A 72,089-nucleotide genomic window follows, 5' to 3' on the forward strand; every position below is an offset into this window, starting at 1 on the left:
AGTACATGGTATGCCACGTGATCAGTGCATGGCAGTCATGTGATCAGTGCATGATATAGACGTGATCAGTGCATGATCAGTCACGTGATCAGTGCATGATAGCCACGTGATCAGTGCATGATCAGTCACCTGATGGGTGTATGATCAGTCACGTGACCTGTACATGGTAGCTACATGATCATTGCATGATCAGCCACGTGAGTAGTGCATGATAGCCACGTGATCAGTGCATGATCAGTCACGTGATCAGTGCATGATCAGTCATGTGACCAGTACATGGTGCTGCGTGATCATGGCATGATCAGCCACGTGAGCAGTGCATGATAGCCACGTGATCAGTGCATGATCAGCCACGTGATCAGTGCATGATCAGTCACGTGATCAGTGCATGATCAGCCACGTGATCAGTGCATGATCAGCCACGTGATCAGTGCATGCTCAGCCACGTGATCAGTGCATGATAGCTGCGTGATCAGTACTGTCTGCTCATCAGTGCATGATCAGTTATTGCCAGTGCTGATCAGCACGATCCTGCCTGTCATCTGCATGATCAATTGCCATCAGTGCATGCAGTATTCAGTGCATGCTAGCTACGTGATCATTGCCAGTGATCAGTGCATGATAGCCCGTGATCAGTGCATGATAGCCACGTGATCAGTGCATGATCAGTGTTTGATTCGTGCATGATCAGCCACGTGATCAGTGCATTATTGCCTCCATGACAGCCACGTGATCAGTGCATGATAGCCACATGATCAGTGCATGATCAGTCACGTGATCAGTGCCATTCAGCCACGTGATCAGTGCATGATAGCCACGTGATCAGTGCATGATCAGTCACGTGATCAGTGCATGATCAGCCACGTGATCAGTGCATGATCTCCACGTGATCAGTGCATGATCATCCACGTGATCAGTGCATGGCAGTCATGTGATCAGTGCATGATATCACGTGATACAGTGTGATCAGCCACGTGATCAGTGCATGATGAGCCACGTGATCAGTGCATGATCAATTACGTGATCAGTGCATGATCAGTCACGTGACCAGTACATGGTTGCTACGTGATCGTTGCATGATCAGCCACGTGAGCAGAGCATGATAGCCACGTGATCAGTGCATGATCAGTCACGTGATCAGTACATGATCAGTCACGTGAACAGTGCATGATCATTTACGTGATCTTTGCATGATCAGTCACGTGAGCAGTGCATGATAGCCACGTGATCAGTGCATGATCAGCCACGTGAGATGCATGTGCATGATGTGTGCATGAGTTACGTGAGCAGAGTATGATCAGCCACGTGATCAGTGCATGAGTGCCACGTGATCAGTGCATGATATGTCACGTGACAGGTGTGTGATCAGCCACGTGAACAGTGCATGTTCAGCCACGTGATCAGTGCATGATAGCCACGTGATCAGTGCATGATCAGTTACGTGAGCAGTGTATGATCAGCCACGTGATCAGTGCATGGTCAGACACGTGAACAGTGTATGATCAGCCACGTGATCAGTGCATGATATCCAAGTGATCAGTGCATGATCATCACGTGATCAGTGTATGATCAGCCACGTGAACAGTGCATGCTCAGTCACGTGATCTGGGCCTGCTGAGCTGCGTGATTACTGTCTGCTCATCTGCTTGACAATTGCCAGCTGAGCTGCACGATTCCTGCCTGTCATCTGCTTGACAATTGCCAGCTGTGCTGCGTAATTCCTGCCTGCTCAGCTGCTTGATGATTGCCAGCTGAGCAGCATGATCCTCACACCTGAGTTCATGATTATTGCCTGCTGACTGTTTGACGTGATCAGTGTTTATGATCCAGAGGCACATGATCAGTGCATGATAGCCACATGATCAGCGCATGATCAGTCACGTGATCAGCGCATGATCAGTCACGTGATCAGTACATGATAGTCATGTGATCAGTGCATGATCAGCCACGTGATCAGTGCATGATCAGCCACGTGATCAGTGCATGATCATCCACGTGATCAGTGCATGATCAGTCATGTGATCAGTGCATGATCAGACGTGATCAGTGCATGATCAGTCTCGTGATCAGTGCATGATAGCCACGTGATCAGTGCATGATCAGTCACGTGATGGGTGTATGATCAGTCACGTGACCAGTACATGGTAGCTACGTGATCATTGCATGATCAGCCACGTGATCAGTGCATGATAGCCACGTGATCAGTGCATGATCAGTCACGTGATCAGTGCATGATCAGTCACGTGATCAGTGCATGATAGCCACGTGATCAGTGCATGATCAGCCACGTGATCAGTGCATGATCAGCCACGTGATCAGTGCATGATCAGCCACGTGATCAGTGCATGATCAGTCACGTGATCAGTGCATGATCAGCCACGTGATCAGTGCATGATCAGCCACGTGATCAGTGCATGATCAGCCACGTGATCAGTGCATGATCAGCCACGTGATCAGTGCATGAGTCACGTGATCAGTGCATGATCAGCCACGTGATCAGTGCATGATCAGCCACGTGATCAGTGCATGATCAGCCACGTGATCAGTGCATGATCAGCCACGTGATCAGTGCATGATCAGCCACGTGATCAGTGCATGATCAGCCACGTGATCAGTGCATGATCAGCCACGTGATCAGTGCATGATCAGCCACGTGATCAGTGCATGATCAGTCACGTGATCAGTGCATGATCAGCCACGTGATCAGTGCATGATAGCCACGTGATCAGTGCATGATCAGTCACGTGATCAGTGCATGATCAGCCACGTGAACAGTGCATGATCAGTCACGTGATCAGTGCATGCTGAGCTGCGTGATTACTGTCTGATCATCTGCTTGATCAATTGCCAGATGAGCTGCATGATTCCTGCCTGTCATCTGCTTGACAATCAGCCAGCTGAGCGCGTGATTCCACGTGCTCAGTGCATGATCAGTCAGTGAGCAGCATGATCCTCACACGTGAGTTGCATGATTATTGCCTGCTGACTGTTTGCATTCGTGCCTACCAGCTATATTGTTTACGTGATCCTCCATGAGGCACGTGAGCAGTGTATGATAGCAAACATGATCAGCGCATGATCAGCCACGTGATCAGTGCATTAAGAGTCACGTGATCAGTGCATTATCAGTCACGTGATCAGTCCATGCTCAGTCACGTGATCAGTGCATGATAGCCACGTGATCAGTGCATGATCAGTTATGTGAGCAGTGTATGATCAGCCACGTGATCAGTGCATGGTCAGACACGTGAACAGTGTATGATCAGCCACGTGATCAGTGCATGATATCCAAGTGATCAGTGCATGATCATCACGTGATCAGTGTATGATCAGCCACGTGAACAGTGCATGCTCAGTCACGTGATCTGGGCCTGTGAGCTGCGTGATTACTGTTGCTGATCTGCTTGACAATTGCCAGTGAGCTGCACGATCCTGCCATCTGCTTGACAATTGCCAGCCTGCATGCTCAGCTCAGCTGCTTGATTATTGCCAGCTGAGCAGCATGATTCCTCACACCTGAGTTCCATGATTATTGCCTGCTGACTGTTTGATCGTGCCTACTCAGCTCTTTGTTTATTGCCTCCAGAGGCACATGATCAGTGTATGATAGCAAACATGATCAGCGCATGATCAGTCACATGATCAGCGCCATTAAGTCACGTGATCACTACATGATAGTCATGTGATCAGTCCATGCTCAGTCACGTGATCAGTGCATGATCAGCCACGTGATCAGTGCATGATCTGTCACAAGATTAGTGTATGATCATCCACGTGATCAGTGCATGGGCAGTCACGTGATCAGTGCATGATATAGACGTGATCAGTGCATGATCAGTCACGTGATCAGTGCATGATAGCCACGTGATCAGTGCATGATCAGTCACCTGATGGGTGCATGATCATTCACGTGACCTGTACATGGTAGCTACATGATCATTGCATGATCAGCCACGTGAGTAGTTCATGATAGCCACGTGATCACTGCATGATCAGTCACGTGATCAGTGCATGATCAGTCATGTGACCAGTACATGGTAGCTGCGTGATCATGGCATGATCAGCCACGTGAGCAGTGCATGATAGCCACGTGATCAGTGCATGATCAGACACGAGATCAGTGCATGATCAGTCACGTGATCAGTGCATGATCAGCCACGTGATCAGTGCATGACCAGCACGTGATCAGTGTATGATCAGCCAAGTGATCAGTGCATGATAGCCACGTGATCAGTGCATGATCAGTCACGTGATCAGTGCATGATCAGTCATGTGATCAGTGCATGATCAGCCACGTGATCAGTGCATGATCAGCCACATGATCAGTGCATGATCAATTACGTGATCAGTGCATGATCAGTCACGTGATCAGTGCATGATAGCTACGTGATCAGTGCATGATCAGCCACGTGATCAGTGCATGATAGCCACGTGATCAGTGCATGATCAGCCACGTGATCAGTGCATGATCAGTCATGTGATCGTGTGTGATCAGCCACATGATCAGTGCATGATCAGCCACGTGATCAGTGCATGATCAGCCACGTGATCAGTGCATGATCAGCCACGTGATCAGTGCATGATCAGTCACGTGATCATTGCATGATCAGCCACGTGATCAGTGCATGATAGCCACGTGATCAGTGCATGATCAGCCACGTGATCAGTGCATGATCAGTCATGTGATACGTGTGATCAGCCACGTGATCAGTGCATGATATCCACGTGATCAGTGCATGACAGCCACGTGATCAGTGCATGAGAGCCACGGGATCAGTGCATGATCAGTCACGTGATACATGTGTGATCAGCCACGTGATCAGTGCATGATGAGCCACGTGATCAGTGCAGGATCAATTACGTGATCAGTGCATGATCAGTCACGTGACCAGTACATGGTTGCTACGTGATCGTTGCATGATCAGCCACGTGAGCAGAGCATGATAGCCACGTGATCAGTGCATGATCAGTCACGTGATCAGTACATGATCAGTCACGTGAACAGTGCATGATCATTTACGTGATCTTTGCATGATCAGTCACGTGACCAGTATATGGTTGCTACGTGATCATTCCATGACGAGCCACGTGAGCAGTGCATGATAGCCACGTGATGTGTGCATGAGTTACGTGAGCAGAGTATGATCAGCCACGTGATCAGTGCATGAGTGCCACGTGATCAGTGCATGATATGTCACGTGACAGGTGTGTGATCAGCCACGTGAACAGTGCATGTTCAGCCACGTGATCAGTGCATGATAGCCACGTGATCAGTGCATGATCAGTTACGTGAGCAGTGTATGATCAGCCACGTGATCAGTGCATGGTCAGACACGTGAACAGTGTATGATCAGCCACGTGATCAGTGCATGATATCCAAGTGATCAGTGCATGATCATCACGTGATCAGTGTATGATCAGCCACGTGAACAGTGCATGCTCAGTCACGTGATCTGGGCCTGCTGAGCTGCGTGATTACTGTCTGCTCATCTGCTTGACAATTGCCAGCTGAGCTGCACGATTCCTGCCTGTCATCTGCTTGACAATTGCCAGCTGTGCTGCGTAATTCCTACCTGCTCAGCTGCTTGATTATTGCCAGCTGAGCAGCATGATTCCTCACACCTGAGTTCCATGATTATTGCCTGCTGACTGTTTGATTCGTGCCTACTCAGCTCTTTGTTTATTGCCTCCAGAGGCACATGATCAGTGTATGATAGCAAACATGATCAGCGCATGATCAGTCACATGATCAGCGCCATTAAGTCACGTGATCACTACATGATAGTCATGTGATCAGTCCATGCTCAGTCACGGTATCAGTGCATGATCAGCCACGTGATCAGTGCATGATCTGTCACAAGATTAGTGTATGATCATCCACGTGATCAGTGCATGGGCAGTCATGTGATCAGTGCATGATATAGACGTGTACAGTGCATGATCAGTCTCGTGATCAGTGCATGATAGCCACGTGATCAGTGCATGATCAGTCACCTGATGGGTGTATGATCATTCACGTGACCTGTACATGGTAGCTACATGATCATTGCATGATCAGCCACGTGAGTAGTGCATGATAGCCACGTGATCACTGCATGATCAGTCACGTGATCAGTGCATGATCAGTCACGTGATCAGTGCATGATCAGCCACGTGATCAGTGCATGATCAGCCACGTGATCAGTGCATGATCAGCCACGTGATCAGTGCATGATAGCCACGTGATCAGTGCATGATCAGTCACGTGATCAGTGCATGATCAGTCACGTGATCAGTGCATGATCAGCCACGTGATCAGTGCATGATCAGCCACGTGATCAGTGCATGATCAGCCACGTGATCAGTGCATGATCAGTCACGTGATCAGTGCATGATAGCCACGTGATCAGTGCATGATCAGCCACGTGATCAGTGCATGATCAGCCACGTGATCAGTGCATGATCAGCCACGTGATCAGTGCATGATCAGTCACGTGATCAGTGTGATCAGCCACGTGATCAGTGCATGATGAGCCACGTGATCAGTGCATGATCAATTACGTGATCAGTGCATGATCAGTCACGTGATCAGTGCATGATTGCTACGTGATACGTGCATGATCAGCCACGTGATCAGTGCATGATAGCCACGTGATCAGTGCATGATCAGTCACGTGATCAGTGCATGATCAGTCACGTGATCAGTGCATGATTTACGTGATCAGTGTATGATCAGTCACGTGATCAGTATATGGTTGCCACGTGATCAGTGCATGATAGCCACGTGACAGTGCATGATCAGCCACGTGATGTGTGCATGAGTTACGTGATCAGTGCATGATCAGCCACGTGATCAGTGCATGATCAGCCACGTGATCAGTGCATGATCAGTCACGTGATCAGTGCATGATCAGCCACGTGAACAGTGCATGATCAGCCACGTGATCAGTGCATGATAGCCACGTGATCAGTGCATGATCATCACGTGATCAGTGTATGATCAGCCACGTGAACAGTGCATGCTCAGTCACGTGATCTGGGCCTGCTGAGCTGCGTGATTACTGTCTGCTCATCTGCTTGACAATTGCCAGCTGAGCTGCACGATTCCTGCCTGTCATCTGCTTGACAATTGCCAGCTGTGCTGCGTAATTCCTGCCTGCTCAGCTGCTTGATTATTGCCAGCTGAGCAGCATGATTCCTCACACCTGAGTTCCATGATTATTGCCTGCTGACTGTTTGATTCGTGCCTACTCAGCTCTTTGTTTATTGCCTCCAGAGGCACATGATCAGTGTATGATAGCAAACATGATCAGCGCATGATCAGTCACATGATCAGCGCCATTAAGTCACGTGATCACTACATGATAGTCATGTGATCAGTCCATGCTCAGTCACGGTATCAGTGCATGATCAGCCACGTGATCAGTGCATGATCTGTCACAAGATTAGTGTATGATCATCCACGTGATCAGTGCATGGGCAGTCATGTGATCAGTGCATGATATAGACGTGAACAGTGCATGATCAGTCTCGTGATCAGTGCATGATAGCCACGTGATCAGTGCATGATCAGTCACCTGATGGGTGTATGATCATTCACGTGACCTGTACATGGTAGCTACATGATCATTGCATGATCAGCCACGTGAGTAGTGCATGATAGCCACGTGATCACTGCATGATCAGTCACGTGATCAGTGCATGATCAGTCATGTGACCAGTACATGGTAGCTGCGTGATCATGGCATGATCAGCCACGTGAGCAGTGCATGATAGCCACGTGATCAGTGCATGATCAGACACGTGATCAGTGCATGATCAGTCACGTGATCAGTGCATGATCAGCCACGTGATCAGTGCATGATCAGTCACGTGATCAGTGCATGATCAGTCACGTGATCAGTGCATGATCAGTCACGTGATCAGTGCATGATCAGCCACGTGATCAGTGCATGATCAGCCACGTGATCAGTGCATGATAGCCACGTGATCAGTGCATGATCAGTCACGTGATCAGTGCATGATCAGCCACGTGATCAGTGCATGATAGCCACGTGATCAGTGCATGATCAGCCACGTGATCAGTGCATGATAGCCACGTGATCAGTGCATGATCAGTCACGTGATCAGTGCATGATCAGCCACGTGATCAGTGCATGATAGCCACGTGATCAGTGCATGATCAGCCACGTGATCAGTGCATGATCAGCCACGTGATCAGTGCATGATCAGTCACGTGATCAGTGCATGATCAGCCACGTGATCAGTGCATGATCAGCCACGTGATCAGTGCATGATCAGCCACGTGATCAGTGCATGATCAGTCACGTGATCAGTGCATGATCAGTCACGTGATCAGTGCATGATCAGCCACGTGATCAGTGCATGATCAGCCACGTGATCAGTGCATGATCAGCCACGTGATCAGTGCATGATCAGTCACGTGATCAGTGCATGATCAGCCACGTGATCAGTGCATGATCAGCCACGTGATCAGTGCATGATCAGCCACGTGATCAGTGCATGATAGCCACGTGATCAGTGCATGATCAGTCACGTGATCAGTGCATGATCAGCCACGTGATCAGTGCATGATCAGCCACGTGATCAGTGCATGATCAATTACGTGATCAGTGCATGATCAGTCACGTGACCAGTGCATGGTAGCTACGTGATCAGTGCATGATCAGCCACGTGATCAGTGCATGATAGCCACGTGATCAGTGCATGATCAGTCACGTGATCAGTGCATGATCAGTCACGTGATCAGTGCATGATCATTCCACGTGATCAGTGCATGATCAGATCACGTGAGCCACGTATATGTGTAGCTACGTGATCATTCCATGATCAGCCACGTGATCAGTGCATGATAGCCACGTGATGTGTGCATGAGTTCAGCCACGTGATCAGTGCATGATCAGCCACGTGATCAGTGCATGATAGCCACGTGATCAGTGCATGATCAGTTACGTGATCAGTGTATGATCAGCCACGTGATCAGTGCATGATCAGCCACGTGATCAGTGCATGATAGCCACGTGATCAGTGCATGATCATCACGTGATCAGTGTATGATCAGCCACGTGAACAGTGCATGCTCAGTCACGTGATCTGGGCCTGCTGAGCTGCGTGATTACTGTCTGCTCATCTGCTTGACAATTGCCAGCTGAGCTGCACGATTCCTGCCTGTCATCTGCTTGACAATTGCCAGCTGTGCTGCGTAATTCCTGCCTGCTCAGCTGCTTGATTATTGCCAGCTGAGCAGCATGATTCCTCACACCTGAGTTCCATGATTATTGCCTGCTGACTGTTTGATTCGTGCCTACTCAGCTCTTTGTTTATTGCCTCCAGAGGCACATGATCAGTGTATGATAGCAAACATGATCAGCGCATGATCAGTCACATGATCAGCGCCATTAAGTCACGTGATCACTACATGATAGTCATGTGATCAGTCCATGCTCAGTCACGGTATCAGTGCATGATCAGCCACGTGATCAGTGCATGATCTGTCACAAGATTAGTGTATGATCATCCACGTGATCAGTGCATGGGCAGTCATGTGATCAGTGCATGATATAGACGTGATCAGTGCATGATCAGTCTCGTGATCAGTGCATGATAGCCACGTGATCAGTGCATGATCAGTCACCTGATGGGTGTATGATCATTCACGTGACCTGTACATGGTAGCTACATGATCATTGCATGATCAGCCACGTGAGTAGTGCATGATAGCCACGTGATCAGTGCATGATCAGTCACGTGATCAGTGCATGATCAGTCATGTGACCAGTACATGGTAGCTGCGTGATCATGCATGATCAGCCACGTGAGCAGTGCATGATAGCCACGTGATCAGTGCATGATCAGTCACGTGATCAGTGCATGATCAGTCACGTGATCAGTGCATGATCAGACACGTGATCAGTGCATGATCAGTCACGTGATCAGTGCATGATCAGCCACGTGATCAGTGCATGATCAGGCACGTGATCAGTGCATGATCAGCCACGTGATCAGTGCATGATAGCCACGTGATCAGTGCATGATCAGTCACGTGATCAGTGCATGATCAGTTACGTGATCAGTGCATGATCAGCCACGTGATCAGTGCATGATCAGCCACATGATCAGTGCATGATCAATCACGTGATCAGTGCATGATCAGTCACGTGATCAGTACATGATAGCACGTGATCAGTGCATGATCAGCCACGTGATCAGTGCATGACAGCCACGTGATCAGTGCATGATCTGTCACAAGATCAGTGTATGATCATCCACGTGATCAGTGCATGGGCAGTCATGTGATCAGTGCATGATATACGTGATCAGTGCATGATCAGTCACGTGATCAGTGCATGATAGCCACGTGATCAGTGCATGATCAGTCACCTGATCAGTGTATGATCATTCACGTGATCAGTACATGGTAGCTACATGATCATTGCATGATCAGCCACGTGATAGTGCATGATAGCCACGTGATCAGTGCATGATCAGTCACGTGATCAGTGCATGATCAGTCATGTGACCAGTACATGATAGCTGCGTGATCATGCATGATCAGCCACGTGATCAGTGCATGATAGCCACGTGATCAGTGCATGATCAGACACGTGATCAGTGCATGATCAGTCACGTGATCAGTGCATGATCAGCCACGTGATCAGTGCATGATCAGCCACGTGATCAGTGCATGATCAGTCACGTGATCAGTGCATGATCAGTCACGTGATCAGTGTATGATCAGCCACGTGATCAGTGCATGATCAGCCACATGATCAGTGCATGATCAATTACGTGATCAGTGCATGATCAGTCACGTGACCAGTACATGGCAGCTACGTGATCATTGCATGATCAGCCACGTGATCAGTGCATGATAGCCACGTGATCAGTGCATGATAGCCACGTGATCAGTGCATGATCAGTCATGTGATACGTGTGTGATCAGCCACGTGATCAGTGCATGATATCCACGTGATCAGTGCATGACAGCCACGTGATCAGTGCATGAGAGCCACGGATCAGTGCATGATCAGTCACGTGATACATGTGTGATCAGCCACGTGATCAGTGCATGATGAGCCACGTGATCAGTGCAGGATCAATTACGTGATCAGTGCATGATCAGTCACGTGACCAGTACATGGTTGCTACGTGATCGTTGCATGATCAGCCACGTGAGCAGAGCATGATAGCCACGTGATCAGTGCATGATCAGTCACGTGATCAGTACATGATCAGTCACGTGAACAGTGCATGATCATTTACGTGATCTTTGCATGATCAGTCACGTTACCAGTATATGGTTGCTACGTGATCATTCCATGACGAGCCACGTGAGCAGTGCATGATAGCCACGTGATGTGTGCATGAGTTACGTGAGCAGAGTATGATCAGCCACGTGATCAGTGCATGAGTGCCACGTGATCAGTGCATGATATGTCACGTGACAGGTGTGTGATCAGCCACGTGAACAGTGCATGTTCAGCCACGTGATCAGTGCATGATAGCCACGTGATCAGTGCATGATCAGTTACGTGAGCAGTGTATGATCAGCCACGTGATCAGTGCATGGTCAGACACGTGAACAGTGTATGATCAGCCACGTGATCAGTGCATGATATCCAAGTGATCAGTGCATGATCATCACGTGATCAGTGTATGATCAGCCACGTGAACAGTGCATGCTCAGTCACGTGATCTGGGCCTGCTGAGCTGCGTGATTACTGTCTGCTCATCTGCTTGACAATTGCCAGCTGAGCTGCACGATTCCTGCCTGCTCAGCTGCTTGATTATTGCCAGCTGAGCAGCATGATTCCTCACACCTGAGTTCCATGATTATTGCCTGCTGACTGTTTGATTCGTGCCTACTCAGCTCTTTGTTTATTGCCTCCAGAGGCACATGATCAGTGTATGATAGCAAACATGATCAGCGCATGATCAGTCACATGATCAGCGCCATTAAGTCACGTGATCACTACATGATAGTCATGTGATCAGTCCATGCTCAGTCACGGTATCAGTGCATGATCAGCCACGTGATCAGTGCATGATCTGTCACAAGATTAGTGTATGATCATCCACGTGATCAGTGCATGGGCAGTCATGTGATCAGTGCATGATATAGACGTGAACAGTGCATGATCAGTCTCGTGATCAGTGCATGATAGCCACGTGATCAGTGCATGATCAGTCACCTGATGGGTGTATGATCATTCACGTGACCTGTACATGGTAGCTACATGATCATTGCATGATCAGCCACGTGAGTAGTTCATGATAGCCACGTGATCACTGCATGATCAGTCACGTGATCAGTGCATGATCAGTCATGTGACCAGTACATGGTAGCTGCGTGATCATGGCATGATCAGCCACGTGAGCAGTGCATGATAGCCACGTGATCAGTGCATGATCAGACACGTGATCAGTGCATGATCAGTCACGTGATCAGTGCATGATCAGCCACGTGATCAGTGCATGACCAGGCACGTGATCAGTGTATGTCCAGCCACGTGATCAGTGCATGATAGCCACGTGATCAGTGCATGATCAGTCACGTGATCAGTGCATGATCAGTCACGTGATCAGTGCATGATCAGCCACGTGATCAGTGCATGATCAGCCACATGATCAGTGCATGATCAATTACGTGATCAGTGCATGATCAGTCACGTGACCAGTACATGGTAGCTACGTGATCATTGCATGATCAGCCACGTGATCAGTGCATGATAGCCACGTGATCAGTGCATGATCAGCCACGTGATCAGTGCATGATCAGTCATGTGATACGTGTGTGATCAGCCACGTGATCAGTGCATGATATCCACGTGATCAGTGCATGACAGCCACGTGAGCAGTGCATGATAGCCACGTGATGTGTGCATGAGTTACGTGAGCAGAGTATGATCAGCCACGTGATCAGTGCATGAGTGCCACGTGATCAGTGCATGATATGTCACGTGACAGGTGTGTGATCAGCCACGTGAACAGTGCATGTTCAGCCACGTGATCAGTGCATGATAGCCACGTGATCAGTGCATGATCAGTTACGTGAGCAGTGTATGATCAGCCACGTGATCAGTGCATGGTCAGACACGTGAACAGTGTATGATCAGCCACGTGATCAGTGCATGATATCCAAGTGATCAGTGCATGATCATCACGTGATCAGTGTATGATCAGCCACGTGAACAGTGCATGCTCAGTCACGTGATCTGGGCCTGCTGAGCTGCGTGATTACTGTCTGCTCATCTGCTTGACAATTGCCAGCTGAGCTGCACGATTCCTGCCTGTCATCTGCTTGACAATTGCCAGCTGTGCTGCGTAATTCCTGCCTGCTCAGCTGCTTGATTATTGCCAGCTGAGCAGCATGATTCCTCACACCTGAGTTCCATGATTATTGCCTGCTGACTGTTTGATTCGTGCCTACTCAGCTCTTTGTTTATTGCCTCCAGAGGCACATGATCAGTGTATGATAGCAAACATGATCAGCGCATGATCAGTCACATGATCAGCGCCATTAAGTCACGTGATCACTACATGATAGTCATGTGATCAGTCCATGCTCAGTCACGGTATCAGTGCATGATCAGCCACGTGATCAGTGCATGATCTGTCACAAGATTAGTGTATGATCATCCACGTGATCAGTGCATGGGCAGTCATGTGATCAGTGCATGATATAGACGTGAACAGTGCATGATCAGTCTCGTGATCAGTGCATGATAGCCACGTGATCAGTGCATGATCAGTCACCTGATGGGTGTATGATCATTCACGTGACCTGTACATGGTAGCTACATGATCATTGCATGATCAGCCACGTGAGTAGTTCATGATAGCCACGTGATCACTGCATGATCAGTCACGTGATCAGTGCATGATCAGTCATGTGACCAGTACATGGTAGCTGCGTGATCATGGCATGATCAGCCACGTGAGCAGTGCATGATAGCCACGTGATCAGTGCATGATCAGACACGTGATCAGTGCATGATCAGTCACGTGATCAGTGCATGATCAGCCACGTGATCAGTGCATGATCAGTCACGTGATCAGTGTATGATCATCCACGTGATCAGTGCATGGGCAGTCATGTGATCAGTGCATGATATAGACGTGATCAGTGCATGATCAGTCACGTGATCAGTGCATGATAGCCACGTGATCAGTGCATGATCAGTCACGTGATCAGTGCATGATCATTCACGTGACCAGTACATGGTAGCTACATGATCATTGCATGATCAGCCACGTGATCAGTGCATGATAGCCACGTGATCAGTGCATGATCAGTCACGTGATCAGTGCATGATCAGTCACGTGACCAGTACATGGTAGCTGCGTGATCATGCATGATCAGCCACGTGATCAGTGCATGATAGCCACGTGATCAGTGCATGATCAGTCACGTGATCAGTGCATGATCAGTCACGTGATCAGTGCATGATCAGCCACGTGATCAGTGCATGATCAGTCACGTGATCAGTGCATGATCAGCCACGTGATCAGTGCATGATCAGTCACGTGATCAGTGCATGATCAGCCACGTGATCAGTGCATGATAGCCACGTGATCAGTGCATGATCAGTCACGTGATCAGTGCATGATCAGTCACGTGACCAGTGCATGGTAGCTACGTGATCAGTGCATGATCAGCCACGTGATCAGTGCATGACAGCCACGTGATCAGTGCATGAGAGCCACGTGATCAGTGCATGATCAGTCACGTGATACATGTGTGATCAGCCACGTGATCAGTGCATGATGAGCCACGTGATCAGTGCATGATCAATTACGTGATCAGTGCATGATCAGTCACGTGACCAGTACATGGTTGCTACGTGATCGTGCATGATCAGCCACGTGAGCAGTGCATGATAGCCACGTGATCAGTGCATGATCAGTCACGTGATCAGTACATGATCAGTCACGTGAACAGTGCATGATCATTTACGTGATCAGTGCATGATCAGTCACGTGACCAGTATATGGTTGCTACGTGATCATTCCATGACGAGCCACGTGAGCAGTGCATGATAGCCACGTGATGTGTGCATGAGTTACGTGAGCAGTGTATGATCAGCCACGTGATCAGTGCATGAGTGCCACGTGATCAGTGCATGATAGTCACGTGACAGTGTGTGATCAGCCACGTGAACAGTGCATGATCAGCCACGTGATCAGTGCATGATAGCCACGTGATCAGTGCATGATCAGTCACGTGATCAGTGTATGATCAGCCACGTGATCAGTGCATGCTCAGTCACGTGATCTGGGCCTGCTGAGCTGCGTGATTACTGTCTGCTCATCTGCTTGACAATTGCCAGCTGAGCTGCACGATTCCTGCCTGTCATCTGCTTGACAATTGCCAGCTGTGCTGCGTAATTCCTGCCTGCTCAGCTGCTTGATTATTGCCAGCTGAGCAGCATGATTCCTCACACCTGAGTTCCATGATTATTGCCTGCTGACTGTTTGATTCGTGCCTACTCAGCTCTTTGTTTATTGCCTCCAGAGGCACATGATCAGTGTATGATAGCAAACATGATCAGCGCATGATCAGTCACATGATCAGCGCCATTAAGTCACGTGATCACTACATGATAGTCATGTGATCAGTCCATGCTCAGTCACGGTATCAGTGCATGATCAGCCACGTGATCAGTGCATGATCTGTCACAAGATTAGTGTATGATCATCCACGTGATCAGTGCACGGGCAGTCATGTGATCAGTGCATGATATAGACGTGAACAGTGCATGATCAGTCTCGTGATCAGTGCATGATAGCCACGTGATCAGTGCATGATCAGTCACCTGATGGGTGTATGATCATTCACGTGACCTGTACATGGTAGCTACATGATCATTGCATGATCAGCCACGTGAGTAGTTCATGATAGCCACGTGATCACTGCATGATCAGTCACGTGATCAGTGCATGATCAGTCATGTGACCAGTACATGGTAGCTGCGTGATCATGGCATGATCAGCCACGTGAGCAGTGCATGATAGCCACGTGATCAGTGCATGATCAGACACGTGATCAGTGCATGATCAGTCACGTGATCAGTGCATGATCAGCCACGTGATCAGTGCATGATCAGGCACGTGATCAGTGTATGTCAGCCACGTGATCAGTGCATGATAGCCACGTGATCAGTGCATGATCAGTCACGTGATCAGTGCATGATCAGTTACGTGATCAGTGCATGATCAGCCACGTGATCAGTGCATGATCAGCCACATGATCAGTGCATGATCAATTACGTGATCAGTGCATGATCAGTCACGTGACCAGTACATGGTAGCTACGTGATCATTGCATGATCAGCCACGTGATCAGTGCATGATAGCCACGTGATCAGTGCATGATAGCCACGTGATCAGTGCATGATCAGTCATGTGATACGTGTGTGATCAGCCACGTGATCAGTGCATGATAGCCACGTGATCAGTGCATGACAGCCACGTGATCAGTGCATGAGAGCCACGTGATCAGTGCATGATCAGTCACGTGACACATGTGTGATCAGCCACGTGATCAGTGCATGATAGCCACGTGATCAGTGCATGATCAGTTACGTGATCAGTGCATGATCAGTCACGTGATCAGTGCATGGTTGCACGTGATCAGTGCATGATCAGCCACGTGATCAGTGCATGATAGCCACGTGATCAGTGCATGATCAGTCACGTGATCAGTGTATGATCAGCCACGTGAACAGTGCATGCTCAGTCACGTGATCTGGGCCTGCTGAGCTGCGTGATTACTGTCTGCTCATCTGCTTGACAATTGCCAGCTGAGCTGCACGATTCCTGCCTGTCATCTGCTTGACAATTGCCAGCTGTGCTGCGTAATTCCTGCCTGCTCAGCTGCTTGATTATTGCCAGCTGAGCAGCATGATTCCTCACACCTGAGTTCCATGATTATTGCCTGCTGACTGTTTGATTCGTGCCTACTCAGCTCTTTGTTTATTGCCTCCAGAGGCACATGATCAGTGTATGATAGCAAACATGATCAGCGCATGATCAGTCACATGATCAGCGCCATTAAGTCACGTGATCACTACATGATAGTCATGTGATCAGTCCATGCTCAGTCACGGTATCAGTGCATGATCAGCCACGTGATCAGTGCATGATCTGTCACAAGATTAGTGTATGATCATCCACGTGATCAGTGCACGGGCAGTCATGTGATCAGTGCATGATATAGACGTGAACAGTGCATGATCAGTCTCGTGATCAGTGCATGATAGCCACGTGATCAGTGCATGATCAGTCACCTGATGGGTGTATGATCATTCACGTGACCTGTACATGGTAGCTACATGATCATTGCATGATCAGCCACGTGAGTAGTGCATGATAGCCACGTGATCACTGCATGATCAGTCACGTGATCAGTGCATGATCAGTCATGTGACCAGTACATGGTAGCTGCGTGATCATGGCATGATCAGCCACGTGAGCAGTGCATGATAGCCACGTGATCAGTGCATGATCAGTCACGTGATCAGTGCATGATCAGTCACGTGATCAGTGCATGATCAGCCACGTGATCAGTGCATGATCAGTCACGTGATCAGTGCATGATCAGCCACGTGATCAGTGCATGATCAGTCACGTGATCAGTGCATGATCAGCCACGTGATCAGTGCGTGATCAGTGCATGATCAGCCACGTGATCAGTGCATGATCAATTACGTGATCAGTGCATGATCAGTCACGTGACCAGTACATGGTAGCTACGTGATCATTGCATGATCAGCCACGTGATCAGTGCATGATAGCCACGTGATCAGTGCATGATAGCCACGTGATCAGTGCATGATCAGTCATGTGATACGTGTGTGATCAGCCACGTGATCAGTGCATGATATCCACGTGATCAGTGCATGACAGCCACGTGATCAGTGCATGAGAGCCACGTGATCAGTGCATGATCAGTCACGTGATACATGTGTGATCAGCCACGTGATCAGTGCATGATGAGCCACGTGATCAGTGCATGATCAATTACGTGATCAGTGCATGATCAGTCACGTGACCAGTACATGGTTGCTACGTGATCGTTGCATGATCAGCCACGTGAGCAGTGCATGATAGCCACGTGATCAGTGCATGATCAGTCACGTGATCAGTGCATGATCAGTCACGTGATCAGTGCATGATCATTTACGTGATCAGTGCATGATCAGTCACGTGACCAGTATATGGTTGCCACGTGATCAGTGCATGACAGCCACGTGATCAGTGCATGATAGCCACGTGATCAGTGCATGAGTCACGTGATCAGTGTATGATCAGCCACGTGATCAGTGCATGATAGCCACGTGATCAGTGCATGATCATCACGTGATCAGTGTATGATCAGCCACGTGAACAGTGCATGCTCAGTCACGTGATCTGTGCCAGCTGAGCTGCACGATTCCTGCCTGCTCAGCTGCTTGATTATTGCCAGCTGAGCAGCATGATTCCTCACAGCTGAGTTCCATGATTATTGCCTGCTGACTGTTTGATTCGTGCCTACTCAGCTCTTTGTTTATTGCCTCCAGAGGCACATGATCAGTGTATGATAGCAAACATGATCAGTGCATGATCAGTCACATGATCAGCGCCATTAAGTCACGTGATCACTACATGATAGTCATGTGATCAGTCCATGCTCAGTCACGGTATCAGTGCATGATCAGCCACGTGATCAGTGCATGATCTGTCACAAGATTAGTGTATGATCATCCACGTGATCAGTGCATGGGCAGTCATGTGATCAGTGCATGATATAGACGTGATCAGTGCATGATCAGTCACGTGATCAGTGCATGATAGCCACGTGATCAGTGCATGATCAGCCACGTGATCAGTGCATGATCAGCCACGTGATCAGTGCATGATCAGTCACGTGATCATGTGTGATCAGCCACGTGATCAGTGCATGATCAGCCACGTGATCAGTGCATGATCAATCACGTGATCAGTGCATGATCAGTCACGTGACCAGTACATGGTAGCTACGTGATCATTGCATGATCAGCCACGTGATCAGTGCATGATAGCCACGTGATCAGTGCATGATCAGTCACGTGATCAGTGCATGATCAGTCACGTGATCAGTGCATGATCAGCCACGTGATCAGTGCATGATCAGTCACGTGATCAGTGCATGGTAGCCACGTGATCAGTGCATGACAGCCACGTGATCAGTGCATGATAGCCACGTGATCAGTGCATGAGTTACGTGATCAGTGCATGATCAGCCACGTGATCAGTGCATGAGTGCCACGTGATCAGTGCATGATATGTCACGTGATCAGTGCATGATCAGCCACGTGATCAGTGCATGATCAGCCACGTGATCAGTGCATGATCAGCCACGTGATCAGTGCATGATCAGCCACGTGATCAGTGCATGATCAGCCACGTGATCAGTGCATGATCAGCCACGTGATCAGTGCATGATCAGTCACGTGATCAGTGCATGATCAGCCACGTGATCAGTGCATGATAGCCACGTGATCAGTGCATGATCAGTTACGTGAGCAGTGTATGATCAGCCACGTGATCAGTGCATGATCAGTCACGTGATCAGTGTGTGATCAGCCACGTGATCAGTGCATGTTCAGCCACGTGATCAGTGCATGATAGCCACGTGATCAGTGCATGATCAGTTACGTGAGCAGTGTATGATCAGCCACGTGATCAGTGCATGGTCAGACACGTGAACAGTGTATGATCAGCCACGTGATCAGTGCATGATATCCAAGTGATCAGTGCATGATCATCACGTGATCAGTGTATGATCAGCCACGTGAACAGTGCATGCTCAGTCACGTGATCTGGGCCTGCTGAGCTGCGTGATTACTGTCTGCTCATCTGCTTGACAATTGCCAGCTGAGCTGCACGATTCCTGCCTGTCATCTGCTTGACAATTGCCAGCTGTGCTGCGTAATTCCTGCCTGCTCAGCTGCTTGATTATTGCCAGCTGAGCAGCATGATTCCTCACACCTGAGTTCCATGATTATTGCCTGCTGACTGTTTGATTCGTGCCTACTCAGCTCTTTGTTTATTGCCTCCAGAGGCACATGATCAGTGTATGATAGCAAACATGATCAGCGCATGATCAGTCACATGATCAGCGCCATTAAGTCACGTGATCACTACATGATAGTCATGTGATCAGTCCATGCTCAGTCACGGTATCAGTGCATGATCAGCCACGTGATCAGTGCATGATCTGTCACAAGATTAGTGTATGATCATCCACGTGATCAGTGCACGGGCAGTCATGTGATCAGTGCATGATATAGACGTGAACAGTGCATGATCAGTCTCGTGATCAGTGCATGATAGCCACGTGATCAGTGCATGATCAGTCACCTGATGGGTGTATGATCATTCACGTGACCTGTACATGGTAGCTACATGATCATTGCATGATCAGCCACGTGAGTAGTTCATGATAGCCACGTGATCACTGCATGATCAGTCACGTGATCAGTGCATGATCAGTCATGTGACCAGTACATGGTAGCTGCGTGATCATGGCATGATCAGCCACGTGAGCAGTGCATGATAGCCACGTGATCAGTGCATGATCAGACACGAGATCAGTGCATGATCAGTCACGTGATCAGTGCATGATCAGCCACGTGATCAGTGCATGACCAGCCACGTGATCAGTGCATGATCAGTCACGTGATCAGTGCATGATCAGTTATGTGATCAGTGTATGATCAGCCACGTGATCAGTGCATGATCAGCCACATGATCAGTGCATGATCAATTACGTGATCAGTGCATGATCAGTCACGTGACCAGTACATGGTAGCTACGTGATCATTGCCTGATAAGCCACGTGATCAGTGCATGATAGCCACGTGATCAGTGCATGATAGCCACGTGATCAGTGCATGATCAGTCATGTGATACGTGTGTGATCAGCCACATGATCAGTGCATGATATCCACGTGATCAGTGCATGACAGCCACGTGATCAGTGCATGAGAGCCACGGGATCAGTGCATGATCAGTCACGTGATACATGTGTGATCAGCCACGTGATCAGTGCATGATGAGCCACGTGATCAGTGCAGGATCAATTACGTGATCAGTGCATGATCAGTCACGTGACCAGTACATGGTTGCTACGTGATCGTTGCATGATCAGCCACGTGAGCAGAGCATGATAGCCACGTGGTCAGTGCATGATCAGTCACGTGATCAGTACATGATCAGTCACGTGAACAGTGCATGATCATTTACGTGATCTTTGCATGATCAGTCACGTTACCAGTATATGGTTGCTACGTGATCATTCCATGACGAGCCACGTGAGCAGTGCATGATAGCCACGTGATGTGTGCATGAGTTACGTGAGCAGAGTATGATCAGCCACGTGATCAGTGCATGAGTGCCACGTGATCAGTGCATGATATGTCACGTGACAGGTGTGTGATCAGCCACGTGAACAGTGCATGTTCAGCCACGTGATCAGTGCATGATAGCCACGTGATCAGTGCATGATCAGTTACGTGAGCAGTGTATGATCAGCCACGTGATCAGTGCATGGTCAGACACGTGAACAGTGTATGATCAGCCACGTGATCAGTGCATGATATCCAAGTGATCAGTGCATGATCATCACGTGATCAGTGTATGATCAGCCACGTGAACAGTGCATGCTCAGTCACGTGATCTGGGCCTGCTGAGCTGCGTGATTACTGTCTGCTCATCTGCTTGACAATTGCCAGCTGAGCTGCACGATTCCTGCCTGCTCAGCTGCTTGATTATTGCCAGCTGAGCAGCATGATTCCTCACACCTGAGTTCCATGATTATTGCCTGCTGACTGTTTGATTCGTGCCTACTCAGCTCTTTGTTTATTGCCTCCAGAGGCACATGATCAGTGTATGATAGCAAACATGATCAGCGCATGATCAGTCACATGATCAGCGCCATTAAGTCACGTGATCACTACATGATAGTCATGTGATCAGTCCATGCTCAGTCACGGTATCAGTGCATGATCAGCCACGTGATCAGTGCATGATCTGTCACAAGATTAGTGTATGATCATCCACGTGATCAGTGCACGGGCAGTCATGTGATCAGTGCATGATATAGACGTGAACAGTGCATGATCAGTCTCGTGATCAGTGCATGATAGCCACGTGATCAGTGCATGATCAGTCACCTGATGGGTGTATGATCATTCACGTGACCTGTACATGGTAGCTACATGATCATTGCATGATCAGCCACGTGAGTAGTTCATGATAGCCACGTGATCACTGCATGATCAGTCACGTGATCAGTGCATGATCAGTCATGTGACCAGTACATGGTAGCTGCGTGATCATGGCATGATCAGCCACGTGAGCAGTGCATGATAGCCACGTGATCAGTGCATGATCAGACACGTGATCAGTGCATGATCAGTCACGTGATCAGTGCATGATCAGCCACGTGATCAGTGCATGACCAGGCACGTGATCAGTGTATGTCCAGCCAAGTGATCAGTGCATGATAGCCACGTGATCAGTGCATGATCAGTCACGTGATCAGTGCATGATCAGTTATGTGATCAGTGTATGATCAGCCACGTGATCAGTGCATGATCAGCCACATGATCAGTGCATGATCAATTACGTGATCAGTGCATGATCAGTCACGTGACCAGTACATGGTAGCTACGTGATCATTGCATGATCAGCCACGTGATCAGTGCATGATCAGTCACGTGATCAGTGCATGATCAGCCACGTGATCAGTGCATGATCAGTCATGTGATACGTGTGTGATCAGCCACATGATCAGTGCATGATATCCACGTGATCAGTGCATGACAGCCACGTGAGCAGTGCATGATAGCCACGTGATGTGTGCATGAGTTACGTGAGCAGAGTATGATCAGCCACGTGATCAGTGCATGAGTGCCACGTGATCAGTGCATGATATGTCACGTGACAGGTGTGTGATCAGCCACGTGAACAGTGCATGTTCAGCCACGTGATCAGTGCATGATAGCCACGTGATCAGTGCATGATCAGTTACGTGAGCAGTGTATGATCAGCCACGTGATCAGTGCATGGTCAGACACGTGAACAGTGTATGATCAGCCACGTGATCAGTGCATGATATCCAAGTGATCAGTGCATGATCATCACGTGATCAGTGTATGATCAGCCACGTGAACAGTGCATGCTCAGTCACGTGATCTGGGCCTGCTGAGCTGCGTGATTACTGTCTGCTCATCTGCTTGACAATTGCCAGCTGAGCTGCACGATTCCTGCCTGTCATCTGCTTGACAATTGCCAGCTGTGCTGCGTAATTCCTGCCTGCTCAGCTGCTTGATTATTGCCAGCTGAGCAGCATGATTCCTCACACCTGAGTTCCATGATTATTGCCTGCTGACTGTTTGATTCGTGCCTACTCAGCTCTTTGTTTATTGCCTCCAGAGGCACATGATCAGTGTATGATAGCAAACATGATCAGCGCATGATCAGTCACATGATCAGCGCCATTAAGTCACGTGATCACTACATGATAGTCATGTGATCAGTCCATGCTCAGTCACGGTATCAGTGCATGATCAGCCACGTGATCAGTGCATGATCTGTCACAAGATTAGTGTATGATCATCCACGTGATCAGTGCACGGGCAGTCATGTGATCAGTGCATGATATAGACGTGAACAGTGCATGATCAGTCTCGTGATCAGTGCATGATAGCCACGTGATCAGTGCATGATCAGTCACCTGATGGGTGTATGATCATTCACGTGACCTGTACATGGTAGCTACATGATCATTGCATGATCAGCCACGTGAGTAGTTCATGATAGCCACGTGATCACTGCATGATCAGTCACGTGATCAGTGCATGATCAGTCATGTGACCAGTACATGGTAGCTGCGTGATCATGGCATGATCAGCCACGTGAGCAGTGCATGATAGCCACGTGATCAGTGCATGATCAGTCACGTGATCAGTGCATGATCAGTCACGTGATCAGTGCATGATCAGCCACGTGATCAGTGCATGATCAGCCACGTGATCAGTGCATGATCAGCCACGTGATCAGTGCATGATCAGTCACGTGATCAGTGCATGATCAGCCACGTGATCAGTGCGTGATCAGTGCATGATCAGCCACGTGATCAGTGCATGATCAATTACGTGATCAGTGCATGATCAGTCACGTGACCAGTACATGGTAGCTACGTGATCATTGCATGATCAGCCACGTGATCAGTGCATGATAGCCACGTGATCAGTGCATGATAGCCACGTGATCAGTGCATGATCAGTCATGTGATACGTGTGTGATCAGCCACGTGATCAGTGCATGATATCCACGTGATCAGTGCATGACAGCCACGTGATCAGTGCATGAGAGCCACGTGATCAGTGCATGATCAGTCACGTGATACATGTGTGATCAGCCACGTGATCAGTGCATGATGAGCCACGTGATCAGTGCATGATCAATTACGTGATCAGTGCATGATCAGTCACGTGACCAGTACATGGTTGCTACGTGATCGTTGCATGATCAGCCACGTGAGCAGTGCATGATAGCCACGTGATCAGTGCATGATCAGTCACGTGATCAGTGCATGATCAGTCACGTGATCAGTGCATGATCATTTACGTGATCAGTGCATGATCAGTCACGTGACCAGTATATGGTTGCTACGTGATCAGTGCATGATCAGCCACGTGATCAGTGCATGATAGCCACGTGATGTGTGCATGAGTCACGTGATCAGTGTATGATCAGCCACGTGATCAGTGCATGATAGCCACGTGATCAGTGCATGATCATCACGTGATCAGTGTATGATCAGCCACGTGATCAGTGCATGCTCAGTCACGTGATCTGTGCCAGCTGAGCTGCACGATTCCTGCCTGCTCAGCTGCTTGATTATTGCCAGCTGAGCAGCATGATTCCTCACAGCTGAGTTCCATGATTATTGCCTGCTGACTGTTTGATTCGTGCCTACTCAGCTCTTTGTTTATTGCCTCCAGAGGCACATGATCAGTGTATGATAGCAAACATGATCAGTGCATGATCAGTCACATGATCAGCGCCATTAAGTCACGTGATCACTACATGATAGTCATGTGATCAGTCCATGCTCAGTCACGGTATCAGTGCATGATCAGCCACGTGATCAGTGCATGATCTGTCACATGATTAGTGTATGATCATCCACGTGATCAGTGCATGGGCAGTCATGTGATCAGTGCATGATATAGACGTGATCAGTGCATGATCAGTCTCGTGATCAGTGCATGATAGCCACGTGATCAGTGCATGATCAGCCACGTGATCAGTGCATGATCAGCCACGTGATCAGTGCATGATCAGTCACGTGATCATGTGTGATCAGCCACGTGATCAGTGCATGATAGCCACGTGATCAGTGCATGATCAGTCACGTGATCAGTGCATGATCAGTCACGTGACCAGTACATGGTAGCTACGTGATCATTGCATGATCAGCCACGTGAGCAGTGCATGATAGCCACGTGATCAGTGCATGATCAGTCACGTGATCAGTGCATGATCAGTCACGTGATCAGTGCATGATCAGCCACGTGATCAGTGCATGATCAGTCACGTGATCAGTATATGATAGCTACGTGATCATTGCATGACAGCCACGTGATCAGTGCATGATAGCCACGTGATCAGTGCATGAGTTACGTGATCAGTGCATGATCAGCCACGTGATCAGTGCATGATGCCACGTGATCAGTGCATGATATGTCACGTGACAGTGCATGATCAGCCACGTGATCAGTGCATGATCAGCCACGTGATCAGTGCATGATCAGCCACGTGATCAGTGCATGATCAGCCACGTGATCAGTGCATGATCAGCCACGTGATCAGTGCATGATCAGCCACGTGATCAGTGCATGATCAGTCACGTGATCAGTGCATGATCAGCCACGTGATCAGTGCATGATAGCCACGTGATCAGTGCATGATCAGTCACGTGATCAGTGCATGATCAGCCACGTGATCAGTGCATGATCAGTCACGTGATCAGTGTATGATCAGCCACGTGATCAGTGCATGTTCAGCCACGTGATCAGTGCATGATAGCCACGTGATCAGTGCATGATCAGTTACGTGAGCAGTGTATGATCAGCCACGTGATCAGTGCATGGTCAGACACGTGAACAGTGTATGATCAGCCACGTGATCAGTGCATGATATCCAAGTGATCAGTGCATGATCATCACGTGATCAGTGTATGATCAGCCACGTGAACAGTGCATGCTCAGTCACGTGATCTGGGCCTGCTGAGCTGCGTGATTACTGTCTGCTCATCTGCTTGACAATTGCCAGCTGAGCTGCACGATTCCTGCCTGTCATCTGCTTGACAATTGCCAGCTGTGCTGCGTAATTCCTGCCTGCTCAGCTGCTTGATTATTGCCAGCTGAGCAGCATGATTCCTCACACCTGAGTTCCATGATTATTGCCTGCTGACTGTTTGATTCGTGCCTACTCAGCTCTTTGTTTATTGCCTCCAGAGGCACATGATCAGTGTATGATAGCAAACATGATCAGCGCATGATCAGTCACATGATCAGCGCCATTAAGTCACGTGATCACTACATGATAGTCATGTGATCAGTCCATGCTCAGTCACGGTATCAGTGCATGATCAGCCACGTGATCAGTGCATGATCTGTCACAAGATTAGTGTATGATCATCCACGTGATCAGTGCACGGGCAGTCATGTGATCAGTGCATGATATAGACGTGAACAGTGCATGATCAGTCTCGTGATCAGTTCATGATAGCCACGTGATCAGTGCATGATCAGTCACCTGATGGGTGTATGATCATTCACGTGACCTGTACATGGTAGCTACATGATCATTGCATGATCAGCCACGTGAGTAGTTCATGATAGCCACGTGATCACTGCATGATCAGTCACGTGATCAGTGCATGATCAGTCATGTGACCAGTACATGGTAGCTGCGTGATCATGGCATGATCAGCCACGTGAGCAGTGCATGATAGCCACGTGATCAGTGCATGATCAGACACGTGATCAGTGCATGATCAGTCACGTGATCAGTGCATGATCAGCCACGTGATCAGTGCATGATCAGCCACGTGATCAGTGCATGATCAATTACGTGATCAGTGCATGATCAGTCACGTGATCAGTGCATGATAGCTACGTGATCAGTGCATGATCAGCCACGTGATCAGTGCATGATCAATCACGTGATCAGTGCATGATCAGTCACGTGACCAGTGCATGATAGCTACGTGATCATTGCCTGATAAGCCACGTGATCAGTGCATGATAGCCACGTGATCAGTGCAGGATCAATTACGTGATCAGTGCATGATCAGTCACGTGACCAGTACATGGTTGCTACGTGATCGTTGCATGATCAGCCACGTGAGCAGAGCATGATAGCCACGTGATCAGTGCATGATCAGTCACGTGATCAGTACATGATCAGTCACGTGAACAGTGCATGATCATTTACGTGATCTTTGCATGATCAGTCACGTTACCAGTATATGGTTGCTACGTGATCATTCCATGACGAGCCACGTGAGCAGTGCATGATAGCCACGTGATGTGTGCATGAGTTACGTGAGCAGAGTATGATCAGCCACGTGATCAGTGCATGAGTGCCACGTGATCAGTGCATGATATGTCACGTGACAGGTGTGTGATCAGCCACGTGAACAGTGCATGTTCAGCCACGTGATCAGTGCATGATAGCCACGTGATCAGTGCATGATCAGTTACGTGAGCAGTGTATGATCAGCCACGTGATCAGTGCATGGTCAGACACGTGAACAGTGTATGATCAGCCACGTGATCAGTGCATGATATCCAAGTGATCAGTGCATGATCATCACGTGATCAGTGTATGATCAGCCACGTGAACAGTGCATGCTCAGTCACGTGATCTGGGCCTGCTGAGCTGCGTGATTACTGTCTGCTCATCTGCTTGACAATTGCCAGCTGAGCTGCACGATTCCTGCCTGTCATCTGCTTGACAATTGCCAGCTGTGCTGCGTAATTCCTGCCTGCTCAGCTGCTTGATTATTGCCAGCTGAGCAGCATGATTCCTCACACCTGAGTTCCATGATTATTGCCTGCTGACTGTTTGATTCGTGCCTACTCAGCTCTTTGTTTATTGCCTCCAGAGGCACATGATCAGTGTATGATAGCAAACATGATCAGCGCATGATCAGTCACATGATCAGCGCCATTAAGTCACGTGATCACTACATGATAGTCATGTGATCAGTCCATGCTCAGTCACGGTATCAGTGCATGATCAGCCACGTGATCAGTGCATGATCTGTCACAAGATTAGTGTATGATCATCCACGTGATCAGTGCAAATGCAGTCATGTGATCAGTGCATGATATAGACGTGAACAGTGCATGATCAGTCTCGTGATCAGTGCATGATAGCCACGTGATCAGTGCATGATCAGTCACCTGATGGGTGTATGATCATTCACGTGACCTGTACATGGTAGCTACATGATCATTGCATGATCAGCCACGTGATCAGTGCATGATCAGGCACGTGATCAGTGCATGATCAGCCACGTGATCAGTGCATGATCAGCCACGTGATCAGTGCATGATCAGTCACGTGATCAGTGCATGATCAGCCACGTGATCAGTGCATGATCAGCCACGTGATCAGTGCATGATCAGTTACGTGATCAGTGCATGATCAGTCACGTGATCAGTGCATGGTCAGCACGTGATCAGTGCATGATCAGCCACGTGATCAGTGCATGATATCCAAGTGATCAGTGCATGATCATCACGTGATCAGTGTATGATCAGCCACGTGAACAGTGCATGCTCAGTCACGTGATCAGGGCCTGCTGAGCTGCGTGATTACTGTCTGCTCATCTGCTTGACAATTGCCAGCTGAGCTGCACGATTCCTGCCTGTCATCTGCTTGACAATTGCCAGCTGTGCTGCGTAATTCCTGCCTGCTCAGCTGCTTGATTATTGCCAGCTGAGCAGCATGATTCCTCACACCTGTGTTCCATGATTATTGCCTGCTGACTGTTTGATTCGTGCCTACTCAGCTCTTTGTTTATTGCCTCCAGAGGCACATGATCAGTGTATGATAGCAAACATGATCAGCGCATGATCAGTCACATGATCAGCGCCATTAAGTCACGTGATCACTACATGATAGTCATGTGATCAGTCCATGCTCAGTCACGGTATCAGTGCATGATCAGCCACGTGATCAGTGCATGATCTGTCACAAGATTAGTGTATGATCATCCACGTGATCAGTGCATGGGCAGTCATGTGATCAGTGCATGATATAGACGTGAACAGTGCATGATCAGTCTCGTGATCAGTGCATGATAGCCACGTGATCAGTGCATGATCAGTCACCTGATGGGTGTATGATCATTCACGTGACCAGTACATGGTAGCTACATGATCATTGCATGATCAGCCACGTGAGTAGTGCATGATAGCCACGTGATCAGTGCATGATCAGTCACGTGATCAGTGCATGATCAGTCATGTGACCAGTACATGGTAGCTGCGTGATCATGGCATGATCAGCCACGTGAGCAGTGCATGATAGCCACGTGATCAGTGCATGATCAGACACGTGATCAGTGCATGATCAGTCACGTGATCAGTGCATGATCAGCCACGTGATCAGTGCATGATCAGCCACGTGATCAGTGCATGATCAATTACGTGCTCAGTGCATGATCAGTCACGTGATCAGTGCATGATAGCTACGTGATCAGTGCATGATCAGCCACGTGATCAGTGCATGATCAGCCACGTGATCAGTGCATGATCAGTCACGTGATCAGTGCATGATAGCTACGTGATCATTGCATGATCAGCCACGTGATCAGTGCATGATAGCCACGTGATCAGTGCATGATCAATTACGTGATCAGTGCATGATCAGTCACGTGACCAGTACATGGTTGCTACGTGATCGTTGCATGATCAGCCACGTGAGCAGTGCATGATAGCCACGTGATCAGTGCATGATCAGTCACGTGATCAGTACATGATCAGTCACGTGAACAGTGCATGATCATTTACGTGATCAGTGCATGATCAGTCACGTGACCAGTATATGGTTGCTACGTGATCATTCCATGACGAGCCACGTGAGCAGTGCATGATAGCCACGTGATGTGTGCATGAGTTACGTGAGCAGAGTATGATCAGCCACGTGATCAGTGCATGAGTGCCACGTGATCAGTGCATGATATGTCACGTGACAGGTGTGTGATCAGCCACGTGAACAGTGCATGTTCAGCCACGTGATCAGTGCATGATAGCCACGTGATCAGTGCATGATCAGTTACGTGAGCAGTGTATGATCAGCCACGTGATCAGTGCATGGTCAGACACGTGAACAGTGTATGATCAGCCACGTGATCAGTGCATGATATCCAAGTGATCAGTGCATGATCATCACGTGATCAGTGTATGATCAGCCACGTGAACAGTGCATGCTCAGTCACGTGATCTGGGCCTGCTGAGCTGCGTGATTACTGTCTGCTCATCTGCTTGACAATTGCCAGCTGAGCTGCACGATTCCTGCCTGTCATCTGCTTGACAATTGCCAGCTGTGCTGTGTAATTCCTGCCTGCTCAGCTGCTTGATTATTGCCAGCTGAGCAGCATGATTCCTCACACCTGAGTTCCATGATTATTGCCTGCTGACTGTTTGATTCGTGCCTACTCAGCTCTTTGTTTATTGCCTCCAGAGGCACATGATCAGTGTATGATAGCAAACATGATCAGCGCATGATCAGTCACATGATCAGCGCCATTAAGTCACGTGATCACTACATGATAGTCATGTGATCAGTCCATGCTCAGTCACGGTATCAGTGCATGATCAGCCACGTGATCAGTGCATGATCTGTCACAAGATTAGTGTATGATCATCCACGTGATCAGTGCACATGCAGTCATGTGATCAGTGCATGATATAGACGTGAACAGTGCATGATCAGTCACGTGATCAGTGCATGATAGCCACGTGATCAGTGCATGATCAGTCACGTGATCAGTGCATGATCAGTCACGTGATCAGTACATGGTAGCACGTGATCAGTGCATGATCAGCCACGTGATCAGTGCATGATAGCCACGTGATCAGTGCATGATCAGTCACGTGATCAGTGCATGATCAGCCACGTGAACAGTGCATGCTCAGTCTCGTGATCTGGGCCTGCTGAGCTGCGTGATTACTGTCTGCTCATCTGCTTGACAATTGCCAGCTGAGCTGCACGATTCCTGCCTGTCATCTGCTTGACAATTGCCAGCTGTGCTGCGTAATTCCTGCCTGCTCAGCTGCTTGATTATTGCCAGCTGAGCAGCATGATTCCTCACACCTGTGTTCCATGATTATTGCCTGCTGACTGTTTGATTCGTGCCTACTCAGCTCTTTGTTTATTGCCTCCAGAGGCACATGATCAGTGTATGATAGCAAACATGATCAGCGCATGATCAGTCACATGATCAGCGCCATTAAGTCACGTGATCACTACATGATAGTCATGTGATCAGTCCATGCTCAGTCACGGTATCAGTGCATGATCAGCCACGTGATCAGTGCATGATCTGTCACAAGATTAGTGTATGATCATCCACGTGATCAGTGCATGGGCAGTCATGTGATCAGTGCATGATATAGACGTGAACAGTGCATGATCAGTCTCGTGATCAGTGCATGATAGCCACGTGATCAGTGCATGATCAGTCACCTGATGGGTGTATGATCATTCACGTGACCTGTACATGGTAGCTACATGATCATTGCATGATCAGCCACGTGAGTAGTGCATGATAGCCACGTGATCACTGCATGATCAGTCACGTGATCAGTGCATGATCAGTCATGTGACCAGTACATGGTAGCTGCGTGATCATGGCATGATCAGCCACGTGAGCAGTGCATGATAGCCACGTGATCAGTGCATGATCAGTCACGTGATCAGTGCATGATCAGTCACGTGATCAGTGCATGATCAGCCACGTGATCAGTGCATGATCAGCCACGTGATCAGTGCATGATCAGCCACGTGATCAGTGCATGTCCAGCCACGTGATCAGTGCGTGATCAGTGCATGATCAGCCACGTGATCAGTGCATGATCAATTACGTGATCAGTGCATGATCAGTCACGTGACCAGTACATGGTAGCTACGTGATCATTGCATGATCAGCCACGTGATCAGTGCATGATAGCCACGTGATCAGTGCATGATAGCCACGTGATCAGTGCATGATCAGTCACGTGATACGTGTGTGATCAGCCACGTGATCAGTGCATGATATCCACGTGATCAGTGCATGACAGCCACGTGATCAGTGCATGAGAGCCACGTGATCAGTGCATGATCAGTCACGTGATCATGTGTGATCAGCCACGTGATCAGTGCATGATCAGCCACGTGATCAGTGCATGATCAATTACGTGATCAGTGCATGATCAGTCACGTGATCAGTGCATGATCAGCCACGTGATCAGTGCATGATCAGCCACGTGATCAGTGCATGATCAGCTACGTGATCAGTGCATGATCAGTCACGTGATCAGTGCATGGTTGCTACGTGATCAGTGCATGATCAGCCACGTGAGCAGTGCATGATAGCCACGTGATCAGTGCATGATCAGTCACGTGATCAGTGCATGATCAGTCACGTGATCAGTGCATGATCAGTCACGTGATCAGTGCATGATCAGTCACGTGACCAGTGCATGATAGCCACGTGATCAGTGCATGATCAGCCACGTGATCAGTGCATGATAGCCACGTGATCAGTGCATGAGTCACGTGATCAGTGTATGATCAGCCACGTGATCAGTGCATGATATCCACGTGATCAGTGCATGATCATCACGTGATCAGTGTATGATCAGCCACGTGATCAGTGCATGCTCAGTCACGTGATCTGTGCCAGCTGAGCTGCACGATTCCTGCCTGCTCAGCTGCTTGATTATTGCCAGCTGAGCAGCATGATTCCTCACAGCTGAGTTCCATGATTATTGCCTGCTGACTGTTTGATTCGTGCCTACTCAGCTCTTTGTTTATTGCCTCCAGAGGCACATGATCAGTGTATGATAGCAAACATGATCAGTGCATGATCAGTCACATGATCAGTGCCATTAAGTCACGTGATCACTACATGATAGTCATGTGATCAGTCCATGCTCAGTCACGGTATCAGTGCATGATCAGCCACGTGATCAGTGCATGATCTGTCACAAGATCAGTGTATGATCATCCACGTGATCAGTGCATGGGCAGTCATGTGATCAGTGCATGATATAGACGTGAACAGTGCATGATCAGTCACGTGATCAGTGCATGATAGCCACGTGATCAGTGCATGATCAGCCACGTGATCAGTGCATGATCAGCCACGTGATCAGTGCATGATCAGTCACGTGATCATGTGTGATCAGCCACGTGATCAGTGCATGATGAGCCACGTGATCAGTGCATGATCAATTACGTGATCAGTGCATGATCAGTCACGTGACCAGTACATGGTTGCTACGTGATCGTTGCATGATCAGCCACGTGAGCAGTGCATGATAGCCACGTGTTCAGTGCATGATCAGTCACGTGATCAGTACATGATCAGTCACGTGAACAGTGCATGATCATTTACGTGATCAGTGCATGATCAGTCACGTGACCAGTATATGGTTGCTACGTGATCATTGCATGACGAGCCACGTGATCAGTGCATGATAGCCACGTGATGTGTGCATGAGTTACGTGAGCAGTGTATGATCAGCCACGTGATCAGTGCATGAGTGCCACGTGATCAGTGCATGATATGTCACGTGACAGTGTGTGATCAGCCACGTGATCAGTGCATGGTCAGACACGTGAACAGTGTATGATCAGCCACGTGATCAGTGCATGATATCCAAGTGATCAGTGCATGATCATCACGTGATCAGTGTATGATCAGCCACGTGAACAGTGCATGCTCAGTCACGTGATCTGGGCCTGCTGAGCTGCGTGATTACTGTCTGCTCATCTGCTTGACAATTGCCAGCTGAGCTGCACGATTCCTGCCTGTCATCTGCTTGACAATTGCCAGCTGTGCTGCGTAATTCCTGCCTGCTCAGCTGCTTGATTATTGCCAGCTGAGCAGCATGATTCCTCACACCTGAGTTCCATGATTATTGCCTGCTGACTGTTTGATTCGTGCCTACTCAGCTCTTTGTTTATTGCCTCCAGAGGCACATGATCAGTGTATGATAGCAAACATGATCAGCGCATGATCAGTCACATGATCAGCGCCATTAAGTCACGTGATCACTACATGATAGTCATGTGATCAGTCCATGCTCAGTCACGGTATCAGTGCATGATCAGCCACGTGATCAGTGCATGATCTGTCACAAGATTAGTGTATGATCATCCACGTGATCAGTGCATGGGCAGTCATGTGATCAGTGCATGATATAGACGTGAACAGTGCATGATCAGTCTCGTGATCAGTGCATGATAGCCACGTGATCAGTGCATGATCAGTCACCTGATGGGTGTATGATCATTCACGTGACCTGTACATGGTAGCTACATGATCATTGCATGATCAGCCACGTGAGTAGTCATGATAGCCACGTGATCACTGCATGATCAGTCACGTGATCAGTGCATGATCAGTCATGTGACCAGTACATGGTAGCTGCGTGATCATGGCATGATCAGCCACGTGAGCAGTGCATGATAGCCACGTGATCAGTGCATGATCAGTCACGTGATCAGTGCATGATCAGTCACGTGATCAGTGCATGATCAGCCACGTGATCAGTGCATGATCAGCCACGTGATCAGTGCATGATCAGTCACGTGATCAGTGCATGATCAGTCACGTGATCAGTGCATGATAGCCACGTGATCAGTGCATGATCAGCCACGTGATCAGTGCATGATCAATTACGTGATCAGTGCATGATCAGTCACGTGACCAGTACATGGTAGCTACGTGATCATTGCATGATCAGCCACGTGATCAGTGCATGATAGCCACGTGATCAGTGCATGATCAGTCACGTGATCAGTGCATGATCAGTCACGTGACCAGTACATGTAGCTACGTGATCAGTGCATGATCAGCCACGTGATCAGTGCATGATAGCCACGTGATCAGTGCATGATCAGTCACGTGATCAGTGCATGATCAGTCACGTGATCAGTGCATGATCAGGCACGTGATCAGTGTATGTCAGCCACGTGATCAGTGCATGATAGCCACGTGATCAGTGCATGATCAGTCACGTGATCAGTGCATGATCAGTTATGTGATCAGTGTATGATCAGCCACGTGATCAGTGCATGATCAGCCACGTGATCAGTGCATGATCAATTACGTGATCAGTGCATGATCAGTCACGTGACCAGTACATGGTAGCTACGTGATCATTGCCTGATCAGCCACGTGATCAGTGCATGATAGCCACGTGATCAGTGCATGATAGCCACGTGATCAGTGCATGATCAGTCATGTGATACGTGTGTGATCAGCCACGTGATCAGTGCATGATATCCACGTGATCAGTGCATGACAGCCACGTGATCAGTGCATGAGAGCCACGTGATCAGTGCATGATCAGTCACGTGATACATGTGTGATCAGCCACGTGATCAGTGCATGATGAGCCACGTGATCAGTGCAGGATCAATTACGTGATCAGTGCATGATCAGTCACGTGACCAGTACATGGTTGCTACGTGATCGTTGCATGATCAGCCACGTGAGCAGAGCATGATAGCCACGTGATCAGTGCATGATCAGTCACGTGATCAGTACATGATCAGTCACGTGAACAGTGCATGATCATTTACGTGATCTTTGCATGATCAGTCACGTGACCAGTATATGGTTGCTACGTGATCATTCCATGACGAGCCACGTGAGCAGTGCATGATAGCCACGTGATGTGTGCATGAGTTACGTGAGCAGAGTATGATCAGCCACGTGATCAGTGCATGAGTGCCACGTGATCAGTGCATGATATGTCACGTGACAGGTGTGTGATCAGCCACGTGAACAGTGCATGTTCAGCCACGTGATCAGTGCATGATAGCCACGTGATCAGTGCATGATCAGTTACGTGAGCAGTGTATGATCAGCCACGTGATCAGTGCATGGTCAGACACGTGAACAGTGTATGATCAGCCACGTGATCAGTGCATGATATCCAAGTGATCAGTGCATGATCATCACGTGATCAGTGTATGATCAGCCACGTGAACAGTGCATGCTCAGTCACGTGATCTGGGCCTGCTGAGCTGCGTGATTACTGTCTGCTCATCTGCTTGACAATTGCCAGCTGAGCTGCACGATTCCTGCCTGTCATCTGCTTGACAATTGCCAGCTGTGCTGCGTAATTCCTGCCTGCTCAGCTGCTTGATTATTGCCAGCTGAGCAGCATGATTCCTCACACCTGAGTTCCATGATTATTGCCTGCTGACTGTTTGATTCGTGCCTACTCAGCTCTTTGTTTATTGCCTCCAGAGGCACATGATCAGTGTATGATAGCAAACATGATCAGCGCATGATCAGTCACATGATCAGCGCCATTAAGTCACGTGATCACTACATGATAGTCATGTGATCAGTCCATGCTCAGTCACGGTATCAGTGCATGATCAGCCACGTGATCAGTGCATGATCTGTCACAAGATTAGTGTATGATCATCCACGTGATCAGTGCACGGGCAGTCATGTGATCAGTGCATGATATAGACGTGAACAGTGCATGATCAGTCTCGTGATCAGTGCATGATAGCCACGTGATCAGTGCATGATCAGTCACCTGATGGGTGTATGATCATTCACGTGACCTGTACATGGTAGCTACATGATCATTGCATGATCAGCCACGTGAGTAGTTCATGATAGCCACGTGATCACTGCATGATCAGTCACGTGATCAGTGCATGATCAGTCATGTGACCAGTACATGGTAGCTGCGTGATCATGGCATGATCAGCCACGTGAGCAGTGCATGATAGCCACGTGATCAGTGCATGATCAGACACGAGATCAGTGCATGATCAGTCACGTGATCAGTGCATGATCAGCCACGTGATCAGTGCATGATCAGCCACGTGATCAGTGCATGATCAGTCACGTGATCAGTGCATGATCAGTCACGTGATCAGTGCATGATAGCCACGTGATCAGTGCATGATCAGCCACATGATCAGTGCATGATCAATTACGTGATCAGTGCATGATCAGTCACGTGACCAGTACATGGTAGCTACGTGATCATTGCATGATCAGCCACGTGATCAGTGCATGATAGCCACGTGATCAGTGCATGATAGCCACGTGATCAGTGCATGATCAGTCATGTGATACGTGTGTGATCAGCCACGTGATCAGTGCATGATATCCACGTGATCAGTGCATGACAGCCACGTGATCAGTGCATGAGAGCCACGTGATCAGTGCATGATCAGTCACGTGATACATGTGTGATCAGCCACGTGATCAGTGCATGATGAGCCACGTGATCAGTGCAGGATCAATTACGTGATCAGTGCATGATCAGTCACGTGACCAGTACATGGTTGCTACGTGATCGTTGCATGATCAGCCACGTGAGCAGAGCATGATAGCCACGTGGTCAGTGCATGATCAGTCACGTGATCAGTACATGATCAGTCACGTGAACAGTGCATGATCATTTACGTGATCTTTGCATGATCAGTCACGTTACCAGTATATGGTTGCTACGTGATCATTCCATGACGAGCCACGTGAGCAGTGCATGATAGCCACGTGATGTGTGCATGAGTTACGTGAGCAGAGTATGATCAGCCACGTGATCAGTGCATGAGTGCCACGTGATCAGTGCATGATATGTCACGTGACAGGTGTGTGATCAGCCACGTGAACAGTGCATGTTCAGCCACGTGATCAGTGCATGATAGCCACGTGATCAGTGCATGATCAGTTACGTGAGCAGTGTATGATCAGCCACGTGATCAGTGCATGGTCAGACACGTGAACAGTGTATGATCAGCCACGTGATCAGTGCATGATATCCAAGTGATCAGTGCATGATCATCACGTGATCAGTGTATGATCAGCCACGTGAACAGTGCATGCTCAGTCACGTGATCTGGGCCTGCTGAGCTGCGTGATTACTGTCTGCTCATCTGCTTGACAATTGCCAGCTGAGCTGCACGATTCCTGCCTGTCATCTGCTTGACAATTGCCAGCTGTGCTGCGTAATTCCTGCCTGCTCAGCTGCTTGATTATTGCCAGCTGAGCAGCATGATTCCTCACACCTGAGTTCCATGATTATTGCCTGCTGACTGTTTGATTCGTGCCTACTCAGCTCTTTGTTTATTGCCTCCAGAGGCACATGATCAGTGTATGATAGCAAACATGATCAGCGCATGATCAGTCACATGATCAGCGCCATTAAGTCACGTGATCACTACATGATAGTCATGTGATCAGTCCATGCTCAGTCACGGTATCAGTGCATGATCAGCCACGTGATCAGTGCATGATCTGTCACAAGATTAGTGTATGATCATCCACGTGATCAGTGCACGGGCAGTCATGTGATCAGTGCATGATATAGACGTGAACAGTGCATGATCAGTCTCGTGATCAGTGCATGATAGCCACGTGATCAGTGCATGATCAGTCACCTGATGGGTGTATGATCATTCACGTGACCTGTACATGGTAGCTACATGATCATTGCATGATCAGCCACGTGATCAGTGCATGATCAGCCACGTGATCAGTGCATGTCAGCCACGTGATCAGTGCATGATAGCCACGTGATCAGTGCATGATCAGTCACGTGATCAGTGCATGATCAGCCACGTGATCAGTGCATGATCAGCCACGTGATCAGTGCATGATCAATTACGTGATCAGTGCATGATCAGTCATGTGATCAGTGCATGGTAGCTACGTGATCAGTGCATGATCAGCCACGTGATCAGTGCATGATAGCCACGTGATCAGTGCATGATAGCCACGTGATCAGTGCATGATCAGTCATGTGATACGTGTGTGATCAGCCACGTTATCTGTGCATGATATCCACGTGATCAGTGCATGACAGCCACGTGATCAGTGCATGAGAGCCACGTGATCAGTGCATGATCAGTCACGTGATACATGTGTGATCAGCCACGTGATCAGTGCATGATGAGCCACGTGATCAGTGCAGGATCAATTACGTGATCAGTGCATGATCAGTCACGTGACCAGTAGATGGTTGCTACGTGATCGTTGCATGATCAGCCACGTGAGCAGAGCATGATAGCCACGTGATCAGTGCATGATCAGTCACGTGATCAGTACATGATCAGTCACGTGAACAGTGCATGATCATTTACGTGATCTTTGCATGATCAGTCACGTTACCAGTATATGGTTGCTACGTGATCATTCCATGACGAGCCACGTGAGCAGTGCATGATAGCCACGTGATGTGTGCATGAGTTACGTGAGCAGAGTATGATCAGCCACGTGATCAGTGCATGAGTGCCACGTGATCAGTGCATGATATGTCACGTGACAGGTGTGTGATCAGCCACGTGAACAGTGCATGTTCAGCCACGTGATCAGTGCATGATAGCCACGTGATCAGTGCATGATCAGTTACGTGAGCAGTGTATGATCAGCCACGTGATCAGTGCATGGTCAGACACGTGAACAGTGTATGATCAGCCACGTGATCAGTGCATGATATCCAAGTGATCAGTGCATGATCATCACGTGATCAGTGTATGATCAGCCACGTGAACAGTGCATGCTCAGTCACGTGATCTGGGCCTGCTGAGCTGCGTGATTACTGTCTGCTCATCTGCTTGACAATTGCCAGCTGAGCTGCACGATTCCTGCCTGTCATCTGCTTGACAATTGCCAGCTGTGCTGCGTAATTCCTGCCTGCTCAGCTGCTTGATTATTGCCAGCTGAGCAGCATGATTCCTCACACCTGAGTTCCATGATTATTGCCTGCTGACTGTTTGATTCGTGCCTACTCAGCTCTTTGTTTATTGCCTCCAGAGGCACATGATCAGTGTATGATAGCAAACATGATCAGCGCATGATCAGTCACATGATCAGCGCCATTAAGTCACGTGATCACTACATGATAGTCATGTGATCAGTCCATGCTCAGTCACGGTATCAGTGCATGATCAGCCACGTGATCAGTGCATGATCTGTCACAAGATTAGTGTATGATCATCCACGTGATCAGTGCACGGGCAGTCATGTGATCAGTGCATGATATAGACGTGAACAGTGCATGATCAGTCTCGTGATCAGTGCATGATAGCCACGTGATCAGTGCATGATCAGTCACCTGATGGGTGTATGATCATTCACGTGACCTGTACATGGTAGCTACATGATCATTGCATGATCAGCCACGTGAGTAGTTCATGATAGCCACGTGATCACTGCATGATCAGTCACGTGATCAGTGCATGATCAGTCATGTGACCAGTACATGGTAGCTGCGTGATCATGGCATGATCAGCCACGTGAGCAGTGCATGATAGCCACGTGATCAGTGCATGATCAGGCACGTGATCAGTGCATGATCAGTCACGTGATCAGTGCATGATCAGGCACGTGATCAGTGTATGTCCAGCCACGTGATCAGTGCATGATAGCCACGTGATCAGTGCATGATCAGTCACGTGATCAGTGCATGATCAGTTATGTGATCAGTGTATGATCAGCCACGTGATCAGTGCATGATCAGCCACATGATCAGTGCATGATCAATTACGTGATCAGTGCATGATCAGTCACGTGACCAGTACATGGTAGCTACGTGATCATTGCATGATCAGCCACGTGATCAGTGCATGATAGCCACGTGATCAGTGCATGATAGCCACGTGATCAGTGCATGATCAGTCATGTGATACGTGTGTGATCAGCCACGTGATCAGTGCATGATATCCACGTGATCATTGCATGAGAGCCACGTGATCAGTGCATGATCAGTCACGTGATACATGTGTGATCAGCCACGTGATCAGTGCATGATGAGCCACGTGATCAGTGCAGGATCAATTACGTGATCAGTGCATGATCAGTCACGTGACCAGTACATGGTTGCTACGTGATCGTTGCATGATCAGCCACGTGAGCAGAGCATGATAGCCACGTGGTCAGTGCATGATCAGTCACGTGATCAGTACATGATCAGTGACGTGAACAGTGCATGATCATTTACGTGATCTTTGCATGATCAGTCACGTTACCAGTATATGGTTGCTACGTGATCATTCCATGACGAGCCACGTGAGCAGTGCATGATAGCCACGTGATGTGTGCATGAGTTACGTGAGCAGAGTATGATCAGCCACGTGATCAGTGCATGAGTGCCACGTGATCAGTGCATGATATGTCACGTGACAGGTGTGTGATCAGCCACGTGAACAGTGCATGTTCAGCCACGTGATCAGTGCATGATAGCCACGTGATCAGTGCATGATCAGTTACGTGAGCAGTGTATGATCAGCCACGTGATCAGTGCATGGTCAGACACGTGAACAGTGTATGATCAGCCACGTGATCAGTGCATGATATCCAAGTGATCAGTGCATGATCATCACGTGATCAGTGTATGATCAGCCACGTGAACAGTGCATGCTCAGTCACGTGATCTGGGCCTGCTGAGCTGCGTGATTACTGTCTGCTCATCTGCTTGACAATTGCCAGCTGAGCTGCACGATTCCTGCCTGTCATCTGCTTGACAATTGCCAGCTGTGCTGCGTAATTCCTGCCTGCTCAGCTGCTTGATTATTGCCAGCTGAGCAGCATGATTCCTCACACCTGAGTTCCATGATTATTGCCTGCTGACTGTTTGATTCGTGCCTACTCAGCTCTTTGTTTATTGCCTCCAGAGGCACATGATCAGTGTATGATAGCAAACATGATCAGCGCATGATCAGTCACATGATCAGCGCCATTAAGTCACGTGATCACTACATGATAGTCATGTGATCAGTCCATGCTCAGTCACGGTATCAGTGCATGATCAGCCACGTGATCAGTGCATGATCTGTCACAAGATTAGTGTATGATCATCCACGTGATCAGTGCACGGGCAGTCATGTGATCAGTGCATGATATAGACGTGAACAGTGCATGATCAGTCTCGTGATCAGTGCATGATAGCCACGTGATCAGTGCATGATCAGTCACCTGATGGGTGTATGATCATTCACGTGACCTGTACATGGTAGCTACATGATCATTGCATGATCAGCCACGTGATCAGTGCATGATCAGCCACGTGATCAGTGCATGATCAGCCACGTGATCAGTGCATGATAGCCACGTGATCAGTGCATGATCAGTCACGTGATCAGTGCATGATCAGCCACGTGATCAGTGCATGATCAGCCACGTGATCAGTGCATGATCAGCCACGTGATCAGTGCATGATCAATTACGTGATCAGTGCATGATCAGTCACGTGACCAGTACATGGTAGCTACGTGATCATTGCATGATCAGCCACGTGATCAGTGCATGATAGCCACGTGATCAGTGCATGATCAGCCACGTGATCAGTGCATGATCAGTCACGTGATAGTGTGTGATCAGCCACGTGATCAGTGCATGATATCCACGTGATCAGTGCATGATCAGCCACGTGATCAGTGCATGACAGCCACGTGATCAGTGCATGATCAGTCACGTGATCATGTGTGATCAGCCACGTGATCAGTGCATGATCAGCCACGTGATCAGTGCATGATCAGCCACGTGATCAGTGCATGATCAGTCACGTGATCAGTGCATGATAGCCACGTGATCAGTGCATGATCAGCCACGTGATCAGTGCATGATCAGCCACGTGATCAGTGCATGCTCAGTCACGTGATCTGGGCCTGCTGAGCTGCGTGATTACTGTCTGCTCATCTGCTTGACAATTGCCAGCTGAGCTGCACGATTCCTGCCTGTCATCTGCTTGACAATTGCCAGCTGTGCTGCGTAATTCCTGCCTGCTCAGCTGCTTGATTATTGCCAGCTGAGCAGCATGATTCCTCACACCTGAGTTCCATGATTATTGCCTGCTGACTGTTTGATTCGTGCCTACTCAGCTCTTTGTTTATTGCCTCCAGAGGCACATGATCAGTGTATGATAGCAAACATGATCAGCGCATGATCAGTCACATGATCAGCGCCATTAAGTCACGTGATCACTACATGATAGTCATGTGATCAGTCCATGCTCAGTCACGGTATCAGTGCATGATCAGCCACGTGATCAGTGCATGATCTGTCACAAGATTAGTGTATGATCATCCACGTGATCAGTGCATGGGCAGTCATGTGATCAGTGCATGATATAGACGTGATCAGTGCATGATCATTCTCGTGATCAGTGCATGATAGCCACGTGATCAGTGCATGATCAGTCACGTGATCAGTGCATGATCAGTTACGTGATCAGTGCATGATCAGCCACGTGATCAGTGCATGATCAGCCACGTGATCAGTGCATGATCAATCACGTGATCAGTGCATGATCAGTCACGTGATCAGTACATGGTAGCTACGTGATCATTGCATGATCAGCCACGTGATCAGTGCATGATAGCCACGTGATCAGTGCATGATAGCCACGTGATCAGTGCATGATCAGTCATGTGATACGTGTGTGATCAGCCACGTGATCAGTGCATGATATCCACGTGATCAGTGCATGACAGCCACGTGATCAGTGCATGAGAGCCACGTGATCAGTGCATGATCAGTCACGTGATACATGTGTGATCAGCCACGTGATCAGTGCATGATGAGCCACGTGATCAGTGCAGGATCAATTACGTGATCAGTGCATGATCAGTCACGTGACCAGTACATGGTTGCTACGTGATCGTTGCATGATCAGCCACGTGAGCAGAGCATGATAGCCACGTGATCAGTGCATGATCAGTCACGTGATCAGTACATGATCAGTCACGTGAACAGTGCATGATCATTTACGTGATCTTTGCATGATCAGTCACGTGACCAGTATATGGTTGCTACGTGATCATTCCATGACGAGCCACGTGAGCAGTGCATGATAGCCACGTGATGTGTGCATGAGTTACGTGAGCAGAGTATGATCAGCCACGTGATCAGTGCATGAGTGCCACGTGATCAGTGCATGATATGTCACGTGACAGGTGTGTGATCAGCCACGTGAACAGTGCATGTTCAGCCACGTGATCAGTGCATGATAGCCACGTGATCAGTGCATGATCAGTTACGTGAGCAGTGTATGATCAGCCACGTGATCAGTGCATGGTCAGACACGTGAACAGTGTATGATCAGCCACGTGATCAGTGCATGATATCCAAGTGATCAGTGCATGATCATCACGTGATCAGTGTATGATCAGCCACGTGAACAGTGCATGCTCAGTCACGTGATCTGGGCCTGCTGAGCTGCGTGATTACTGTCTGCTCATCTGCTTGACAATTGCCAGCTGAGCTGCACGATTCCTGCCTGTCATCTGCTTGACAATTGCCAGCTGTGCTGCGTAATTCCTGCCTGCTCAGCTGCTTGATTATTGCCAGCTGAGCAGCATGATTCCTCACACCTGAGTTCCATGATTATTGCCTGCTGACTGTTTGATTCGTGCCTACTCAGCTCTTTGTTTATTGCCTCCAGAGGCACATGATCAGTGTATGATAGCAAACATGATCAGCGCATGATCAGTCACATGATCAGCGCCATTAAGTCACGTGATCACTACATGATAGTCATGTGATCAGTCCATGCTCAGTCACGGTATCAGTGCATGATCAGCCACGTGATCAGTGCATGATCTGTCACAAGATTAGTGTATGATCATCCACGTGATCAGTGCACGGGCAGTCATGTGATCAGTGCATGATATAGACGTGAACAGTGCATGATCAGTCTCGTGATCAGTGCATGATAGCCACGTGATCAGTGCATGATCAGTCACCTGATGGGTGTATGATCATTCACGTGACCTGTACATGGTAGCTACATGATCATTGCATGATCAGCCACGTGAGTAGTTCATGATAGCCACGTGATCACTGCATGATCAGTCACGTGATCAGTGCATGATCAGTCATGTGACCAGTACATGGTAGCTGCGTGATCATGGCATGATCAGCCACGTGAGCAGTGCATGATAGCCACGTGATCAGTGCATGATCAGACACGTGATCAGTGCATGATCAGTCACGTGATCAGTGCATGATCAGGCACGTGATCAGTGTATGTCAGCCAAGTGATCAGTGCATGATAGCCACGTGATCAGTGCATGATCAGTCACGTGATCAGTGCATGATCAGTTATGTGATCAGTGTATGATCAGCCACGTGATCAGTGCATGATCAGCCACATGATCAGTGCATGATCAATTACGTGATCAGTGCATGATCAGTCACGTGACCAGTACATGGTAGCTACGTGATCATTGCCTGATCAGCCACGTGATCAGTGCATGATAGCCACGTGATCAGTGCATGATAGCCACGTGATCAGTGCATGATCAGTCATGTGATACGTGTGTGATCAGCCACGTGATCAGTGCATGATATCCACGTGATCAGTGCATGACAGCCACGTGATCAGTGCATGAGAGCCACGTGATCAGTGCATGATCAGTCACGTGATACATGTGTGATCAGCCACGTGATCAGTGCATGATCAGCCACGTGATCAGTGCATGATCAGCCACGTGATCAGTGCATGATCAGTCACGTGATCAGTGCATGATCAGTCACGTGAACAGTGCATGATCATTTACGTGATCTTTGCATGATCAGTCACGTGACCAGTATATGGTTGCTACGTGATCATTCCATGACGAGCCACGTGAGCAGTGCATGATAGCCACGTGATGTGTGCATGAGTTACGTGAGCAGAGTATGATCAGCCACGTGATCAGTGCATGAGTGCCACGTGATCAGTGCATGATATGTCACGTGACAGGTGTGTGATCAGCCACGTGAACAGTGCATGTTCAGCCACGTGATCAGTGCATGATAGCCACGTGATCAGTGCATGATCAGTTACGTGAGCAGTGTATGATCAGCCACGTGATCAGTGCATGGTCAGACACGTGAACAGTGTATGATCAGCCACGTGATCAGTGCATGATATCCAAGTGATCAGTGCATGATCATCACGTGATCAGTGTATGATCAGCCACGTGAACAGTGCATGCTCAGTCACGTGATCTGGGCCTGCTGAGCTGCGTGATTACTGTCTGCTCATCTGCTTGACAATTGCCAGCTGAGCTGCACGATTCCTGCCTGTCATCTGCTTGACAATTGCCAGCTGTGCTGCGTAATTCCTGCCTGCTCAGCTGCTTGATTATTGCCAGCTGAGCAGCATGATTCCTCACACCTGAGTTCCATGATTATTGCCTGCTGACTGTTTGATTCGTGCCTACTCAGCTCTTTGTTTATTGCCTCCAGAGGCACATGATCAGTGTATGATAGCAAACATGATCAGCGCATGATCAGTCACATGATCAGCGCCATTAAGTCACGTGATCACTACATGATAGTCATGTGATCAGTCCATGCTCAGTCACGGTATCAGTGCATGATCAGCCACGTGATCAGTGCATGATCTGTCACAAGATTAGTGTATGATCATCCACGTGATCAGTGCACGGGCAGTCATGTGATCAGTGCATGATATAGACGTGAACAGTGCATGATCAGTCTCGTGATCAGTGCATGATAGCCACGTGATCAGTGCATGATCAGTCACCTGATGGGTGTATGATCATTCACGTGACCTGTACATGGTAGCTACATGATCATTGCATGATCAGCCACGTGAGTAGTTCATGATAGCCACGTGATCACTGCATGATCAGTCACGTGATCAGTGCATGATCAGTCATGTGACCAGTACATGGTAGCTGCGTGATCATGGCATGATCAGCCACGTGAGCAGTGCATGATAGCCACGTGATCAGTGCATGATCAGACACGAGATCAGTGCATGATCAGTCACGTGATCAGTGCATGATCAGCCACGTGATCAGTGCATGACCAGGCACGTGATCAGTGTATGTCCAGCCAAGTGATCAGTGCATGATAGCCACGTGATCAGTGCATGATCAGTCACGTGATCAGTGCATGATCAGTTATGTGATCAGTGTATGATCAGCCACGTGATCAGTGCATGATCAGCCACATGATCAGTGCATGATCAATTACGTGATCAGTGCATGATCAGTCACGTGACCAGTACATGGTAGCTACGTGATCATTGCCTGATCAGCCACGTGATCAGTGCATGATAGCCACGTGATCAGTGCATGATAGCCACGTGATCAGTGCATGATCAGTCATGTGATACGTGTGTGATCAGCCACGTGATCAGTGCATGATATCCACGTGATCAGTGCATGACAGCCACGTGATCAGTGCATGAGAGCCACGGGATCAGTGCATGATCAGTCACGTGATACATGTGTGATCAGCCACGTGATCAGTGCATGATGAGCCACGTGATCAGTGCAGGATCAATTACGTGATCAGTGCATGATCAGTCACGTGACCAGTACATGGTTGCTACGTGATCGTGCATGATCAGCCACGTGAGCAGAGCATGATAGCCACGTGGTCAGTGCATGATCAGTCACGTGATCAGTACATGATCAGTCACGTGAACAGTGCATGATCATTTACGTGATCTTTGCATGATCAGTCACGTTACCAGTATATGGTTGCTACGTGATCATTCCATGACGAGCCACGTGAGCAGTGCATGATAGCCACGTGATGTGTGCATGAGTTACGTGAGCAGAGTATGATCAGCCACGTGATCAGTGCATGAGTGCCACGTGATCAGTGCATGATATGTCACGTGACAGGTGTGTGATCAGCCACGTGAACAGTGCATGTTCAGCCACGTGATCAGTGCATGATAGCCACGTGATCAGTGCATGATCAGTTACGTGAGCAGTGTATGATCAGCCACGTGATCAGTGCATGGTCAGACACGTGAACAGTGTATGATCAGCCACGTGATCAGTGCATGATATCCAAGTGATCAGTGCATGATCATCACGTGATCAGTGTATGATCAGCCACGTGAACAGTGCATGCTCAGTCACGTGATCTGGGCCTGCTGAGCTGCGTGATTACTGTCTGCTCATCTGCTTGACAATTGCCAGCTGAGCTGCACGATTCCTGCCTGTCATCTGCTTGACAATTGCCAGCTGTGCTGCGTAATTCCTGCCTGCTCAGCTGCTTGATTATTGCCAGCTGAGCAGCATGATTCCTCACACCTGAGTTCCATGATTATTGCCTGCTGACTGTTTGATTCGTGCCTACTCAGCTCTTTGTTTATTGCCTCCAGAGGCACATGATCAGTGTATGATAGCAAACATGATCAGCGCATGATCAGTCACATGATCAGCGCCATTAAGTCACGTGATCACTACATGATAGTCATGTGATCAGTCCATGCTCAGTCACGGTATCAGTGCATGATCAGCCACGTGATCAGTGCATGATCTGTCACAAGATTAGTGTATGATCATCCACGTGATCAGTGCACGGGCAGTCATGTGATCAGTGCATGATATAGACGTGAACAGTGCATGATCAGTCTCGTGATCAGTGCATGATAGCCACGTGATCAGTGCATGATCAGTCACCTGATGGGTGTATGATCATTCACGTGACCTGTACATGGTAGCTACATGATCATTGCATGATCAGCCACGTGAGTAGTTCATGATAGCCACGTGATCACTGCATGATCAGTCACGTGATCAGTGCATGATCAGTCATGTGACCAGTACATGGTAGCTGCGTGATCATGGCATGATCAGCCACGTGAGCAGTGCATGATAGCCACGTGATCAGTGCATGATCAGACACGTGATCAGTGCATGATCAGTCACGTGATCAGTGCATGATCAGCCACGTGATCAGTGCATGATCAGGCACGTGATCAGTGTATGTCAGCCACGTGATCAGTGCATGATAGCCACGTGATCAGTGCATGATCAGTCACGTGATCAGTGCATGATCAGTTATGTGATCAGTGTATGATCAGCCACGTGATCAGTGCATGATCAGCCACATGATCAGTGCATGATCAATTACGTGATCAGTGCATGATCAGTCACGTGACCAGTACATGGTAGCTACGTGATCATGCATGATCAGCCACGTGATCAGTGCATGATAGCCACGTGATCAGTGCATGATCAGTCACGTGATCAGTGCATGATCAGTCACGTGATCAGTGCATGATCAGCCACGTGATCAGTGCATGATCAGTCACGTGATCAGTGCATGATCAGCCACGTGATCAGTGCATGTCAGCCACGTGATCAGTGCATGATAGCCACGTGATCAGTGCATGATCAGTCACGTGATCAGTGCATGATCAGTCACGTGATCAGTGCATGATCAGCCACGTGATCAGTGCATGATCAGCCACGTGATCAGTGCATGATCAATTACGTGATCAGTGCATGATCAGTCACGTGACCAGTACATGGTAGCTACGTGATCATTGCATGATCAGCCACGTGATCAGTGCATGATAGCCACGTGATCAGTGCATGATAGCCACGTGATCAGTGCATGATCAGTCATGTGATACGTGTGTGATCAGCCACGTGATCAGTGCATGATAGCCACGTGATCAGTGCATGATAGCCACGTGATCAGTGCATGATCAGTCACGTGATACATGTGTGATCAGCCACGTGATCAGTGCATGATGAGCCACGTGATCAGTGCATGATCAATTACGTGATCAGTGCATGATCAGTCACGTGACCAGTACATGGTTGCTACGTGATCGTTGCATGATCAGCCACGTGAGCAGAGCATGATAGCCACGTGATCAGTGCATGATCAGTCACGTGATCAGTACATGATCAGTCACGTGAACAGTGCATGATCATTTACGTGATCAGTGCATGATCAGTCACGTGACCAGTATATGGTTGCTACGTGATCATTCCATGACGAGCCACGTGAGCAGTGCATGATAGCCACGTGATGTGTGCATGAGTTACGTGAGCAGAGTATGATCAGCCACGTGATCAGTGCATGAGTGCCACGTGATCAGTGCATGATAGCCACGTGATCAGTGCATGATCAGTTACGTGAGCAGTGTATGATCAGCCACGTGATCAGTGCATGGTCAGACACGTGAACAGTGTATGATCAGCCACGTGATCAGTGCATGATATCCAAGTGATCAGTGCATGATCATCACGTGATCAGTGTATGATCAGCCACGTGAACAGTGCATGCTCAGTCACGTGATCTGGGCCTGCTGAGCTGCGTGATTACTGTCTGCTCATCTGCTTGACAATTGCCAGCTGAGCTGCACGATTCCTGCCTGTCATCTGCTTGACAATTGCCAGCTGTGCTGCGTAATTCCTGCCTGCTCAGCTGCTTGATTATTGCCAGCTGAGCAGCATGATTCCTCACACCTGAGTTCCATGATTATTGCCTGCTGACTGTTTGATTCGTGCCTACTCAGCTCTTTGTTTATTGCCTCCAGAGGCACATGATCAGTGTATGATAGCAAACATGATCAGCGCATGATCAGTCACATGATCAGCGCCATTAAGTCACGTGATCACTACATGATAGTCATGTGATCAGTCCATGCTCAGTCACGGTATCAGTGCATGATCAGCCACGTGATCAGTGCATGATCTGTCACAAGATTAGTGTATGATCATCCACGTGATCAGTGCACGGGCAGTCATGTGATCAGTGCATGATATAGACGTGAACAGTGCATGATCAGTCTCGTGATCTGTGCATGATAGCCACGTGATCAGTGCATGATCAGTCACCTGATGGGTGTATGATCATTCACGTGACCTGTACATGGTAGCTACATGATCATTGCATGATCAGCCACGTGATCAGTGCATGACCAGGCACGTGATCAGTGTATGTCAGCCACGTGATCAGTGCATGATAGCCACGTGATCAGTGCATGATCAGTCACGTGATCAGTGCATGATCAGTTATGTGATCAGTGCATGATCAGCCACGTGATCAGTGCATGATCAGCCACATGATCAGTGCATGATCAATTACGTGATCAGTGCATGATCAGTCACGTGACCAGTACATGGTAGCTACGTGATCATTGCATGATCAGCCACGTGATCAGTGCATGATAGCCACGTGATCAGTGCATGATAGCCACGTGATCAGTGCATGATCAGTCATGTGATACGTGTGTGATCAGCCACGTGATCAGTGCATGATATCCACGTGATCAGTGCATGACAGCCACGTGATCAGTGCATGAGAGCCACGTGATCAGTGCATGATCAGTCACGTGATACATGTGTGATCAGCCACGTGATCAGTGCATGATGAGCCACGTGATCAGTGCAGGATCAATTACGTGATCAGTGCATGATCAGTCACGTGACCAGTACATGGTTGCTACGTGATCGTTGCATGATCAGCCACGTGAGCAGAGCATGATAGCCACGTGATCAGTGCATGATCAGTCACGTGATCAGTACATGATCAGTCACGTGAACAGTGCATGATCATTTACGTGATCTTTGCATGATCAGTCACGTTACCAGTATATGGTTGCTACGTGATCATTCCATGACGAGCCACGTGAGCAGTGCATGATAGCCACGTGATGTGTGCATGAGTTACGTGAGCAGAGTATGATCAGCCACGTGATCAGTGCATGAGTGCCACGTGATCAGTGCATGATATGTCACGTGACAGGTGTGTGATCAGCCACGTGAACAGTGCATGTTCAGCCACGTGATCAGTGCATGATAGCCACGTGATCAGTGCATGATCAGTTACGTGAGCAGTGTATGATCAGCCACGTGATCAGTGCATGGTCAGACACGTGAACAGTGTATGATCAGCCACGTGATCAGTGCATGATATCCAAGTGATCAGTGCATGATCATCACGTGATCAGTGTATGATCAGCCACGTGAACAGTGCATGCTCAGTCACGTGATCTGGGCCTGCTGAGCTGCGTGATTACTGTCTGCTCATCTGCTTGACAATTGCCAGCTGAGCTGCACGATTCCTGCCTGTCATCTGCTTGACAATTGCCAGCTGTGCTGCGTAATTCCTGCCTGCTCAGCTGCTTGATTATTGCCAGCTGAGCAGCATGATTCCTCACACCTGAGTTCCATGATTATTGCCTGCTGACTGTTTGATTCGTGCCTACTCAGCTCTTTGTTTATTGCCTCCAGAGGCACATGATCAGTGTATGATAGCAAACATGATCAGCGCATGATCAGTCACATGATCAGCGCCATTAAGTCACGTGATCACTACATGATAGTCATGTGATCAGTCCATGCTCAGTCACGGTATCAGTGCATGATCAGCCACGTGATCAGTGCATGATCTGTCACAAGATTAGTGTATGATCATCCACGTGATCAGTGCACGGGCAGTCATGTGATCAGTGCATGATATAGACGTGAACAGTGCATGATCAGTCTCGTGATCAGTGCATGATAGCCACGTGATCAGTGCATGATCAGTCACCTGATGGGTGTATGATCATTCACGTGACCTGTACATGGTAGCTACATGATCATTGCATGATCAGCCACGTGAGTAGTTCATGATAGCCACGTGATCACTGCATGATCAGTCACGTGATCAGTGCATGATCAGTCATGTGACCAGTACATGGTAGCTGCGTGATCATGGCATGATCAGCCACGTGAGCAGTGCATGATAGCCACGTGATCAGTGCATGATCAGACACGTGATCAGTGCATGATCAGTCACGTGATCAGTGCATGATCAGGCACGTGATCAGTGTATGTCAGCCAAGTGATCAGTGCATGATAGCCACGTGATCAGTGCATGATCAGTCACGTGATCAGTGCATGATCAGTTATGTGATCAGTGTATGATCAGCCACGTGATCAGTGCATGATCAGCCACATGATCAGTGCATGATCAATTACGTGATCAGTGCATGATCAGTCACGTGACCAGTACATGGTAGCTACGTGATCATTGCCTGATCAGCCACGTGATCAGTGCATGATAGCCACGTGATCAGTGCATGATAGCCACGTGATCAGTGCATGATCAGTCATGTGATACGTGTGTGATCAGCCACGTGATCAGTGCATGATATCCACGTGATCAGTGCATGACAGCCACGTGATCAGTGCATGAGAGCCACGTGATCAGTGCATGATCAGTCACGTGATACATGTGTGATCAGCCACGTGATCAGTGCATGATCAGCCACGTGATCAGTGCATGATCAATTACGTGATCAGTGCATGATCAGTCACGTGATCAGTACATGATCAGTCACGTGAACAGTGCATGATCATTTACGTGATCTTTGCATGATCAGTCACGTGACCAGTATATGGTTGCTACGTGATCATTCCATGACGAGCCACGTGAGCAGTGCATGATAGCCACGTGATGTGTGCATGAGTTACGTGAGCAGAGTATGATCAGCCACGTGATCAGTGCATGAGTGCCACGTGATCAGTGCATGATATGTCACGTGACAGGTGTGTGATCAGCCACGTGAACAGTGCATGTTCAGCCACGTGATCAGTGCATGATAGCCACGTGATCAGTGCATGATCAGTTACGTGAGCAGTGCATGATCAGCCACGTGATCAGTGCATGGTCAGACACGTGAACAGTGTATGATCAGCCACGTGATCAGTGCATGATATCCAAGTGATCAGTGCATGATCATCACGTGATCAGTGTATGATCAGCCACGTGAACAGTGCATGCTCAGTCACGTGATCTGGGCCTGCTGAGCTGCGTGATTACTGTCTGCTCATCTGCTTGACAATTGCCAGCTGAGCTGCACGATTCCTGCCTGTCATCTGCTTGACAATTGCCAGCTGTGCTGCATAATTCCTGCCTGCTCAGCTGCTTGATTATTGCCAGCTGAGCAGCATGATTCCTCACACCTGAGTTCCATGATTATTGCCTGCTGACTGTTTGATTCGTGCCTACTCAGCTCTTTGTTTATTGCCTCCAGAGGCACATGATCAGTGTATGATAGCAAACATGATCAGCGCATGATCAGTCACATGATCAGCGCCATTAAGTCACGTGATCACTACATGATAGTCATGTGATCAGTCCATGCTCAGTCACGGTATCAGTGCATGATCAGCCACGTGATCAGTGCATGATCTGTCACAAGATTAGTGTATGATCATCCACGTGATCAGTGCACGGGCAGTCATGTGATCAGTGCATGATATAGACGTGAACAGTGCATGATCAGTCTCGTGATCAGTGCATGATAGCCACGTGATCAGTGCATGATCAGTCACCTGATGGGTGTATGATCATTCACGTGACCTGTACATGGTAGCTACATGATCATTGCATGATCAGCCACGTGAGTAGTTCATGATAGCCACGTGATCACTGCATGATCAGTCACGTGATCAGTGCATGATCAGTCATGTGACCAGTACATGGTAGCTGCGTGATCATGGCATGATCAGCCACGTGAGCAGTGCATGATAGCCACGTGATCAGTGCATGATCAGACACGAGATCAGTGCATGATCAGTCACGTGATCAGTGCATGATCAGCCACGTGATCAGTGCATGACCAGGCACGTGATCAGTGTATGTCCAGCCAAGTGATCAGTGCATGATAGCCACGTGATCAGTGCATGATCAGTCACGTGATCAGTGCATGATCAGTTATGTGATCAGTGTATGATCAGCCACGTGATCAGTGCATGATCAGCCACATGATCAGTGCATGATCAATTACGTGATCAGTGCATGATCAGTCACGTGACCAGTACATGGTAGCTACGTGATCATTGCCTGATCAGCCACGTGATCAGTGCATGATAGCCACGTGATCAGTGCATGATAGCCACGTGATCAGTGCATGATCAGTCATGTGATACGTGTGTGATCAGCCACATGATCAGTGCATGATATCCACGTGATCAGTGCATGACAGCCACGTGATCAGTGCATGAGAGCCACGGATCAGTGCATGATCAGTCACGTGATACATGTGTGATCAGCCACGTGATCAGTGCATGATGAGCCACGTGATCAGTGCAGGATCAATTACGTGATCAGTGCATGATCAGTCACGTGACCAGTACATGGTTGCTACGTGATCGTTGCATGATCAGCCACGTGAGCAGAGCATGATAGCCACGTGGTCAGTGCATGATCAGTCACGTGATCAGTACATGATCAGTCACGTGAACAGTGCATGATCATTTACGTGATCTTTGCATGATCAGTCACGTTACCAGTATATGGTTGCTACGTGATCATTCCATGACGAGCCACGTGAGCAGTGCATGATAGCCACGTGATGTGTGCATGAGTTACGTGAGCAGAGTATGATCAGCCACGTGATCAGTGCATGAGTGCCACGTGATCAGTGCATGATATGTCACGTGACAGGTGTGTGATCAGCCACGTGAACAGTGCATGTTCAGCCACGTGATCAGTGCATGATAGCCACGTGATCAGTGCATGATCAGTTACGTGAGCAGTGTATGATCAGCCACGTGATCAGTGCATGGTCAGACACGTGAACAGTGTATGATCAGCCACGTGATCAGTGCATGATATCCAAGTGATCAGTGCATGATCATCACGTGATCAGTGTATGATCAGCCACGTGAACAGTGCATGCTCAGTCACGTGATCTGGGCCTGCTGAGCTGCGTGATTACTGTCTGCTCATCTGCTTGACAATTGCCAGCTGAGCTGCACGATTCCTGCCTGTCATCTGCTTGACAATTGCCAGCTGTGCTGCGTAATTCCTGCCTGCTCAGCTGCTTGATTATTGCCAGCTGAGCAGCATGATTCCTCACACCTGAGTTCCATGATTATTGCCTGCTGACTGTTTGATTCGTGCCTACTCAGCTCTTTGTTTATTGCCTCCAGAGGCACATGATCAGTGTATGATAGCAAACATGATCAGCGCATGATCAGTCACATGATCAGCGCCATTAAGTCACGTGATCACTACATGATAGTCATGTGATCAGTCCATGCTCAGTCACGGTATCAGTGCATGATCAGCCACGTGATCAGTGCATGATCTGTCACAAGATTAGTGTATGATCATCCACGTGATCAGTGCACGGGCAGTCATGTGATCAGTGCATGATATAGACGTGAACAGTGCATGATCAGTCTCGTGATCAGTGCATGATAGCCACGTGATCAGTGCATGATCAGTCACCTGATGGGTGTATGATCATTCACGTGACCTGTACATGGTAGCTACATGATCATTGCATGATCAGCCACGTGAGTAGTTCATGATAGCCACGTGATCACTGCATGATCAGTCACGTGATCAGTGCATGATCAGTCATGTGACCAGTACATGGTAGCTGCGTGATCATGGCATGATCAGCCACGTGAGCAGTGCATGATAGCCACGTGATCAGTGCATGATCAGACACGTGATCAGTGCATGATCAGTCACGTGATCAGTGCATGATCAGCCACGTGATCAGTGCATGATCAGCCACGTGATCAGTGCATGATCAGTCACGTGATCAGTGCATGATCAGTCACGTGATCAGTGCATGATCAGCCACGTGATCAGTGCATGATCAGCCACATGATCAGTGCATGATCAATTACGTGATCAGTGCATGATCAGTCACGTGACCAGTACATGGTAGCTACGTGATCATTGCCTGATCAGCCACGTGATCAGTGCATGATAGCCACGTGATCAGTGCATGATAGCCACGTGATCAGTGCATGATCAGTCATGTGATACGTGTGTGATCAGCCACGTGATCAGTGCATGATATCCACGTGATCAGTGCATGACAGCCACGTGATCAGTGCATGAGAGCCACGTGATCAGTGCATGATCAGTCACGTGATACATGTGTGATCAGCCACGTGATCAGTGCATGATGAGCCACGTGATCAGTGCAGGATCAATTACGTGATCAGTGCATGATCAGTCACGTGACCAGTACATGGTTGCTACGTGATCGTTGCATGATCAGCCACGTGAGCAGAGCATGATAGCCACGTGATCAGTGCATGATCAGTCACGTGATCAGTACATGATCAGTCACGTGAACAGTGCATGATCATTTACGTGATCTTTGCATGATCAGTCACGTTACCAGTATATGGTTGCTACGTGATCATTCCATGACGAGCCACGTGAGCAGTGCATGATAGCCACGTGATGTGTGCATGAGTTACGTGAGCAGAGTATGATCAGCCACGTGATCAGTGCATGAGTGCCACGTGATCAGTGCATGATATGTCACGTGACAGGTGTGTGATCAGCCACGTGAACAGTGCATGTTCAGCCACGTGATCAGTGCATGATAGCCACGTGATCAGTGCATGATCAGTTACGTGAGCAGTGTATGATCAGCCACGTGATCAGTGCATGGTCAGACACGTGAACAGTGTATGATCAGCCACGTGATCAGTGCATGATATCCAAGTGATCAGTGCATGATCATCACGTGATCAGTGTATGATCAGCCACGTGAACAGTGCATGCTCAGTCACGTGATCTGGGCCTGCTGAGCTGCGTGATTACTGTCTGCTCATCTGCTTGACAATTGCCAGCTGAGCTGCACGATTCCTGCCTGTCATCTGCTTGACAATTGCCAGCTGTGCTGCGTAATTCCTGCCTGCTCAGCTGCTTGATTATTGCCAGCTGAGCAGCATGATTCCTCACACCTGAGTTCCATGATTATTGCCTGCTGACTGTTTGATTCGTGCCTACTCAGCTCTTTGTTTATTGCCTCCAGAGGCACATGATCAGTGTATGATAGCAAACATGATCAGCGCATGATCAGTCACATGATCAGCGCCATTAAGTCACGTGATCACTACATGATAGTCATGTGATCAGTCCATGCTCAGTCACGGTATCAGTGCATGATCAGCCACGTGATCAGTGCATGATCTGTCACAAGATTAGTGTATGATCATCCACGTGATCAGTGCACGGGCAGTCATGTGATCAGTGCATGATATAGACGTGAACAGTGCATGATCAGTCTCGTGATCAGTGCATGATAGCCACGTGATCAGTGCATGATTAGTCACCTGATGGGTGTATGATCATTCACGTGACCTGTACATGGTAGCTACATGTATGATCAGCCACGTGATCAGTGCATGATCAGCCACGTGATCAGTGCATGATCAGCCACGTGATCAGTGCATGATAGCCACGTGATCAGTGCATGATCAGTCATGTGATCAGTGCATGATCAGCCACGTGATCAGTGCATGATCAGCCACGTGATCAGTGCATGATCAATTACGTGATCAGTGCATGATCAGTCACGTGACCAGTACATGGTAGCTACGTGATCATTGCATGATCAGCCACGTGATCAGTGCATGATAGCCACGTGATCAGTGCATGATAGCCACGTGATCAGTGCATGATCAGTCATGTGATACGTGTGTGATCAGCCACGTGATCAGTGCATGATATCCACGTGATCAGTGCATGACAGCCACGTGATCAGTGCATGAGAGCCACGTGATCAGTGCATGATCAGTCACGTGATACATGTGTGATCAGCCACGTGATCAGTGCATGATGAGCCACGTGATCAGTGCAGGATCAATTACGTGATCAGTGCATGATCAGTCACGTGACCAGTACATGGTTGCTACGTGATCGTTGCATGATCAGCCACGTGAGCAGAGCATGATAGCCACGTGATCAGTGCATGATCAGTCACGTGATCAGTACATGATCAGTCACGTGAACAGTGCATGATCATTTACGTGATCTTTGCATGATCAGTCACGTTACCAGTATATGGTTGCTACGTGATCATTCCATGACGAGCCACGTGAGCAGTGCATGATAGCCACGTGATGTGTGCATGAGTTACGTGAGCAGAGTATGATCAGCCACGTGATCAGTGCATGAGTGCCACGTGATCAGTGCATGATATGTCACGTGACAGGTGTGTGATCAGCCACGTGAACAGTGCATGTTCAGCCACGTGATCAGTGCATGATAGCCACGTGATCAGTGCATGATCAGTTACGTGAGCAGTGTATGATCAGCCACGTGATCAGTGCATGGTCAGACACGTGAACAGTGTATGATCAGCCACGTGATCAGTGCATGATATCCAAGTGATCAGTGCATGATCATCACGTGATCAGTGTATGATCAGCCACGTGAACAGTGCATGCTCAGTCACGTGATCTGGGCCTGCTGAGCTGCGTGATTACTGTCTGCTCATCTGCTTGACAATTGCCAGCTGAGCTGCACGATTCCTGCCTGTCATCTGCTTGACAATTGCCAGCTGTGCTGCGTAATTCCTGCCTGCTCAGCTGCTTGATTATTGCCAGCTGAGCAGCATGATTCCTCACACCTGAGTTCCATGATTATTGCCTGCTGACTGTTTGATTCGTGCCTACTCAGCTCTTTGTTTATTGCCTCCAGAGGCACATGATCAGTGTATGATAGCAAACATGATCAGCGCATGATCAGTCACATGATCAGCGCCATTAAGTCACGTGATCACTACATGATAGTCATGTGATCAGTCCATGCTCAGTCACGGTATCAGTGCATGATCAGCCACGTGATCAGTGCATGATCTGTCACAAGATTAGTGTATGATCATCCACGTGATCAGTGCACGGGCAGTCATGTGATCAGTGCATGATATAGACGTGAACAGTGCATGATCAGTCTCGTGATCAGTGCATGATAGCCACGTGATCAGTGCATGATCAGTCACCTGATGGGTGTATGATCATTCACGTGACCTGTACATGGTAGCTACATGATCATTGCATGATCAGCCACGTGAGTAGTTCATGATAGCCACGTGATCACTGCATGATCAGTCACGTGATCAGTGCATGATCAGTCATGTGACCAGTACATGGTAGCTGCGTGATCATGGCATGATCAGCCACGTGAGCAGTGCATGATAGCCACGTGATCAGTGCATGATCAGACACGAGAACAGTGCATGATCAGTCACGTGATCAGTGCATGACCAGGCACGTGATCAGTGTATGTCCAGCCAAGTGATCAGTGCATGATAGCCACGTGATCAGTGCATGATCAGTCACGTGATCAGTGCATGATCAGTTATGTGATCAGTGTATGATCAGCCACGTGATCAGTGCATGATCAGCCACATGATCAGTGCATGATCAATTACGTGATCAGTGCATGATCAGTCACGTGACCAGTACATGGTAGCTACGTGATCATTGCCTGATCAGCCACGTGATCAGTGCATGATAGCCACGTGATCAGTGCATGATAGCCACGTGATCAGTGCATGATCAGTCATGTGATACGTGTGTGATCAGCCACGTGATCAGTGCATGATATCCACGTGATCAGTGCATGAGAGCCACGTGATCAGTGCATGATCAGTCACGTGATACATGTGTGATCAGCCACGTGATCAGTGCATGATGAGCCACGTGATCAGTGCAGGATCAATTACGTGATCAGTGCATGATCAGTCACGTGACCAGTACATGGTTGCTACGTGATCGTTGCATGATCAGCCACGTGAGCAGAGCATGATAGCCACGTGGTCAGTGCATGATCAGTCACGTGATCAGTACATGATCAGTCACGTGAACAGTGCATGATCATTTACGTGATCTTTGCATGATCAGTCACGTTACCAGTATATGGTTGCTACGTGATCATTCCATGACGAGCCACGTGAGCAGTGCATGATAGCCACGTGATGTGTGCATGAGTTACGTGAGCAGAGTATGATCAGCCACGTGATCAGTGCATGAGTGCCACGTGATCAGTGCATGATATGTCACGTGACAGGTGTGTGATCAGCCACGTGAACAGTGCATGTTCAGCCACGTGATCAGTGCATGATAGCCACGTGATCAGTGCATGATCAGTTACGTGAGCAGTGTATGATCAGCCACGTGATCAGTGCATGGTCAGACACGTGAACAGTGTATGATCAGCCACGTGATCAGTGCATGATATCCAAGTGATCAGTGCATGATCATCACGTGATCAGTGTATGATCAGCCACGTGAACAGTGCATGCTCAGTCACGTGATCTGGGCCTGCTGAGCTGCGTGATTACTGTCTGCTCATCTGCTTGACAATTGCCAGCTGAGCTGCACGATTCCTGCCTGTCATCTGCTTGACAATTGCCAGCTGTGCTGCGTAATTCCTGCCTGCTCAGCTGCTTGATTATTGCCAGCTGAGCAGCATGATTCCTCACACCTGAGTTCCATGATTATTGCCTGCTGACTGTTTGATTCGTGCCTACTCAGCTCTTTGTTTATTGCCTCCAGAGGCACATGATCAGTGTATGATAGCAAACATGATCAGCGCATGATCAGTCACATGATCAGCGCCATTAAGTCACGTGATCACTACATGATAGTCATGTGATCAGTCCATGCTCAGTCACGGTATCAGTGCATGATCAGCCACGTGATCAGTGCATGATCTGTCACAAGATTAGTGTATGATCATCCACGTGATCAGTGCACGGGCAGTCATGTGATCAGTGCATGATATAGACGTGAACAGTGCATGATCAGTCTCGTGATCAGTGCATGATAGCCACGTGATCAGTGCATGATCAGTCACCTGATGGGTGTATGATCATTCACGTGACCTGTACATGGTAGCTACATGATCATTGCATGATCAGCCACGTGATCAGTGCATGATCAGCACGTGATCAGTGCATGTCAGCCACGTGATCAGTGCATGATAGCCACGTGATCAGTGCATGATCAGTCACGTGATCAGTGCATGATCAGTCACGTGATCAGTGCATGATCAGCCACGTGATCAGTGCATGATCAGCCACGTGATCAGTGCATGATCAATTACGTGATCAGTGCATGATCAGTCACGTGACCAGTACATGGTAGCTACGTGATCATTGCATGATCAGCCACGTGATCAGTGCATGATAGCCACGTGATCAGTGCATGATAGCCACGTGATCAGTGCATGATCAGTCATGTGATACGTGTGTGATCAGCCACGTGATCAGTGCATGATATCCACGTGATCAGTGCATGACAGCCACGTGATCAGTGCATGAGAGCCACGTGATCAGTGCATGATCAGTCACGTGATACATGTGTGATCAGCCACGTGATCAGTGCATGATGAGCCACGTGATCAGTGCAGGATCAATTACGTGATCAGTGCATGATCAGTCACGTGACCAGTACATGGTTGCTACGTGATCGTTGCATGATCAGCCACGTGAGCAGAGCATGATAGCCACGTGATCAGTGCATGATCAGTCACGTGATCAGTACATGATCAGTCACGTGAACAGTGCATGATCATTTACGTGATCTTTGCATGATCAGTCACGTTACCAGTATATGGTTGCTACGTGATCATTCCATGACGAGCCACGTGAGCAGTGCATGATAGCCACGTGATGTGTGCATGAGTTACGTGAGCAGAGTATGATCAGCCACGTGATCAGTGCATGAGTGCCACGTGATCAGTGCATGATATGTCACGTGACAGGTGTGTGATCAGCCACGTGAACAGTGCATGTTCAGCCACGTGATCAGTGCATGATAGCCACGTGATCAGTGCATGATCAGTTACGTGAGCAGTGTATGATCAGCCACGTGATCAGTGCATGGTCAGACACGTGAACAGTGTATGATCAGCCACGTGATCAGTGCATGATATCCAAGTGATCAGTGCATGATCATCACGTGATCAGTGTATGATCAGCCACGTGAACAGTGCATGCTCAGTCACGTGATCTGGGCCTGCTGAGCTGCGTGATTACTGTCTGCTCATCTGCTTGACAATTGCCAGCTGAGCTGCACGATTCCTGCCTGTCATCTGCTTGACAATTGCCAGCTGTGCTGCGTAATTCCTGCCTGCTCAGCTGCTTGATTATTGCCAGCTGAGCAGCATGATTCCTCACACCTGAGTTCCATGATTATTGCCTGCTGACTGTTTGATTCGTGCCTACTCAGCTCTTTGTTTATTGCCTCCAGAGGCACATGATCAGTGTATGATAGCAAACATGATCAGCGCATGATCAGTCACATGATCAGCGCCATTAAGTCACGTGATCACTACATGATAGTCATGTGATCAGTCCATGCTCAGTCACGGTATCAGTGCATGATCAGCCACGTGATCAGTGCATGATCTGTCACAAGATTAGTGTATGATCATCCACGTGATCAGTGCACGGGCAGTCATGTGATCAGTGCATGATATAGACGTGAACAGTGCATGATCAGTCTCGTGATCAGTGCATGATAGCCACGTGATCAGTGCATGATCAGTCACCTGATGGGTGTATGATCATTCACGTGACCTGTACATGGTAGCTACATGATCATTGCATGATCAGCCACGTGAGTAGTTCATGATAGCCACGTGATCACTGCATGATCAGTCACGTGATCAGTGCATGATCAGTCATGTGACCAGTACATGGTAGCTGCGTGATCATGGCATGATCAGCCACGTGAGCAGTGCATGATAGCCACGTGATCAGTGCATGATCAGACACGTGATCAGTGCATGATCAGTCACGTGATCAGTGCATGATCAGGCACGTGATCAGTGTATGTCAGCCAAGTGATCAGTGCATGATAGCCACGTGATCAGTGCATGATCAGTCACGTGATCAGTGCATGATCAGTTATGTGATCAGTGCATGATCAGCCACGTGATCAGTGCATGATCAATTACGTGATCAGTGCATGATCAGTCACGTGACCAGTACATGGTAGCTACGTGATCATTGCCTGATCAGCCACGTGATCAGTGCATGATAGCCACGTGATCAGTGCATGATAGCCACGTGATCAGTGCATGATCAGTCATGTGATACGTGTGTGATCAGCCACGTGATCAGTGCATGATATCCACGTGATCAGTGCATGACAGCCACGTGATCAGTGCATGAGAGCCACGTGATCAGTGCATGATCAGTCACGTGATACATGTGTGATCAGCCACGTGATCAGTGCATGATCAGCCACGTGATCAGTGCATGATCAGCCACGTGATCAGTGCATGATCAGTCACGTGATCAGTACATGATCAGTCACGTGAACAGTGCATGATCATTTACGTGATCTTTGCATGATCAGTCACGTTACCAGTATATGGTTGCTACGTGATCATTCCATGACGAGCCACGTGAGCAGTGCATGATAGCCACGTGATGTGTGCATGAGTTACGTGAGCAGAGTATGATCAGCCACGTGATCAGTGCATGAGTGCCACGTGATCAGTGCATGATATGTCACGTGACAGGTGTGTGATCAGCCACGTGAACAGTGCATGTTCAGCCACGTGATCAGTGCATGATAGCCACGTGATCAGTGCATGATCAGTTACGTGAGCAGTGTATGATCAGCCACGTGATCAGTGCATGGTCAGACACGTGAACAGTGTATGATCAGCCACGTGATCAGTGCATGATATCCAAGTGATCAGTGCATGATCATCACGTGATCAGTGTATGATCAGCCACGTGAACAGTGCATGCTCAGTCACGTGATCTGGGCCTGCTGAGCTGCGTGATTACTGTCTGCTCATCTGCTTGACAATTGCCAGCTGAGCTGCACGATTCCTGCCTGTCATCTGCTTGACAATTGCCAGCTGTGCTGCGTAATTCCTGCCTGCTCAGCTGCTTGATTATTGCCAGCTGAGCAGCATGATTCCTCACACCTGAGTTCCATGATTATTGCCTGCTGACTGTTTGATTCGTGCCTACTCAGCTCTTTGTTTATTGCCTCCAGAGGCACATGATCAGTGTATGATAGCAAACATGATCAGCGCATGATCAGTCACATGATCAGCGCCATTAAGTCACGTGATCACTACATGATAGTCATGTGATCAGTCCATGCTCAGTCACGGTATCAGTGCATGATCAGCCACGTGATCAGTGCATGATCTGTCACAAGATTAGTGTATGATCATCCACGTGATCAGTGCACGGGCAGTCATGTGATCAGTGCATGATATAGACGTGAACAGTGCATGATCAGTCTCGTGATCAGTGCATGATAGCCACGTGATCAGTGCATGATCAGTCACCTGATGGGTGTATGATCATTCACGTGACCTGTACATGGTAGCTACATGATCATTGCATGATCAGCCACGTGAGTAGTTCATGATAGCCACGTGATCACTGCATGATCAGTCACGTGATCAGTGCATGATCAGTCATGTGACCAGTACATGGTAGCTGCGTGATCATGGCATGATCAGCCACGTGAGCAGTGCATGATAGCCACGTGATCAGTGCATGATCAGACACGAGATCAGTGCATGATCAGTCACGTGATCAGTGCATGATCAGGCACGTGATCAGTGTATGTCCAGCCAAGTGATCAGTGCATGATAGCCACGTGATCAGTGCATGATCAGTCACGTGATCAGTGCATGATCAGTTATGTGATCAGTGTATGATCAGCCACGTGATCAGTGCATGATCAGCCACATGATCAGTGCATGATCAATTACGTGATCAGTGCATGATCAGTCACGTGACCAGTACATGGTAGCTACGTGATCATTGCCTGATCAGCCACGTGATCAGTGCATGATAGCCACGTGATCAGTGCATGATAGCCACGTGATCAGTGCATGATCAGTCATGTGATACGTGTGTGATCAGCCACGTGATCAGTGCATGATATACACGTGATCATTGCATGAGAGCCACGTGATCAGTGCATGATCAGTCACGTGATACATGTGTGATCAGCCACGTGATCAGTGCATGATGAGCCACGTGATCAGTGCAGGATCAATTACGTGATCAGTGCATGATCAGTCACGTGACCAGTACATGGTTGCTACGTGATCGTTGCATGATCAGCCACGTGAGCAGAGCATGATAGCCACGTGGTCAGTGCATGATCAGTCACGTGATCAGTACATGATCAGTCACGTGAACAGTGCATGATCATTTACGTGATCTTTGCATGATCAGTCACGTTACCAGTATATGGTTGCTACGTGATCATTCCATGACGAGCCACGTGAGCAGTGCATGATAGCCACGTGATGTGTGCATGAGTTACGTGAGCAGAGTATGATCAGCCACGTGATCAGTGCATGAGTGCCACGTGATCAGTGCATGATATGTCACGTGACAGGTGTGTGATCAGCCACGTGAACAGTGCATGTTCAGCCACGTGATCAGTGCATGATAGCCACGTGATCAGTGCATGATCAGTTACGTGAGCAGTGTATGATCAGCCACGTGATCAGTGCATGGTCAGACACGTGAACAGTGTATGATCAGCCACGTGATCAGTGCATGATATCCAAGTGATCAGTGCATGATCATCACGTGATCAGTGTATGATCAGCCACGTGAACAGTGCATGCTCAGTCACGTGATCTGGGCCTGCTGAGCTGCGTGATTACTGTCTGCTCATCTGCTTGACAATTGCCAGCTGAGCTGCACGATTCCTGCCTGTCATCTGCTTGACAATTGCCAGCTGTGCTGCGTAATTCCTGCCTGCTCAGCTGCTTGATTATTGCCAGCTGAGCAGCATGATTCCTCACACCTGAGTTCCATGATTATTGCCTGCTGACTGTTTGATTCGTGCCTACTCAGCTCTTTGTTTATTGCCTCCAGAGGCACATGATCAGTGTATGATAGCAAACATGATCAGCGCATGATCAGTCACATGATCAGCGCCATTAAGTCACGTGATCACTACATGATAGTCATGTGATCAGTCCATGCTCAGTCACGGTATCAGTGCATGATCAGCCACGTGATCAGTGCATGATCTGTCACAAGATTAGTGTATGATCATCCACGTGATCAGTGCACGGGCAGTCATGTGATCAGTGCATGATATAGACGTGAACAGTGCATGATCAGTCTCGTGATCAGTGCATGATAGCCACGTGATCAGTGCATGATTAGTCACCTGATGGGTGTATGATCATTCACGTGACCTGTACATGGTAGCTACATGTATGATCAGCCACGTGATCAGTGCATGATCAGCACGTGATCAGTGTATGTCAGCCACGTGATCAGTGCATGATAGCCACGTGATCAGTGCATGATCAGTCACGTGATCAGTGCATGATCAGTTATGTGATCAGTGTATGATCAGCCACGTGATCAGTGCATGATCAGCCACATGATCAGTGCATGATCAATTACGTGATCAGTGCATGATCAGTCACGTGACCAGTACATGGTAGCTACGTGATCATTGCATGATCAGCCACGTGATCAGTGCATGATAGCCACGTGATCAGTGCATGATAGCCACGTGATCAGTGCATGATCAGTCATGTGATACGTGTGTGATCAGCCACGTGATCAGTGCATGATATCCACGTGATCAGTGCATGACAGCCACGTGATCAGTGCATGAGAGCCACGGGATCAGTGCATGATCAGTCACGTGATACATGTGTGATCAGCCACGTGATCAGTGCATGATGAGCCACGTGATCAGTGCAGGATCAATTACGTGATCAGTGCATGATCAGTCACGTGACCAGTACATGGTTGCTACGTGATCGTTGCATGATCAGCCACGTGAGCAGAGCATGATAGCCACGTGGTCAGTGCATGATCAGTCACGTGATCAGTACATGATCAGTCACGTGAACAGTGCATGATCATTTACGTGATCTTTGCATGATCAGTCACGTTACCAGTATATGGTTGCTACGTGATCATTCCATGACGAGCCACGTGAGCAGTGCATGATAGCCACGTGATGTGTGCATGAGTTACGTGAGCAGAGTATGATCAGCCACGTGATCAGTGCATGAGTGCCACGTGATCAGTGCATGATATGTCACGTGACAGGTGTGTGATCAGCCACGTGAACAGTGCATGTTCAGCCACGTGATCAGTGCATGATAGCCACGTGATCAGTGCATGATCAGTTACGTGAGCAGTGTATGATCAGCCACGTGATCAGTGCATGGTCAGACACGTGAACAGTGTATGATCAGCCACGTGATCAGTGCATGATATCCAAGTGATCAGTGCATGATCATCACGTGATCAGTGTATGATCAGCCACGTGAACAGTGCATGCTCAGTCACGTGATCTGGGCCTGCTGAGCTGCGTGATTACTGTCTGCTCATCTGCTTGACAATTGCCAGCTGAGCTGCACGATTCCTGCCTGTCATCTGCTTGACAATTGCCAGCTGTGCTGCGTAATTCCTGCCTGCTCAGCTGCTTGATTATTGCCAGCTGAGCAGCATGATTCCTCACACCTGAGTTCCATGATTATTGCCTGCTGACTGTTTGATTCGTGCCTACTCAGCTCTTTGTTTATTGCCTCCAGAGGCACATGATCAGTGTATGATAGCAAACATGATCAGCGCATGATCAGTCACATGATCAGCGCCATTAAGTCACGTGATCACTACATGATAGTCATGTGATCAGTCCATGCTCAGTCACGGTATCAGTGCATGATCAGCCACGTGATCAGTGCATGATCTGTCACAAGATTAGTGTATGATCATCCACGTGATCAGTGCATGGGCAGTCATGTGATCAGTGCATGATATAGACGTGAACAGTGCATGATCAGTCTCGTGATCAGTGCATGATAGCCACGTGATCAGTGCATGATCAGTCACCTGATGGGTGTATGATCATTCACGTGACCTGTACATGGTAGCTACATGATCATTGCATGATCAGCCACGTGAGTAGTTCATGATAGCCACGTGATCACTGCATGATCAGTCACGTGATCAGTGCATGATCAGTCATGTGACCAGTACATGGTAGCTGCGTGATCATGGCATGATCAGCCACGTGAGCAGTGCATGATAGCCACGTGATCAGTGCATGATCAGACACGTGATCAGTGCATGATCAGTCACGTGATCAGTGCATGATCAGGCACGTGATCAGTGTATGTCAGCCAAGTGATCAGTGCATGATAGCCACGTGATCAGTGCATGATCAGTCACGTGATCAGTGCATGATCAGTTATGTGATCAGTGCATGATCAGCCACGTGATCAGTGCATGATCAATTACGTGATCAGTGCATGATCAGTCACGTGACCAGTACATGGTAGCTACGTGATCATTGCCTGATCAGCCACGTGATCAGTGCATGATAGCCACGTGATCAGTGCATGATAGCCACGTGATCAGTGCATGATCAGTCATGTGATACGTGTGTGATCAGCCACGTGATCAGTGCATGATATCCACGTGATCAGTGCATGACAGCCACGTGATCAGTGCATGAGAGCCACGTGATCAGTGCATGATCAGTCACGTGATACATGTGTGATCAGCCACGTGATCAGTGCATGATCAGCCACGTGATCAGTGCATGATCAGCCACGTGATCAGTGCATGATCAGTCACGTGATCAGTGCATGATCAGTCACGTGAACAGTGCATGATCATTTACGTGATCTTTGCATGATCAGTCACGTTACCAGTATATGGTTGCTACGTGATCATTCCATGACGAGCCACGTGAGCAGTGCATGATAGCCACGTGATGTGTGCATGAGTTATGTGAGCAGAGTATGATCAGCCACGTGATCAGTGCATGAGTGCCACGTGATCAGTGCATGATATGTCACGTGACAGGTGTGTGATCAGCCACGTGAACAGTGCATGTTCAGCCACGTGATCAGTGCATGATAGCCACGTGATCAGTGCATGATCAGTTACGTGAGCAGTGTATGATCAGCCACGTGATCAGTGCATGGTCAGACACGTGAACAGTGTATGATCAGCCACGTGATCAGTGCATGATATCCAAGTGATCAGTGCATGATCATCACGTGATCAGTGTATGATCAGCCACGTGAACAGTGCATGCTCAGTCACGTGATCTGGGCCTGCTGAGCTGCGTGATTACTGTCTGCTCATCTGCTTGACAATTGCCAGCTGAGCTGCACGATTCCTGCCTGTCATCTGCTTGACAATTGCCAGCTGTGCTGCGTAATTCCTGCCTGCTCAGCTGCTTGATTATTGCCAGCTGAGCAGCATGATTCCTCACACCTGAGTTCCATGATTATTGCCTGCTGACTGTTTGATTCGTGCCTACTCAGCTCTTTGTTTATTGCCTCCAGAGGCACATGATCAGTGTATGATAGCAAACATGATCAGCGCATGATCAGTCACATGATCAGCGCCATTAAGTCACGTGATCACTACATGATAGTCATGTGATCAGTCCATGCTCAGTCACGGTATCAGTGCATGATCAGCCACGTGATCAGTGCATGATCTGTCACAAGATTAGTGTATGATCATCCACGTGATCAGTGCACGGGCAGTCATGTGATCAGTGCATGATATAGACGTGAACAGTGCATGATCAGTCTGTGATCAGTGCATGATAGCCACGTGATCAGTGCATGATCAGTCACCTGATGGGTGTATGATCATTCACGTGACCTGTACATGGTAGCTACATGATCATTGCATGATCAGCCACGTGAGTAGTTCATGATAGCCACGTGATCACTGCATGATCAGTCACGTGATCAGTGCATGATCAGTCATGTGACCAGTACATGGTAGCTGCGTGATCATGGCATGATCAGCCACGTGAGCAGTGCATGATAGCCACGTGATCAGTGCATGATCAGACACGAGATCAGTGCATGATCAGTCACGTGATCAGTGCATGATCAGCCACGTGATCAGTGCATGACCAGGCACGTGATCAGTGTATGTCCAGCCAAGTGATCAGTGCATGATAGCCACGTGATCAGTGCATGATCAGTCACGTGATCAGTGCATGATCAGTTATGTGATCAGTGTATGATCAGCCACGTGATCAGTGCATGATCAGCCACATGATCAGTGCATGATCAATTACGTGATCAGTGCATGATCAGTCACGTGACCAGTACATGGTAGCTACGTGATCATTGCCTGATCAGCCACGTGATCAGTGCATGATAGCCACGTGATCAGTGCATGATAGCCACGTGATCAGTGCATGATCAGTCATGTGATACGTGTGTGATCAGCCACGTGATCAGTGCATGATATCCACGTGATCAGTGCATGACAGCCACGTGATCAGTGCATGAGAGCCACGGGATCAGTGCATGATCAGTCACGTGATACATGTGTGATCAGCCACGTGATCAGTGCATGATGAGCCACGTGATCAGTGCAGGATCAATTACGTGATCAGTGCATGATCAGTCACGTGACCAGTACATGGTTGCTACGTGATCGTTGCATGATCAGCCACGTGAGCAGAGCATGATAGCCACGTGGTCAGTGCATGATCAGTCACGTGATCAGTACATGATCAGTCACGTGAACAGTGCATGATCATTTACGTGATCTTTGCATGATCAGTCACGTTACCAGTATATGGTTGCTACGTGATCATTCCATGACGAGCCACGTGAGCAGTGCATGATAGCCACGTGATGTGTGCATGAGTTACGTGAGCAGAGTATGATCAGCCACGTGATCAGTGCATGAGTGCCACGTGATCAGTGCATGATATGTCACGTGACAGGTGTGTGATCAGCCACGTGAACAGTGCATGTTCAGCCACGTGATCAGTGCATGATAGCCACGTGATCAGTGCATGATCAGTTACGTGAGCAGTGTATGATCAGCCACGTGATCAGTGCATGGTCAGACACGTGAACAGTGTATGATCAGCCACGTGATCAGTGCATGATATCCAAGTGATCAGTGCATGATCATCACGTGATCAGTGTATGATCAGCCACGTGAACAGTGCATGCTCAGTCACGTGATCTGGGCCTGCTGAGCTGCGTGATTACTGTCTGCTCATCTGCTTGACAATTGCCAGCTGAGCTGCACGATTCCTGCCTGTCATCTGCTTGACAATTGCCAGCTGTGCTGCGTAATTCCTGCCTGCTCAGCTGCTTGATTATTGCCAGCTGAGCAGCATGATTCCTCACACCTGAGTTCCATGATTATTGCCTGCTGACTGTTTGATTCGTGCCTACTCAGCTCTTTGTTTATTGCCTCCAGAGGCACATGATC

This window comes from Bos javanicus, chromosome 8 (genome assembly GCF_032452875.1).
Source record: "Bos javanicus breed banteng chromosome 8, ARS-OSU_banteng_1.0, whole genome shotgun sequence".
Taxonomy (NCBI): Eukaryota; Metazoa; Chordata; class Mammalia; order Artiodactyla; family Bovidae; genus Bos; species Bos javanicus.